General features: G+C 34.6%; 2 protein-coding genes and 1 pseudogene across 2 annotated transcripts; 2 read left to right on the top strand and 1 right to left on the bottom strand.

Annotated features, from left to right (window-relative positions):
- Positions 1-19,984: 19,984 nt before the first annotated feature.
- Positions 19,985-21,758, bottom strand: LOC149563362 (aluminum-activated malate transporter 12-like; annotated as a pseudogene).
- Positions 21,759-39,246: 17,488 nt separating this feature from the next.
- Positions 39,247-40,645, top strand: LOC149563361 (aluminum-activated malate transporter 14-like). The gene is made up of 5 exons (XM_089828134.1): positions 39,247-39,421; positions 39,517-39,644; positions 39,766-39,997; positions 40,216-40,337; positions 40,460-40,645. Exons 1-5 carry the CDS (start codon positions 39,247-39,249, stop codon positions 40,643-40,645), a joined length of 843 nt encoding a protein of 280 aa, XP_089684260.1.
- Positions 40,646-61,289: 20,644 nt separating this feature from the next.
- On the top strand, positions 61,290-63,100 carry LOC149563360 (aluminum-activated malate transporter 14-like). The gene is made up of 5 exons (XM_089828133.1): positions 61,290-61,611; positions 61,723-62,130; positions 62,244-62,254; positions 62,452-62,529; positions 62,702-63,100. The coding sequence occupies exons 1-5, from the start codon at positions 61,290-61,292 to the stop codon at positions 63,098-63,100; spliced, it is 1,218 nt and encodes a 405-aa protein (XP_089684259.1).
- The last annotated feature ends 8,989 nt before the right edge of the window (positions 63,101-72,089 follow it).

Raw genomic sequence — 72,089 nt, 5'->3', positions numbered from 1 at the left:
AGAGACAGATCTTACAGGTATTTCAACTGTTATTCTACCCCTAACTGGTGATAATGAAGTTCTAGTCCTTCTTCTCCTAGGATTTGAAAGAGAAAGCTCTTGATATTGAAATTTACCTCTAGAAGATGCCCCTTGTTTTAGTCCTGGGCATGAATCACTGAAAACTTGGTTTGGAACCAAACTTTTTGATGTTCAGAGTCGCCAAGAACTTGAAGAATCAGCCTCTAGAAGGCTTGAAAATTTAAGCCAGCACTACTTCTTCAGCATTTATCTCTAGAATTCTTTCTTCTTGACACTAGTAGACCTAAAATCTTCTGATATGAGTCCCACCGGGCGTGCCAAAAACTGTTGTCACTTAGGTTTGCACCCTTTTCCAAGGCCTGTGCGCGAGGACAACCTAGTGAAACATGGAAACAACCTCCAAGCTGTGGGACTTGAACTGCGAGGTTGAGTCTCCGGAGAAGGCCGACTTCCTCTTACTGTCAGGGCGCACCTATCTATTCTTAGAAGGGAAAGGGAGAAAGAGAGCACTAAAGAAAATCTACCTAGTCTAATCTAAAGCAGTGATGCACCAAAAAAGAGTGTTTAGACTCATTTCTGCCCATATATGCACTACAGAACTAGGGTAACATCCAAAGTCATACATTCATTCAAACTTATATCGACCAACAACCACATATAGATCAAGAAACCAACTAAATAACACCAGGAATAGAAGATTTCACTTGCATATTATTCAATAGGCCAAAGATAGATACAGTATGCAGACCACTGATCTTAACAATGCATCAACGAGAGGTAAAACGATACACATACACGTTAATGGCTGAAAGAGATGATATAGGATGTTTATCTAGCTCAGAGACAAAGGGATTTTTTCACTGCAAGTCTGCAAGCAGTAGCCGAGAAAATCAGGAAGAGTCGACCTTTAAAAAAGATCACAAAATTGCCTTTATAATTCGGGCATGACTGAGGATTTTTTGCATTACATTCACTTCTCACCTACTAGCATTAATTCCTCATCTGCAAAATCCAATCAAGGATCTGATCTAGGCATGGCTCTGGGTACAGAAAATCCAATATCTCATTGAAAACAGGGGCATTGAAGGGGCAGGAATGGCGCCACAACATTCCCTGACATGGTAGATGGATCGACTGGATAGATGGAGTGTCCCTTTGCACCTGATATTCACTCTGAGTTGGTTGCAATTGATTATGAAATCAGATCCACGGCAAAAAATAAATAAATGATTTCTATCCTTTTTGGTTCACGAAATAGCAGGGTCAAAAAGGTCAACTAGGTCCACATGCTGACTGGGCCACGTGGGGCAATCACTTTCCTCCCCTTTGCCACCCTGGCAGTCCTCTTCATGCGCTGACCACACCTTTATGTTTGACTGGGCGCTATGTCACTATGGGCGCCATGCCCTGAAGTTCCTAATAGCGACATAGCACGCAACAGTAATCTCTATCCGTGGTGGTACCAAACTGTGACTGCAATGCCCCAACCAGACTGTATCATTGACTTGGCAACTTAACTGTCAATCATAACTATGATGTTAATTGCGCATCCCCCCTAGGCCCCAAGGACACGTGGCAGAAAGGCTCCAACTCACTATGGAAAACCTCACGCAACTTCCCCATAGCGCGATGGCACCTGCCCTTGATCTCTGCAGATCTGACGGCTCAAAACTCAACCTCTGACTGCGCTAGCCACGTTGAAGATCTAGTGCCATCTCATGTCTACATTCTGATCCAGCACACGTGGCTGTTCCTGATTCACCGTAAAAATAACCGCCGTTAGTACACCTTTTCGACGACGCAGTCTGCCCGTCGTGAGACTTTCGACCTGCCACGAACTTTTCAATCTATGACCGGGCCCATTCCACTTGGCACCACCTCAACGATGCATCCTGGCGAGACTTCACCCTACTGAAACGTGGTGAAAGGGCACCAAGTCGCTATGCAAAAAACCATGCAGCTTCGCCATGGCGAGATGGCGCCTGCCGCCGATCCATTTCCAATCTGACGGTCACAAAAACTTGACCTCCCGCGACCCACCTTCTTTATTAAATTGTCGGGCCCACTGGCATGTGGCGTCTCCTTGTTATTCTTTTGGCTACTTGAATCTAACTACGTCAACAGCATGAAATATGGTAAGTGCTAAGTGTTCCATTTATTCTCATGAGAGATGGATTCATGTTGAATCACTACTCATGAAACGTGGGTCATCAAGTTTGACTCAAAAATCACACAGTTAAATCCTGATATTCACATCACAATTTGACTAGCTGTGGAAATCATCTCCTACTTATCAATTGATGAGCTTAAGGGGCTTCCTAATGAATGGTTCATAAGGCACAACACTTGGTGAAGGTTTTGCAAATGGGGTTGCAAGCTTTGGGTTTAACTGTGGAGGAAACTCCGTAGTTAAGCGCGCTCAGGCTGGAGTAGTACTGGGATGGGTGACCTCCCGGGAAGTCCCGGTGCTTCACCCCTGTGAGCATCACCTAGATCCAATGAGTGCTAAGTGTTCCATTTATTCTCATGAGAGATGGATTCATGTTGAATCACTACTCATGAAACGTGGGTCATCAAGTTTGACTCAAAAATCACACAGTTAAATCCTGATATTCACATCACAATTTGACTAGCTGTGGAAATCATCTCCTACTTATCAATTGATGAGCTTAAGGGGCTTCCTAATGAATGGTTCATAAGGCACAACACTTGGTGAAGGTTTTGCAAATGGGGTTGCAAGCTTTGGGTTTAACTGTGGAGGAAACTCCGTAGTTAAGCGCGCTCAGGCTGGAGTAGTACTGGGATGGGTGACCTCTTGGGAAGTCCCAGTGCTTCACCCCTGTGAGCATCACCTAGATCCAATGAGTGCTAAGTGTTCCATTTATTCTCATGAGAGATGGATTCATGTTGAATCACTACTCATGAAACGTGGGTCATCAAGTTTGACTCAAAAATCACACAGTTAAATCCTGATATTCACATCACAATTTGACTAGCTGTGGAAATCATCTCCTACTTATCAATGAAATATGGTCCCGCCAGGACTCATGGCGCACGGGCGCTATGTCGTCGACATTAACTCCCGGGTAAGTCTCGATAGCGAGACAACGCCAGTCGTAGATCCTTGTGGATTCGATGATCATGAAGACTTGCCATTCATGCTGAGAGTACTGGGCCCATTGTACGCTATGCGCCGACTCATACACACATGGCACTTCCCTATTTGGTTCGGTGAAACATCAGCTGGCAACCCAAGACCTAATCCATAGAGCGACCACGTATCAGCTAGGCTCCATGTCGCTATGCAAAAATTGAGACCAAATTCCCATAGCGCCATAGCGCCGACTGACAGCGTTCCTTGAGATTTACACGTGTCCCCATTTGATTCGCTATCTTAATGCCGAGCTAACAAATTGCATTGCAGAGTACCGACGGGACCCACCTGCCTGATCCTTCCTCGCCACGGTGAACTTTCTGTTTGGGCGCTATGTCGCCATCGAAAAATGCATGGGTTTTTCATTGGCACCATGGCGCCTCACCGTGTTTTTTGAAACCTTTGCACCATGAACCTGTCTGCCTGCCGCCACAAAACCTCTGACCTGTTGTACTCTATGACCTGTGATCGAACTCTGAATGACACCTGGCAATCCTTGGTGAGACCTAGCCCATGTCAATCCATGAGGTGGATGGTTGCCATGTCGCGATGATAAAATTTGCACATCTTTGCCATAGCGAGATGACACCACCCATTGATGTGATCAAGTCTGACGATTATGAGGACTCGTCGTACCTCATGCTTTTGTCGTTCATGTCGATACACCTGGCATCGCCTGAGACATGGCCCCACCTAACACGCGTCACCAGGGCACGATGTCGCTGTCATAACCCTCGCGTAACTCCTCCATAGCGCAATGGCGCTTACCGTTGATCTGAGCTGATCCGATGGTGGTGAATGTAAGCCCTGACTGTGTGAGCCGTGCCAATAGGAACTTTGACCTGGCACACGTGGTTTCTCTTGATTCATCGTCGGAACACCTGATCACGTCGGTCGTTGAAACTTGTTGCCGTGACTATTTCTGCCGGGCGCTATGTCACTATGGAGATTTTCCAGATGATATGCGATAGCGACATAGCGGACAAGGCACTGTGGGACTTTATTGACCCGCCGGATGCTGGACCCACCTCTGCAACGTGTCCTCAGGGCGTCATCGCGCTATCATAAATATCATGCATTTTCTTTATAGCGCGATGGTGCCAACCATTGGTCTGCTTAGATCTGACGGCCAGAACTTGCGGGTCGTAACATTAAAAAACTTACTCTGAGACTAACCATTGCACGAGCCACACATTAAAATTTTAAATCCTTGGTAGTGAAACCAGAGGTAATAGTTACCAACAAGAAAACTAATTAGGCTACCAACATTAATGTTCATATAAAAAGTTTCCATATTGGCCACACAAGATCAAAGTTTAACCATCATAACAATATTAAAAAATTAACACAAAATGAGGCCAACTAGTCATTCTTTCTTCTCATCAGGGGTTTGGTTTCCCTTGTCACACATTCAACATGTCATTTAATTGGAACCTATAGAGTTTTTAGGTGCTTTCCTCATCTTCCTCCACCTTACCTCCCATCTTCCCTGACTGAAGAAGCTAAAGAATGGTTACTACAAAATGCATAAACTTTACACAAAAAATCGACCGAAGTGGTGAATCTCATATTCAAATAAATTAGTAGGTTCTTTTTCTTTTTCATCTTGGTCCACAATGTCTTCAATTTAGCTTCAACCTATTTGAAAGTACTTTGATCCAAATTGGTGGGTGGGTCGGGCTCTTGAACAAGGGGGTGCATGGGACAAGTAAAAGGGGTCAAGGGTTGGACAGGGGGTTTCTTAGGGGGAGGGGAAGTAAGGGGGTCCTCCTTAGGCCTCTTGAGAGGGGAAGTAGATGTCATGGATGAGTTATCATTTGTGCCTAGGTTATCATCCTTTCTCATGAGATTTTCCATGCCCATACCAAGTGTAGCCAAAACATGGGTGTTTATATCTGAGAAGGCTTTTGTAGTATCTTGGAGTATACCCTGTTGTTCCTCAATATAGAAGTTCCTCTTCGATTTTTGCTCCTACTTAGCATCATGGGTTCCTTTTTTCCAATCCCCTTAGACACAAAATCACAGTCTATCTCTTCCGGGCTATCTTTTATTTCCTCTTTCTTTTCTTCCACATGTCCACATTTCTCTGATGTAATACTAGAACTTTCAATTATGTTATTTTAGACATTTCAGGGTGTGGATGTAGGTGAGGTTAGGATGGAATTAATTAACTAGGGGTGGGAGACATTCCCATAGAGATTTCTCAAACCTTAATAAGAAAAAAAGAGTTAAAAATAATGAGAGCCTGAAAGAACTAGATTCTAACTCTAAGTCTAAAGTAAGTGAGGAGAAAGAGAAACATGCAAGGAAAAAACAAAAAAGCTAGAAGGTTCTAGTACGTCGATAATGAGGAGGAGGAAAATGTTACTAAATCCCCCCTAAAGATGTAGGAAGTTTCTCAGGATAAAGATATATCTCATGTTTTGGCTAGTTTCAGTTTGGACAAGCTAGATCTCACAGCTTTTTATATGGGTGGCTAGGTTGGACAACCTGTGAGATCCAGATTGTCCAAACTGAAACTAGTTGAAACATGAGATATACCTTTATAATGACTAAACTTCCTCCATCATCAGGGGGGACTTAGTAGCATTTTCCTCCTCATCATCATTGATGCACTGCAACCTCCTAGTTTTCTATTTTTTCCTCGTATGTTTCCCTTTCTCCTCACTTTCTTTAGACTTGGACTTAGAGGGTGAAAGTAAAAAGTTGTGTCACCTTTCAGGCTAACTTATCAGAATGACTAAATTTGAGTTATTTTAATAGTGTTTCTAAAAATCTATAACTTTTATAACATTCTTTGAATTACAATCAAGATATTATTCAATTTCTAATTATAAAATTAAATCTAACAAATTGAATTAATGATTGACATTCAATTATATCTGCATAAATTTTTGACACTTTTTCAATTAAGATTAGATGTAAACCCTAATATTAATAATAATAATATTTTTGAAAAAAATAGGTCTATTTTATTTATTAGAGTTTGATCCTTAGTAAGGAGAATACCACACAAAAACTTATCTTTCATACAATACCACTATTAAATTGAACACCACCAAAACTTAACCATCATATATTATTATTATATACTACTATTGAATATGATAGATCTTAACAAGGGGTGCAAGCACCAAAGTTCTTGCCTCTAGTGTGGTGGGTTTTGGGGTAAGTGTTGAGTCAAATTGTACATTAAAATTTTTGAACATTTAGTAATGGTGACATATTCATAAATTGTAAAGTTTCTTAAAGTAATGTATGTGTTCGAGTATTCATCTAAAGAGTCATAGACAAAGAATATAGAACTATGTTGCATCTGTAGCTTGAAAATAAATATTGAACATAAAAAAATGATGTGCACAAGAAATTTAGGAAATATTTCATATTGTTTCTCCTTTGAATGGTTTTCTAGTTCCTGCAAATGTTCTATTAAAATAGGTGTTAAGTAATTTTAAATTAATAACAGATTATATTCTGAAAATGAATGAGTGGCTCAAATTAGAAACTCGTTTGTTATGTACTTTATATAATGCATAAAATTGATATTATCTATATTATTGTTAATGTATCTTGAAAATTAGTGTACACCTTAGGCATTTTCAATGTTTATTGTGCTTTTGAATGAAGCAATGACAATTATGTATGTTGCTATTAAAAAAGTAGTTAGTCTCATGAATGTACTATTGCCCAAGTCATATTTTGAAGATGTATGGATAATTCTAATGATCCTATTTTATCAATGACATGATCTAGCTTTAAACTTGAAACTATATTTTCCTTGAAGTCTTTAAAGGATTTTCTAAAAGTTCATGTTGTGCATGTCCTACAAAAATTTTAGTTCTTGATATAGTGTTTCTTGCAAGAATTACTTAAAAGTTCATATTTCCCTCTCAACAAAATCATTGGGCACATATCCTACAAGTTCTACAAGATTAAATCTAACATAATATGATCTCATCCATTTACAAGATATATTAGATTAGTTTACTTTTTAAATACTATTGATTAACAATTTTCTCTCCTATTAGATTTTAAAATCCTAACTCTTTGATACCCAATGCTTGGAGAGACAAAAACATGTTTACCAACAAATGGGTTAGTATATGTATTCTATCATTACCCTCTGAATGATTAGGTGTAATTCCCTATGATTTGAAATGATATGCAATGAATTTTTTTTTATGAGATTAGAGGTTTTGACATTATAAGCTCTTAACTTGAGAGTGGTAAAAGATAACCAAATTGTTTGTAGGCACAAACAATTTAGACAAAATAGATTTGAATAACCTATCACTCTCCATGGAATGACTGTAGTAGATTATCTTAATATTTCTAACTCTTACTTCTATTCTAAATGTAGATTAACCATCAAAATGTAGAAGAGGAATGAAGAGATATGCATATGAGGGAAAATGGAATTGCTCTCACTACCAGCCTTGAATGAAATGGAATCCAACCAATACTTAATAGATTCATACACATTTATCTTTCATTTCCCAATGAACCTATCTAATATGAGATGAAATTAATAAGAGGAGAAACAAGACCATATATAAAGAAAGTAAATGGAATCACCTTCACTATATTTACCAGAATGAAATAGAATCCATATGTTAACCACAGAGCCACATATGATTTTCTTTCAACTCTTAATGCAAAACTAATCTATGGATGGGCAATAAAACATGACAAGAAAATAGGATAAATGAAATTATAGACCAATTCACCATCAAGTTTGGCAACCTTTATATCATCAAATGAGGTTACGTTTATAGTTTTTCGATATCCTTCAGTTTAGCAGAGCAACAGTCACAAAATAGAAAAGGAAATAAAATGTGAAATTATCTAGTCATATGAATATGTGGCATCTTCTCCATCAATGATTCTAAATCCATGGTGTTTATGAAAATAGGAAATGACTATTCGATTTCATGCAATCTCAGAAAAAACTTGTAGAAAATTGTTAATTCTTCATAGTCTACTATTTTGCGCCAAACCTGTGTATTTCATATTCCAATGGTTATTGCATTTTTGAACACTAACCATTGATCTTAAATTAACGATCATGATTAAAACATTATAAATTTTATTTAAAATGTCCTCCATGAGTCCCTCCGTGTACACGTATCTTTCAATCATTATGTTCTTTTGATCTGACAATGAATAAGATGGATCATTGAATACTCATATTTCCATCATTAAAACTTCATCCATTGATCTGGTCTTTATCGATGATCTGGATTTGATCTTCTAAACCATTTGACTTGTCAACTGGCCAATAGTGTGCATTCTTTCATTCATTTGAATTTTCTCCACCATGTAGCTTATTATGATTGCATATGAACCGTTCATGTACTAAATCAATAATGCATATTTTCTTATCTTCATATTTTGACTCTAGAAGGGTTCTGAATCTTTTCTTCTGCATGAACTACTTCTTCTGCTCACTGATCTTTGTTATCTGCAATGTCTTTCATGGAAACCATAACATAATGTTGAATCTTTGTGTTTATCATGGTTAGGAACAAATCAATAGAAGACATAGACCTTCTACTCATCGAGATGACACATAAAACCTCTCAGACCCTTATCACCTAGCTTTGAATTGATGCATTGTTCATATGATTCTCTGCATTCAGTTAGATCATTTGAAGGAATGATGAGAAGATAGATAATCCTATGGGAAATATAGACCTATACTTCAAACATTGATACCTAACTTGACTCCAAAACCCTGAAGCAAAAAGATATGAAATGAAACTTGGGCAATAGCTGACTCTGGCTGGGTATTTAAGCATGATAATGGTTGAAGGAAATCCAGCAATCTTTGGTTTTTCACAAAAGGTGACAACTTAAAAACAAAACAAACAAACAAAAAAACTAAACTAGGAAAAAAACAACAAACTACCTAAGAAAGCAAGCAACTAAGCTAAAGCAAACCGCATGATACCTAGTCTACTTTCAATTTTGCATTTGATACAACTTCAAATCCTTCTCATTATAGGAACATGGTAGGGTTTCTCTAATGGGATATTCCAATTTGAAAGAATTATTCTGATTCACTTAAATGATCTAAAGTGGCCCTTTCCACAAAGACTAAAACTTAGAGTGCATACCTCTTGGCTCATGTCTCTTATCCCATAGCAACACCAAATCACCTTCCATAAACTTTCTAGGCCTTGTTCTTCTATCAAACAGCCTTTTGATTCTTCCCTAGTGTTCAGTGATTTTAGCAACCATCTCTTCTCCTTCAACTTGCAATTTGGTAAGTTACAAGATCCTCTTCTCTAATCCATCTTTTAAATCATCCTCTTTAATCATAGTCTTTAGTTTACATATAGAAAGCTCTAAGATTAGTTGCAAATTAGCTTCCACTCCATAGACTAATTGAAAAGGTGAAATACCAATAGCCCTTTTAGATAACAATAGCCCTTTTAGGTGTGGTCCTATCAACCCATAAAGCATCATGAATCTTCTTATGCCCATTTTTCTTATTATTTGAGACCAATTTCTTTAAAATGTTAATTAGATTCTTATTACCTATGATTTCATCCATCTTAGCATTTAGGGCCCTATAATTGATATTCAAGAGTTTAATAGCATTGAATGACTAGTTCTCCATACAAAATGTGTTCAAGGAAATTGCCTTCACTATCTACAAAACACCCAAGGAAGGTTCAACACTAAGATCCTTAAGCTCATCTTCCAAAAGCTTCAAATTAACCTCATCCATGTCCACCATATTAATTATAGGAATGTTCTTTCTGTTGGAATTCTTTCTTTGACTTTTAACATCTTTATTGATCCCCTTTTTGGGTTGAGGCATTCAGTGAACTGTGCACATCATGATTCACATTATCCAAAAATTTGTCAAGATGGAGAGTCTTTTTATCAAAATCATCATCATTCTTCTCTTGATTAATCACTTTTTCCTCCTTTTCCATGTCATTTTGAGGAAGGCCTTGGTTGTCATGAGAATGGGATGAAATAGGGGAAGGACAATTATTGAGAGGCTTGTATATTTTGTCCATCAAACCTCCAAAATACTCACTATCCCCATCATCCACCATCTTCAATATCTTTCCATCCTCCTCACTTCACCTTCTAACTCTCTTTTTGTATCCTTTTAACCGATATTTTTCTTCTTCCTCTTACTCATTTGACTCTTAATATCACCCAACTCTTCCATAATTCCTTTTCCCTTACCTTTATTGCTAGAATGGAATTTCGAGCTTTTATCCTTATTAAACAGCAAGGACCTCGCAAGGTTTAATTTCACATTTTTCCACTATGTAATCATAAATTGAAACCATGAAACCTTGGCGCAAAATGGGTTTATGTGGATTCTGTCTATGAGCCTTGATACTATAAGTGAGAGAGAAGAGCTGATAGAAAGGAAAGAAAACTCATTTCTTAAACCTAAATTATTTAAAAGGGTGAAATAGTAGTGTTGGGTGTTGGCCCTTATTCTAGTAAAGTGCAAAATCTAATATTTGTATCATAAAATGCTCAAACTTTGTTGATAGGGTGGGATTTCTACTTGTTTCCATGTCCATTAAAGTTTCCTTAGTATAAAACCCTAGGTGAAACTCTTGAAAACCTTTACCACGTTATAATTTTGAGATACTTTTTGAAATCAATTAATGAAGGGTTGATTGTCATGTTTAAGGCCCCTTTGTTTTCCCAGCAGTCAATATTTTTTAATGTTTCTAGTCTCACTGTGGTCATAAAAATCCCTAAGTCCTTTTTCACAGGTGCAATCAATTTTCATTCAAATATGAGTATAATATGATGTCAGGTTTCAAGCTGAGGGATTTTTCATTATTCATTGCTCTTGCTTCTTCCCCATTTTTTTGCGCAAAAAATGCTTGAGTCAAGTTTGGGTGAGAAATATCATTTCGGTTATGCATCAACTTTCTTAGAAAATTTGTAGGATTCATCCCCAATTCAAAAGTAAATTCTGTAGACACCTAAATCTATTTACATCACTAGGTAATCTTATTTATTAGTCTCCTAGGATGTTACCAATTAAATATTTACTATTTAATTAATTAGTCTTCATCCCCTAGTTAATTTATTTATTTAATTGACTATAGTCCTATTGATAAAATCAAATGATAACCCAAAATCAATCTATCAATTAAATCCATATTCCTCTATTAAATTAAATAAATCCTCAAACCTATTTAATTTAATCCCACATCCCCCATTTTATTAAATAAATTATCCAAACCCCTAAAAATATCCCTAAACCAAACCTTTACCCCTAATCCAACTCATCCACCCATACTAACCTTACTTGGCCACCTAACTAACCCATCCCACCAAAGCTAAGCCACTTGCCCCCTAATCCCCTTTCTAAACTAAGTTTAATCCCCCTCCTAAACATGTGCACAACTTTAAGCAAGGGTTGAGACTTGCTAACCCAAGCTAAAGTCAAAAAGTCTCCCTTATCCTCTTCCATCCCTATCCAAGAGCATTTATGGCTCTTACATACCATTAATACCTCTTGCATGCCATTAAATACCTCTTACATCCCTCTTACACACTCATCCTCCCTCGTTACTCCCTTTGACCAACCATTATCCCATCCCCTCACACTGATCCTCCTTGTGACAAGTGTCACTTCCCTATTGGCTCTAAACAAGCACAATCCATGTGCTTCCCTTTGAAAGCATCATAGCCCTTCCTCACCATTCTTCCATCCTTGCATCTTGACCCTCCATTTCACTACCCCTTAGCCTATAAATAAAGTCCTTCCCTCTCACAATCTATCAATCCACTTTTATGAAAACTTATAATTCCCCACTGACTACTACATCATAGCCATTTTACACCATCATAATGCTGAAATACATCCACACCTCCATTGTTTAAACTCTCACCCATCTACACACTTGGTAAAAACCCCCACCCATTGGAAGCTTGAGTACATCATCAGCATACATTCCCTATCCATTAGGGACATATGTACCTCATAATAGGTTACACCCAAGGAGCTTACCATTCTTTGTTTGCCTTCATTTTGGTGGTAACCTCATCTTATTATAAGTTTTTACTTATTTACTTTTGTGAATGCTTTTACAAGTTAGTATTCAATATTACACTACTAGATTAGGTTATACATTTTGGCACACCCAATGGGAGTTCACATTTGGGTCACTATAATCACACTTTTTGTTATTCATGTTTCAACTAAACAAACTAACATTTTGTGTCTTTTACGCATGTAGGTGTTCTTCTAACATTTTTTGAAGGCACCAAATTCCCTTGCCAAGAATTATGCTCCCGGCCATAAAATCAAATTCTAGTTTCACCAATATTTTAGCACCCCTAGTTTGCAATCCCGCAACCACAAAATTGCAAACCCATAATTGTGAGATCGTGATCCTCAACCCACGGGAACACAACCAGGTGAAGGAGAAATAACCCTTCGCCCCAAACCCCACCACTACATGCCATTAAAAACATCCGAGTTGTCACTCCCACTGACCCTATTCCCATGGGAACGCTAATTTTTACCAAGAGGATCGCTGTAAAAACCTATAGGAATGTTTCACCTATTTATTCAATCATTATACCCCACTTTTTTTCCTCCACTATCGAACCCATAAATAAATTTATCACTGGGAAAGTGTCCCCATAAACCCATGCGATCATCGTTTTGCAAGATTGCCCTGTTACTTTCTTCTCACGACCCATTTTTTTGTAGTTTCACCCATTTTTTTCACTCCAATCCTGCTACCTTTTAGCTTCGATCCTGCATTGTGGGATCGCAGTTTAAAACCATGAGTTTGCTAGATTGACCAACCAGTGGCAAACCTATAATCTTTTTTTGTTGCAAGTATTTGTGGGAGCAAAATCCTAAGACTTTTTTGCAAGTTTCTTATAATGATTGCTTGAAAACCCATGTTTAAAAGCTTAAAAATGAACGATTCTTTCTTTTTCATGGAATGCACGTCTAAATATTATAATGTTTTTCATTGGAATGTTTGGATAGTTTAATTAAGAAAATCCACTCTTGAATGGCAACTATTAAAAACTAAACCAGTGCAATGGACACTTCATTTAAAATGCAAATGAACATTATGTGAAAATGCTTCCATTTTGGGGCTTAAAATAAATCCATCAAATCTTGAATGCTCTAAAGTAAAAATGTTCTGCTTGCCTTCTTTTCAATGCTTTCACGCATGATTTACCTTTTGTTGATTCCATTTACTAGTCTTCGCTAGTCATGTAGATAAATTTGACAATGTGCTTAATTAGTTCTAGTTTTTTCTATCTACTGAAGTGATTTTGTATCTTCAAAAAAAGAGGAATGATGAAGTCTTCCAAAATATCAAGAGGGAACTTATTAGGTTTATGCTTAAACTCGCCTTCTTAAATATCATGTCACAAGTATCTATGGTTGTAGAGTTCCTCAAGGACCACTTCGTGATCTACATTAATGAGGGAATAATGATTGTATATAAGGATGGTATACAACTTGTCTATTTTTTTGACATTTATTCAAACATGCTAAATTAGGAAGAATGTGAAGCTTTAAGATAGCTAAGCCACTTATTCCAACTCATCCACCCATACTAACCCATCCCACCAAAGCTAAGCTACTTTCCCCCTAATCCCCTTTCTAAACTAAGTTTAATCCCCCTCCTAAACATGTGCACAACTTTAAGCAAGGGTTGAGACTTGCTAACCCAAGCTAAAGTCAAAAAGTCTCCCTTATCCTCTTCCATCCCTATCCAAGAGCATTTATGGCTCTTACATACCATTAATACCTCTTGCCTACCATTAAATACCTCTTACATCCCTCTTACACACTCATCCTCCCTCGTTACTCCCTTTGACCAACCATTATCCCATCCCCTCACACTGATCCTCCATGTGACAAGTGTCACTTCCCTATTGGATCTAAACAAGCACAATCCATGTACTTCCCTTTGAAAGCATCATAGCCCTTCCTCACCATTCTTCCATCCTTGCATCTTGACCCTCCATTTCACTACCCCTTAGCCTATAAATAAAGCCCTTCCCTCTCACAATCTATCGATCAACTTTTATGAAAACTTATAATGCCCCACTAACTACTACATCATAGCCATTTTACACCATCATAATGCTGAAATAAATCCACACCTCCATTGTTGAAACTCTCACCCATCTACACACTTGGTAAAAACCCCCACCCATTGGAAGCTTGAGTACATCATCAGCATACATCCCCTATCCATCAGGGACATATCTACGTCATAATAGGTTACACCCAAGGAGCTTACCATTCTTTGTTTGCTTTCCTTTTGGGTGTAACCTCGTCTTATTATAAGTTTTTAGTTATTTACTTTTGTGAATGCTTTTACTAGTTAGTATTCAATATTACACTACTAGATTAGGTTATACATTCTAGCACACCCATTGGGAGTCCGCATTCGGGTCACTATAATCACACTTTTGCTTATTCGTGTTTGAACTAACCAAAATAACATTTTGTGTCTTTTATGCATGTAGGTGTTCTTCTAACATTTTTTGAAGGCACAAAATTCCCTTGCCAAGAATTATGCTCCCGGCCATAAAATCAAATTCTAGTTTCACCAATATTTTAGCACCCCTGGTTCGCAATCCCGCAATGACAAAATTGCAAACCCACAATTGTGAGATCGTGATCCTCAACCCATGGGAACACAACTTGGTGAAGGAGAAATCACCCTTTGCCCCAAACCCCGCCACTACGTGCCATTAAAAACATCCGAGTTATCATTCCCACTGACCCTATTCCCATGGGAACGCCAATTTTTACCAACTAGATCACTGTAAAAACCTATAGGAATGTTTCACCTATTCATTCAATCATTATACCCCACTTTTTTTCCTCCACTATCGAACCCACAGATAAATTTGTCAGTGGGAAAGTGTAACCATAAACCCATGCGATCATCGTTTTGCAAGATTGCCCTGTTACTTTCTTCTCACGATCCATTTTTTCGTGGTTTCACCAATTTTTTTCACTCCAATTCCGCTACCTTTTAGCTTCGATCCTGCATTGTGGGATCGCAGTTTAAACCCATGAGTTTGCTGGATTGACCAACTAGTGGCAAACCTATAATCTTTTTTTGTTGCAAGTATTTGTGGGAGCAAAATACAAACAGTTTTTTGCAAGTTTCTTATAATGATTGCTTGAAAACCCATGTTTAAAAGCTTAAAAATGAACTGTTCTTGCTTTTTCATGGAATGCATGTCTAAATATTATAATTTTTTTCATTGGAATGTTTGGATAGTTTAATTAAGAAAATCCACTCTTGAATGGCAACTATTAAAAACTAAACCAGTGCGATGGACACTTCATTTAAAATGAAAATGAACATTATGTGAAAACGCTTCCATTTTGGGGCTTAAAATAAATCCATCAAATCTTGAATGCTCTAAAGTAAAAATGTTTTGCTTCCCTTCTTTTCAATTCTTTCACGCACTATTTACCTTTCGTTGACTCCATTTACTAGTCTTTGCTAGTCATGTAGATAAATTTGACAATGTGCTTAATCAGTTCTAGTTTTTTCTATCTACTGAAGTGATTTTGTATCTTTAGAAAAAGAGGAATGATGAAGTCTTCATAAATATCAAGAGGGAACTTACTAGGTTTATGCTTAAACTCATCTTCTTCAATATCATGTCACAAGTATCTATGGTTGTAGAGTTCCTCAAGAACCACTTCATGATCTAGATTAATGAGGGAATAATGAGTGTATATAAGGATGGTATACAACTGGTCCACTTTTTTGACATTTATTCAAACATGTTAAATTAGGAAGAATGTGAAGCTTTAAGATAGCTCACTAAAGAGAGCCATTGATATCTAGAAAGCGAATGAGGCCATCCAACTGAAGTGGGACAAGGTAGGCCCAAGTTGGGAGACTACCACTTACCCTCCTCAAGGTTTAGATCCTCTTATCAGTGCTTTTGAGAAAAATAAAGAAAAAACTAGCAACATTAATTTTGGTGCATTGGACTAGTCCTTCATGTGAAACAATATCATTTTGTTAATTCTTTGTTATCAGCAAGATGTTTTTTTGTATATGATAAGCATTGTAACTTGTCACTATTTATTTTTTTATTCACTCATGAGATTACATGGCTTGGTTTCAAATTTAATATTCTTACATGATTGATAGTAATCAATATTTTGATGTTGTACTTCAAGTTTTTTATGCTATGTATGTAGTTTATCCTTTATCTTATTATTAAAAAAATTAGATCAAAAGTAAGAATGAGTATAATTTTATCAATTTTTGTGAAATTTTTGAAATGAAAACATGTACTTTTCATTTAGTTGACAACTATATAGCTCGACCAATTTGAGGTGGTCCCTAAAATTGGTAACAAAGTACTTCAAATAAGTATTTAGAGTAGACAGTGTATGATTTATATATCTAATTATTAAAAAAAAATAGGAATGCTATATGATAGTTAAAAATACATATTAATCATTTTCATTATTTCTAGGATAAATATTAAAAATAAGTAAAAGGATAATATATATGTTCTACAATTTTTTGAAGTAGATAAAATTTAATTTAGTTTTAACACAACTTGGTGATTAATTGGAGGAAGTTTATAAACACATGGGAGGGAAGTGTAGTAGAATTAAACTCTAATAAGTAAGCCCAAGTTTAAGGAAAATACCAAAAATAAAAACTAAGAAAACACATTACACAAAATTTAACTTATGCACAATTTCATTATAGAGAAAAAAAATAAGACAGATTACATAATTGTATACATGAGGTGGATAATGTTCTCAATTATTTTAATTTTATTAAATATAGTAAACCTAAAAATAATTCTAACTATAATCCTAATGGTAAAATCTAAGTGTTGATCATAATTATAAACACTAACCTTGACACTAAAATTTACTATTATGTGTCCCTAATTTGAACCATAATGCATACTATGATCTAAATACAAAAACCTAAATTTTAACTCCGATCTCAAACACCCAAACAATAATTGTAGTGAGAATATTAAATAAATTAGGGTTATGATTTTTTATTACGCTTACAATCAAAGGTGAAATTTATGTAAGCATAAGGATTAATATTTTTCATTAAAGTTTATTGTGAGAATTTGAATTATAGTTCAATTGTAGTTAGGTTTATGATTAATATTTTTTTTTAAAAATTATATATTTAACCTTAACCTAAGTCTAAGTCTCTCCAACCCCAAATCCCATTTGCTAAACACTAATCCTAATCCCACCCTAAATTATGATCCTAAATCATAAGTCCTAATCACTATTATCAAACACTAATCCTAGCGCTTATTATTGAATCATAATCCTAAATGTTGAACTTTAACCAAAATTCTATCGTAATTCAAACTCTACTCATAACTATAATACTAACCATGATGTAATATCATATCCTATTTCCATAAATAACTAAATAAATCTTAAATTATAAGCCTTAATTGTAATCCTAGTTCTAAATGCTACACCCTAAATAATAAACTCCAATCCTAATCCCAATTACCACATCATAATTCGAAAAACTAAACCCTAAATCTAAATCCAAGCTATAATCCTAAATGATAAACCTTAAATCATTATCCAATCCTTATGTTAAACCCTAATCCTAATTGCTAATCATCAAGTCTAAATATACAACCCTAATTCTAAATCCTAGCTCTAACTATTAAACCTAACCTTAATATAAATCCCAATCTTAACTATGATGCATACCCATACCATAATGTTCAATGTAATAATAACCATAAATGTTAAACCCTCATACAAAATGTAAAAGACTAACCTTGAATCCTAAATCTTAAGATAAACCCTAAGCCTAAATGGTTAACCCTAATAACTTGTTATGAATGTTAAACCATGACCCTAATCCTAAATGCCAAACCCTAATGCTCACCCTAACCCTTAAATCCTTACTTTAACCCTTGTCCCAATAAAAAAAACTAACCCTAACAAAAGTCCTAATAATGTAATTCTAGGTATTAAAATTAAATTTTAATTTATAAAGCCTTCAATAGATTTTAATTAATTAATTAGTATAAGATTTAGTATTATAAAAATGAGGTTTGAAGACTTAGAAAATAATTTTGAGAAAAATATTATTTTAAATGAAACATTAATCAATTACAAATGAATTAAAATAAAAATAATATTTTACTCAAAGAGATTATTATAATTAAAAATAATAATTATGTCTTTCATTTTGTTATGAATTTCCTTGTGGAGGAACCTATTCAATTTCTTATAAGTTTCAAAAAAAACTATGACATTTTTCAACATTTCAAATCTTTTTTTTTTTTTTTTTCTTTTGAACCCATGAAATCGTTGGCATACACATTAACAATGACTTACTTCAACATTTGAAAATGTGTGGATGTAAATATTTGTGTGCGCGCTTTATATAGCTATAAAATATGAATCCCTAGGTCCTTAGAAATCTTTCTATTCAAATCATTCATAATATTTGAAACAATTGGTTTCAAAACTTGAATATTTACTATTTATTTAAGGTTTTCCATTGTCTTGTTTGTAGGTGGCAGTAGTTGCATTGCAAACCTTTTTTTTGTGCTAAAAAAGTGTGCCCAAGCACTCTACACAAGAACTTTCAAGTAAAAGGAAAGGTTTGAGATTCTTTTACTCTATTTTGAAGCAAAAATAATAACTAATAATAAATATAAAAATAATTAAATTTACTTTTAAATATAGTTAGATATAATCATAAATGAAATCTAGAAGTACATATCATGAAACAATGATGATATAAAGCAGATATTTGAAGGAAGAATGATATTGATATATTTAGAGAAAAGCGTATGAAAGAAGAGAACGATGTTTTATAATCTGAAATATTTTCGATAAATATTGTTCATTACTACAAATATTTTTGGTCATGAATAAAAATATATTTGATATTTGGAACATAAGAGGTAGTGGTCTCGAAGAGGTAATATCAAGAGTTATAGAGATGTTGATATAGATAGTGGAAACAAATAAAGAATAATCATGATATAAAAGTATGTGATGAGATTATAATTATAATAATAAATAAGAATAGAAGGTATTATAGATTTATATTAGTAAATTAGAAAGAAGTGAAAATTAAAAATGTTATTTGACATCTGCTCAAACAAGATTGGAAGTAGGTGTAACAACTAGTCTTTAAAAAGTTTACAAAAATTTACCAATGTCATAATAGTGTATATTGTTTTTAAATTGATTATTTGGTATAACTATAATATTATTCGATTAGACATGCATAGTGAAGTTAAGATATGTGCTCCTCTAGAAAGTTTGGGATTAGGAGTAGCTCATGGTGTCAGCAAGATGATATGACAATTATGAGAGAGACAAAAATGAGACTAGTGTAAATCATTCATACATAAAATTTAATAATGCAACCATAGAATTTGACTTTGTTTTTGGCAAGCTTAATTTTTCCCTTAGTGTATGATGTTAAAAATTGATTCCTGTATTAGAGTGTGAATTGAAGGAAAAAATCAGTCGACATTGTTGATATGTACACATCTTTCTGGCGTTCTCGCAAGACTGGGTCTCTGGATATAACTACGGGGAGAAGCAGAACTAGTTATGATTAAAGCCTCCTGATCCGACGTCGAAGGATTGTGAGGCTTGAATTTTGCCATTGCCGTGAGCTCTTCCATGACGTGTATCACGTGCTCAAGCCTCACTACGATCTCCACCACAAACCACGCAAACGTAGCCAATGGAAGTGCTTCTCCAAATTCAACGCCGTGTCTCAGCATTAACCTCTTCTCGTCACTACTTTCTCCATGTCATGATCTTCTCGTTGCCCACCTTACCTCCTCTTCTCTATTTTCATTCTCATGTACGATTTTTTGACTCGGAGTTCTTGTTGTTGAATGAAGTAAGAGCTTTGGTTGAGAATTCAAGGAAACTTGAAGATCCTCCAGTGCATGTTGAACTTCTTCCAATATTGGCTCGAAGTCGTATATTCTCATTTTTTCAATGCAGCTTGATAGCTCTGCCAGTAATTTGGCTGCTTTGTGGGCGACGTTGGTGCATGGCTTCTTCAATGGTGAATGAAGCGAATGAGGGGCCTGAAATATATGCAAAACAAAAATTCATCAGCTATAGTGCATGCATTGAAGATAATTTGTAAATTTAATGTAATTATACCAAATGAGGAAATGCATACGAATATATCTCAATTTCAGATCAAAGGCATCCGTGCAAGGCCACAATAGGATAAGCCAGATAACGAAGCTTCACTCCAATTTTCACATACTGCTTGCATGGATGCCGACATCGAAATAGACCATGCCTTGGCTCCCACCTAGCAAATGCCTCCTGCAATTAACATATACAATCACTGCTCTCAGACGATCCATTTAATATTCTTTAATGTCAAAAGTGTTCATGGCTACCACTTAATTAGTTTCTTCTAATAACTATATATTTTTTCGATTTACCAAAGAATCGTCGGTAGCCTTTGAGTCCAGCACAGCCTTGTATCCTCTGTGTATGATATCTTCTGACTCATCTTCCACCTTCTCATTAGTACGACATCCGCTGAAATATTCATCCACGCATCCGAGCATCAAATATATCATGCCGATTACATTAGTTGGATATTTTAACAAGTTAATCTACCGAACTGATAACAAGCCACACCAATCAAAGCGTACTAGTAGTTCATCTGTAATAGCCCATTGCGAAAAACACACATTTTACGCTAAAGAAAATGTTACGTTTTCATCACAATCAAACCAAGGATTTTTAACCTCAATTGTTTTAGTTCGGTTTTGTTACCCTGCAGAGATTTCCCCAAGCCTTGTAACTTCCTGACAGTGGAATTGTGAAGATCCTTGCCAGCCCAGGCGGGGAAAATGAGCAGACTTACAACCAAACACACTCCACATCCGATGAGTATGGTGGCGAAGCGTTCGTATGCCATGCGTGATATATTCTCCACTCGATATCCAGAGACCGTTATAATGCTGAATGTGAGCAGGAATATAAGCACTGCATAGTCAAATTTATTCTTGAGGGAAGGAAACAAACGGGCATACGTGGTAGCCGCTCCTTCAAAATGAGTGTAGTGGAGTACTAATTGAGATTTGTTGAATGCAACAAGGTGATTCCAAGAGAGCAAAAAAACTCACCCACGATGAAGAGGGAAGATCCCACTACAAGCGCCTTTCCTCGGACTACCTTCTCTGACACGTGGCAAACGAGGAAGGCAAGAAATGCAGCCACCATGGTTCCAATTCCTCTATTGAGGCCTTTCTTCATGGTAGCCCCTGCTCAAGCAACAACAACAGCAATTCTAAATGTTAGTCGATTAGGGTGAAAAAGATGGTTGCGTTAGAAACAATCATACAAGGGGTAAATTAAATTAAACTAACTCATACCCGCAGAGAATTCGAGAACGACAACGACAGTCATGACTGCCCAAATTGCATGGTTACCAAATTCCACCCTGCGGAATAATCGATCCCACAGAAATAATAGCGAAACCAATGACAATGCCAACCCAACTTTTATAGCATGCATAATCCTTCTGGGATCCTCTATTCCAACATCCATTATGTTTCTACACAACCCCATCAAAACATTGCTTATATTTAACCAAATTTTTCTTAGAAATCCCCCGTTTCGAGACTCATTGTAGCTAATTTCTTCATTAGACGTACAGATGTTAGTTCTGCATTTGCCGCTGCCAAGAGACGCAATGGTACACAAAATCGATTCAATCAGATTTTAGATACAAGAGCTTAAGTTTCAAGTAGAGGAGATCCAGCCAAACTGATTTATAATGTAATTTAATCTTGGTCTGAACAGTTACACAAGCCCTCATAAACTCCAAAGAAGAACACCCTGGCTAAAATCTTGGAGCACCTTATAAATGAGCTCAATTGTAGTAGGGAAGCAGATCTTATAAATTCTGAGGATCGAGCAAACCGTTCATTTCTTCTTGCGGTTGCCTTACAAGATGGAAGAGAAAAAACTCGGCTTCTCGAATGAATTGGCCTTTGCATTTCTTGTTTTACTAATGGCAGAGATAATACTTGTCACGGAGAGGGAGAGGGAGATGATTGAGTTGCTTTATTTTCATTGTCACGGAGATAATACTTGTGAATTCTGGGTGGGTGATCTTGCATCTCCGGTTTTTTTTTTGGTGAATTGTATTCTTAGATTATTAATTATTAATAGAAAAGGCTATTATCAAAAAAAAAATTAAAAAATTATTTTTATATGCAAATATATAGTCTTATAAAATTTAAACGACTTTCGTTGAAAGTTATTATAGGGAGATTTTATATTATCTTTTTTTCTAAATAAGAATATATATTAATTTTAAATTTTAAATTCCATTCTATGGATTGTTCTTTTCGAAATTTGGATGAAATTGTATGATTTCTTTTTCTTTTTTCTGACTTTATATATGATGGATAATAGACTTTATTCTACCATGTAAGCCAAGAATGGCTTATAAAGTGGGATCAAGTAAGGGACTTTAGATTTAATAATTATCAAGTGATAGATTCTTGATTACAAGAATCTTTAAAGAGTAATATCTATTACTTTTAGATTTTAGTGGATGATTTTTTTTCTAGGTGTTCAATATCAAATTTCATGATCTATCATTTGTCTTGTCATAATTCCCATTTCTAATATTGGATGAGATAGTTTGTGCAAAAACCTTACAAAATTAAATCTATAAATAATATACGCAACCAATAGCTAGATCATAGATTTTGATTGTTTTTGTACTACTTCGAGATATAGTATTTGAATTTTTTTATTAATATTTTATAAAAATATAAATACATAATTAAAATAAATTTTCAGTTTAAATCTTAAAAAAAATACTTTACTCTAAATTAATCTAAATAATAGTTGAATATATTCTTAACACTCCAAGATAATATAGTCCAACTTCATGTGATTAATTTGAAGGTGTTATATAATTTATTATGCCTAAGAAGGCAATCATCTCCTTACCATCAAATATTATTATGTGGCTAAAGGAATTTCATATTTGATGTCACTTTTATTATGTATAACACTAGCAGTCCAAAATGGATGACTAGCCCAATAAGAACAACCATAGTGAAGGAAACACTACCACCTGACGGATGGCTCACTGACCCAAATCATAAACAACAAATTAGCTGCCCATTATCATAAAAAATAAGTACCTACAAGAATTTGTCAATCTACTATCAAAAGCATTATAGTCTATAGTGTCGTACAAGTTACCAACAAGAAAACTAATCAGGCTACCAACATTAAAGTTCATACAAAAAGTTTCCATATTGGCCACACAAGATCAAAGTTTAACCATCATAACAATATTAAAAAATTAACACAAAATGAGGCCAGGTAGTCGTTCTTTCCTCTCATCAGGGGGTTGGTTTCCCTTGTCCCACATTCAACATGTCATTTAATTGGAACCTATAGAGTCTTTAGGTGCTTTCCTCATCTTCCTCCACCTTACCTCCCATCTTCCCTGACTGAAGAAGCTAAAGAATGGTTAGTACAAAATGCATAAACTTTACACAAAAAATCCACCAAAGTGGTGAACCTCATATTCAAATAAATTAGCAGGTTCTTTTTCTTTTTCATCTTGGTCCACAATGTCTTCAATTTAGCTTCGACCTATTTTAAAGTACTTTGATCCAAATTGGTGGGTGGGTCGGGGTCTTGAACAAGGGGTTGCATGGGACAAGTAAAAGGGGTCAAGGGTTGGACAAGGGGTTTCTTAGGGGGAGGGGAAATAAGGGGGTCCTCCTTAGGCCTCTTGAGAGGGGAAGTAGATGTCATGGATGAGTTATCATTTGTGCCTAGGTTATCATCCTTTCTCATGAGATTTTCCATGCCCATACCAAGTGTAGCCAAAACATGGGTGTTTATATCTGAGAAGGCTTTTGCAGTATCTTGGAGTATACCCTATTGTTCCTCAATATAGAAGTTCCTCCTAGATTTTTGCTCCTACTTAGCATCATGGGTTCCTTTTTTTCCAATCCCCTTAGACACAAAATCCCAATCTATCTCTTCCAGGCTATCTTTTATTTCCTCTTTCTCTTCTTCCACATGTCCAGATTTCTCTGATGTAATACTAGAACTTTAAATTATGTTATTTTAGACATTTCAGGGTGTGGATGTAGGTGAGGTTAGGATGGAATTAATTAACTAGGGGTGGGAGACATTCCCATAGAGATGTCTCAAACCTTAATAAGAAGAAAAGAGTGAAAAATAATGAGAGCCTCAAAGAACTAGATTCTAACTCTAAGTCTAAAGTAAGTGAGGAGAAAGAGAAACATGGAAGGAAAAAACAAAAAAGCTAGAAGGTTCTAGTACATCGATAATGAGGAGGAGGAGAATGTTACTAAATCCCCCCTAAAGATGCAGGAAGTTTCTCAGGATAAAGATATATCTCATGTTTTGGCTAGTTTCAGTTTGGACAAGCTAGATCTCACAGCTTTTTATATGGGTGGCTAGGTTGGACAACCTGTGAGATCTAGATTGTCCAAACTGAAACTAGTTGAAACATGAGATATACCTTTATAATGACTAAACTTCCTCCATCATCAGGGGGGACTTAGTAGCATTTTCCTCCTCATCATCATTGATGCACTGGAACCTCCTAGTTTTCTATTTTTTCCTCCCATGTTTCCCTTTCTCCTCACTTTCTCTAGACTTGGAGTTAGAGGGTGAAAGTACAAAGTTGTGTCACCTTTCAGGCTGACTTATCAGAATGACTAAATTTGAGTTATTTTAATAGTGTTTCTAAAAATCTATAACATTTCTAACATTCTTTGAATTACAATCAAGATATTATTCAATTTCTAGTTATAAAATTAAATCTAACAAATTGAATTAATGATTGACATTCAATTATATCTGTATAAATTTTTGACACTTTTTCAATTAAGATTAGATGTAAACCATAATATTAATAATAATAATATTTTTGAAAAAAAAATAGGTCTATTTTATTTATTAGAGTTTGATCCTTAGTAAGGAGAATACCACACAAAAGCTTAACTTTCATACAATACAACTATTAAATTGAACACCACCAAAACTTAACCATCATATATTATTATTATATACTACTATTGAATATGATAGATCTTAACAAGGGGTGCAAGCACCAAAGTTCTTGCCTCTAGTGTGGTGAGTTTTGGGATAACTGTTGAGTCAAATTGTACATAAATTTTTTTGAACATTTAGTAATGGTGCCATATTCATAAATTGTAAAGTTTCTTAAAGTAATGTATGTGTTCGAGTGTTCATCTAAAGAGTCATAGAAAAAGAATATAGAACTATGTTCCATCTGTAGCTTGAAAATAAATATTGAACATAAACTGATGCAGGAGCATCCAGAGGTATAAGGGCAATCCTGTGTCACCCAAAAAAAATGTACTTAGACTTAGTTTCTATTTTATGTCTTTACATTTTTGGATACCCATTTGGCTCAAATAAAGGTTCCAACTCTCATAGTTCAACTATCAGTGCATTTGAAAATCCCGAAAAAATAGGAGCATGCAATTTGACCATCATTTTGGTGACCTAGAAGGTGTGACTTGGCCAGATGAATGTAATCAAGATTTAGAGCACTCCAGAAAAAGAATCGGGTCAAAAAGCCCCACGGTTTGAAAGTTATTACAGTTTTTCAGGTTTTGGAGACCCCCTAAGAATGCTTCAAAGTCAGGTTTGGGGCATTAAATGACCTCGAAAATAGTTGAAAAATGGGGGACGAGCAAAGCTTGTCCATAGGGCTATAGAGCGCTTTGAGAGCTTTCCGAAAATGTAAACGGTTCATCAATCGGAGTTACGGTTCAAAAGTTATGCCTCCCGAAAGTTCGGCTACCGTTTTTGGATTTTTCTAGAATTGCACCGACTTCTAACGCAACTTCCGGAACCTTCTATTTTGTCGGTGGATGCCTACTAGCACTTTCTAGAATGTACTCCTAGTCCTTAACCCTCTGGGGTCTATTTAAGGAGATTTCTGGCATTGTAAAAGGCAGTTCGGATTGGAGCTTGAGAGGAGGTGCTAAAAGAAGAAATATTCTCCAGATTTACGCTATTGTAAGCCCACAGGGCATGTTTGAAGTTTATTTTCTCTGCACTGTTTGTACCAGCTTATTTTCTCAGTTAATATAATTTCCCCTTTCTATTGTGTCTATTCTGGTTGTTGGGTTGTGTCCCCATCATAAACAAATGATGTGCACAAGAAATTTAGGAAATATTTCATATTGTTTCTCCTTTGAATGGTTTTCTAGTTCCTGCAAATGTTCTATTAAAATAGGTTTTAAGTAATTTTAAATTAATAACAGATTATATTCTAAAAATGAATGAGTCACTCAAATTAGAAATTCATTTGTTATTTACTTTATATAATGCATAAAATTGATATTATATATGTTATTGTTAATGTATCTTGAAAATGAGTGTACACCTTAGGCATTGTCAATGTTTATTGTGCTTTTGAATGAAGCAATGACAATTATGTATGTTGCTATTAAAAAAGTAGTTAGTCTCATGAATGTACTATTGCCCAAGTCATATTTTGAAGATGTATGGATAATTCTAATGATCCTATTTTATCAATGACATGATCTAGCTTTAAACTTGAAACTATATTTTCCTTGAAGTCTTTAAAGGATTTTCTAAAAGTTCATGTTGTGCATGTCCTACAAAAATTTTAGTTCTTGATATAATGTTTCTTGCAAGAATTACTTAAAAGTTCATATTTCCCTCTCAAAAAAATCATTGGGCACATATCCTACAATTTCTACAAGATTAAATCTAACATAATATGATCTCATCCATTTACAAGATATATTAGATTAATTTACTTTTTAAATACTACTGGTTAACAATTTTCTCTCCTATTAGATTTTAAAATCCTAACTCTTTGATACCCAATGCTTGGAGAGACAAAAACATGTTTACCAACAAATGGGTTAGTATATGTATTCTATCATTACCCTCTGAATGATTAGGTGTAATTCCCTATGATTTGAAATGATATGCAATGAATTTTTTTTTATGAGATCAGAGGTTTTGACATTATAAGCTCTTAACTTGAGAGTGGTAAAAGATAACCAAATTGTTTGTAGGCACAAACAATTTAGGCAAAATAGATTTGAATAACCTATCACTCTCAATGGAATGACTATAGTAGATTATCTTAATATTTCTAACTCTTACTTCTATTGTAAATGTAGATTAACCATCAAAATGTAGAAGAGGAATGAAGTGATATGCATATGAGGAAAAATGGAATTGCTCTCACTAATAGATTCATACACATTTATCTTTCATTTCCCAATGAACCTATCTAATATGAGATGAAATTAATAAGAGGAGAAACAAGACCATATATAAAGAAAGTAAATGGTATCACCTTCACTATAGTTATGAAAATGAAATAGAATCCAGATGTTAACGATAGAGCCACATATGATTTTCTTTCAACTCTTAATGCAGAACTAATCTATGCATGGGCAATAAAACATGACAAGAAAATAGGATAAACGAAATTATAGACCAATTCACCATCAAGTTTGGCAACCTTTATATCCTCAAATGAGGTTACGTCTATAGTTTTTCGATATCCTTCAGTTTAGCAGAGCAACAGCCACAAAATAGAAAAGGAAATAAAATGTGAAATTATCTAGTCATATGAATATGTGGCATCTTCTCCATCAATGATTCTAAATCCATGGTGTTTATGAAAATAGGAAATGACTATTCAATTTCATGCAATCTCAGAAAAACTTGTAGAAAATTGCTAATTCTTCATAGTCTACTATTTTGCGCCAAACCTGTGTATTTCATATTCCAATGGTCATTGTATTTTTTAACACTAACCATCGATCTTAAATTAAGGATCATGATTAAAACATTATAAATTTTCTTTAAAACTTCCTCCATGAGTCCCTCCGTGTACACGTATCTTTCAATCATTATGTCACTATGATTATTTTCCTTGTAACTTTTTATAGCGACATAACAATGAGCATTGAACTCTCTTTTGATCTGATGGCAAATATGAAAGATATTAATTCTCTATTTTCTTTATGATGCGGGTCCACTTTCCAACTAGGTACACCATGGTGAATAGATGGAACTATTTTATTACTTGGAGGATCTAACATTGACCTAGTTTTGCTTCGTGAAATGTAATGGCCCATAGGACACATGTCTTTCTATTGCTTTTTTGTAATGATTAAAGCATGTTCATCTTTTCATAATGATATAGTGACAAGTGTAGATGTTCTTTTGATCTGACAATGAATAAGATGCATCATTGAATACTTATATTTCCATCATTAAAACTTCATCCATTGATTTGGTCTTTATCGATGATCTGGATTTGATCTTCTAAACCATTTGACTTGTCAACTGGCCAATAGTGTGCATTCTTTCATTCATTTGAATTTTCTCCACCATGTAGCTTATTATGATTGCATATGAACCGTTCATGTACTAAATCGACGATGCATATTTTCTTATCTTCATATTTTGACTCTAGAAGGGTTCTGAATCTTTTATTCTGCATGAACTACTTCTTCTGCTCATTGATCTTTCTTATTTGCAATGTCTTTCATGGAAACCATAACATAATGTTGAATCTTTGTGTTTATCATGGTTAGGAACAAATCAATAGAAGGTATAGACCTTCTTTTCATCGAGATGACACATAAAACCTCTCAAACCCTAATCACCTAGCTTTGAATTGATGCATTGTTCATATGATTCTCTACATTCAGTTAGCTCATTTGAAGGAATGATGAGAAGATAGATAATCCTATGGGAAATATAGACCTAGACATGAAACATTGATACCTGACTTGACTCCAAAACCCTGAAGCAAAAAGATATGAACTGAAACTTGGGCAACAACTGACTCTGGATGGGTATTTAAGCAAGATAATGGTTGAAGGAAATCAAGCAATCTTTGGTTTTGCACAAAAGGGGAAAACTTAAAAACAAAACAAAAAAAAACAAAAAAAACTAAACTAGGAAAAAAACAACAAACTACCTAAGAAAGAGAGCAACTAAGCTAAAGCAAACTGCATGATACCTAGTCTACTCTCAATTTTGCATTTGATACAACTTCAAATCCTTCTCATTATAGGAACATGGTAGGGTTTCTCTAGTGGGATATTCCAATTTGAAAGAATTATTCTGATTCACTTAAATGATCTAAAGTGGCCCTTTCCACAAAGACTAAAACTTAGAGTGCATACCTCTTGGCTCATGTCTCTTATCCCATAGCAACACCAAATCACCTTCCATAAATTTTCTAGGCCTTGTTCTTCTATCAAACACCCTTTTGATTCTTCCCTAGTGTTCAGTGATTTTATCAACCATCTCTTCTCTTTCCACTTGCAATTTGGTAAGTTACAAGATCCTCTTCTCTAATCCATCTTTTAAATCATCCTCTTTAATCATAGTCTTTAGTTTACATATAGAAAGCTCTAAGGTCAGTGGCATATTAGCTTCCACTCCATAGACTAAATGAAAAGGTGAAATACCAATAGCCCTTTTAGGTAACAATAGCCCTTTTAGGTGTGGTCCTATCAACCCATAAAGCATCATGAATCTTCTTATGCCAATTTTTTTGATTATTTGAGACCAATTTCTTTAAAATATTAATCAGATTCTTATTACCAGACTCACCATGCCCATTTCCTTAAGGGAAATAGTCAGAGGAATGTCCAACTTGAATACCATTATAATAGAAAAATCCAATAATTTATAAAGAAGAAAAGTAAGATGTATTATCCATTATCAATTTTATAGGAACTCCAAACCTAATAAATATATGCTCTTTAAGGATTTCACATTCAAAACAATATCAAAGTTTAACCATCATAACAATATTAAAAAATTAACACAAAATGAGGCCAAGTAGTCGTTCTTTCTTCTCATCAGGGGGTTGGTTTCCCTTGTCGCACATTCAACATGTCGTTTAATTGGAACCTATAGAGTCTTTAGGTGCTTTCCTCATCTTCCTCCACCTTACCTCCCATCTTCCCTGACTGAAGAAGCTAAAGAATGGTTACTACAAAATGCATAAACTTTACACAAAAAATCCACCAAAGTGGTGAACCTCATATTCAAATAAATTAGCAGGTTCTTTTGCTTTTTCATCTTGGTCCACAATGTCTTCAATTTAGCTTCAACCTATTTGAAAGTACTTTGATCCAAATTGGTGGGTGGGTCGGGGTCTTGAACAAGGGGTTCCATGGGACAAGTAAAAAGGGTCAAGGGTTGGACAGGGGGTTTCTTAGGGGGAGGGGAAATAAGGGGGTCCTCCTTAGACCTCTTGAGAGGGGAAGTAGAAATCATGGATGAGTTATCATTTTTTCCTAGGTTATCATCCTTTCTCATGAGATTTTCCATGCCCATACCAAGTGTAGCCAAAACATGGGTGTTTATATCTAAGAAGGCTTTTGCAGTATCTTGGAGTATACCCTGGTGTTCCTCAATATAGAAGTTCCTCCTAGATTTTTGCTCCTACTTAGCATCATAAGTTCCTTTTTTTCCAATCCCCTTAGACACAAAATCCCAGTCTATCTCTTCCAAGCTATCCTTTATTTCCTCTTTCTTTTCTTCCACATGTACACATTTCTCTGATGTAATACTAGAACTTTCAATTATTTTATTTTAGACATTTCAGGGTGTGGATGTAGGTGAGGTTAAGATGGAATTAATTAACTAGGGGTGGGAGACATTCCCATAGAGACGTCTCAAACCTTAATAAGAAAAAAAGAGTGAAAAATAATGAGAGCTTGAAAGAACTAGATTCTAACTCTAAGTCTAAAGTAAGTGAGGAGAAAGAGAAACATGCAAGGAAAAAACAAAAAACCTAGAAGGTTCTCATACATCGATAATGAGGAGGAGGAAAATGTTACTAAATCCCCCCTAAAGATGGAGGAAATTTATCAGGATAAAGATATATCTCATCTTTTGGCTAGTTTCAGTTTGGACTCATATCCGACAAGTTCTACAAGATTAAATCTAACATAATATGATCTCATCCATTTAAAAGATATATTAGATTAATTTACTTTTTAAATACTATTGGTTAACAATTTTCTCTCCAATTAGATTTTAAAATCCTAACTCTTTAATACCCAATGCTTGGAGAGACAAAAACATGTTTACCAACAAATGGGTTAGTAGATGTATTCTATCATTACCCTCTGATTGATTAGGTGTAATTCCCTATGATTTGAAATGATATGCAATGAACTTGTTTTTATGAGATCAGAGGTTTTGACATTATAATCTCTTAACTTGAGAGTGGTAAAAAAAACCAAATTGTTTGTAGGCACAAACAATTTAGGCAAAATAGATTTGAATAACCTATCACTATCAATGGAATGACTGTAGTAGATTATCTTAATATTTCTAACTCTTACTTGTATTCTAAATGTACATTAACCATCAAAATGTAGAAGAGGAATGAAGAGATATGCATATGAGGGAAAATGGAATTGCTCTCACTACCAGCCCTGAATGAAATCGAATCCAACCAATAACTAATAGATTCATACAAATTTATCTTTCACTTCCCAATGAACCTATCTAATATGAGATGAAATTAATAAGAGGAGAAACAAGACCATATATAAAGAAAGTAAATGGAATCACCTTCACTATAGTTACCAAAATGAAATAGAATCCATATGTTAACCACAGAGCCACATATGATTTTCTTTCAACTCTTAATGTAGAACTAATCTATGCATGGGCAATAAAACATGACAAGAAAATAGGGTAAATGAAATTATAGACCAATTCACTATCAAGTCTGTCAACCTTTATATCGTCAAATGAGGTTACATTTATAGTTTTTCATTATCCTTCAGTTTAGCAGAGCAACATTCACAAAATAGAAAAGGAAATAAAATGTGAAATTATCTAGTCATATGAATATGTGGCATCTTCTCCATCAATGATTCTAAATCCATGGTGTTTATGAAAACAGGAACTGACTATTCGATTTCATGCAATCTCAGAAAAACTTGTAGAAAATTGTTAATTCTTCATAGTCTACTATTTTGCACCAAACCTGTGTATTTCATATTCCAATGGTCATTGCATTTTTGAACACTAACCATCGATCTTAAATTAATGATCATGATTAAAACATTATAAATTTTCTTTAAAACTTCTTCCTTGAGTCCCTCCGTGTACATCCATCTTTTAAATCATCCTCTTTAATCATAGTCTTTAGTCCTCATTATCGATGTACTAGAACCTTCTAGCTTTTTTGTTTCTTCCTTGCATGTTTCTCTTTCTCCTCACTTACTTTAGACTTAGAGTTAGAATCTAGTTCTTTCAGGCTCTCATTATTTTCCACTCTTTTTTTCTTATTAAGGTTTGAGACATCTCTATGGGAATGTTTCCCACCCCTAGTTAATTAATTTCATCCTAACCTCACCTACATCCACACCCTGAAATGTCTAAAATAACATAATTGAAAGTTCTAGTATTACATCAGAGAAATGTGGACATGTGGAAGAAAAGAAAGAGGAAATAAAAGATAGCTTGGAAGAGATAGACTGGGATTTTGTGTCTAAGGGGATTGGAAAAAAAGGAACCCATGATGCTATGTAGGAGCAAAAAGCTAGGAGGAACTTCTATATTGAGGAACAACAGGGTATACTCCAAGATACTGCAAAAGCCTTCTCAGATATAAACACCCATGTTTTGGCTACACTTGGTATGGGCATGGAAAATCTCATGAGGAAGGATGATAACCTAGGCACAAATGATAACTCATCCATGACATCTACTTCCCATCTCAAGAGGCCTAAGGAGGACCCCCTTATTTCCCCTCCCCCTAAGAAACCCCCTGTCCAACCCTTGACCCCTTTTACTTGTCCCATGCAACCCCTTGTTCAAGACCCCGACCCACCCACCAATTTGGATCAAAGTACTTTCAAATAGGTGGAAGCTAAATTGAAGACATTGTGGACCAAGATGAAAAAGCAAAAGAACTTGCTAATTTATTTGAATATGAGGTTCACCACTTTGGTGGATTTTTTGTGTAAAGTTTATGCATTTTGTAGTAACCATTCTTTAGCTTCTTCAGTTAGGGAAGATGGGAGGTAAGGTGGAGGAAGATGAGGAAAACACCTAAAGACTCTACAGGTTCCAATTAAATGACATGTTGAATGTGCGACAAGGGAAACCAACCCCCTGATGAGAAGAAATAATGACTACTTGGCCTCATTTTGTGTTAATTTTTTAATATTGTTATGATGGTTAAACTTTGATCTTGTGTGGCCAATATGGAAACTTTTTATATGAACTTTAATGTTGGTAGCCTGATTAGTTTTCTTGTTGGTAACTTGTATGACACTATAGACTATAATGGTTTTGATAGTAGATTGAAAAATTCTTGTAGGTACTTATTTTTTATGATAATGGGCAGCTAATTTGTTGTTTATGATTTAGGTCAGTGAGCCATCCATCAGGTGATAGTGTTGTTAGAATCTGAAAAGATTAATAACCCAGAAAACTAGTGCAAAGAGTAAATATCTAAACTATGAATGCAAATGATACAAAATCAAAATAGCATCATAGAGTTAGTCTCCAAGAGAGTAATGCAAATGCTGGAAGCAAAATAGCATTAAGAGGATGCAAAAACAAGAGATACAAATACAAGCCAGGTAGCATGCTTATATAGGCAAGGAAGAGAGAGGAGGTGGCAACACCAACCAATGAGGAGCAACCATCTATCAGACTAAAGATAGCAAAGTATCTTCCCAAGATAGCTAATGGATGCTCACATGTAGGAAGATGACACCTCACAACCATTCACCTAATAAGACATGCTTTATTAACCTAAGCGAGATTATTAAAAGTGTAGGAAAAACCTAGCAAAATAGGAAAAATAAAAAACTACACTAACACCCCCCATAAGCAAAGCTTAGGTGGATGTAGAAATGGGTCCCGGCAAGTCAAGCCTGATGAGGTACCCATGTACATAAAATTCCCCCAAAAGAGAGAAAAAAGAGACTCCCCAAAGAAAATTAGGACTCCAAGTGAGAGGAAGAGGCCCCCCCAAAAGATGTAGCATCCTGCACCTCCAGCAAAGCTTGCAAATTTTGTCCAGTAGATCCACTTACATCGAACAATTTTTCTTCCCTTAGAAAAATGGACAAGATCCCAAGTGTGGTTCCTCATCAAGGAACTATACTCTTCCTGCATAGCTCTATCCCACTCAAAAATACCAGAAGCCTCATGAAAGGACTGTGGATTTGAGGCAGTAGAAATGAAGATATGTAGAGCATCCTGGAATTGTGAACGAGTCTTCTTGGTGTTTGATGGATCCCCAACCCAATCACCTGCAAACTGTAAGGTCTGTCTAGCCCAAAGTGGACCAGAAGATGGAGAATCTAGAGGAGAATCATCAAATTGTGAATGATGACTAGGAGAGGAAGGAGGTGAGTCCTCTGAATCACTCTCTGCATCAAAAGTGGAGGTAGAAGACTGCTCAAGTGAATCTGACCCATCAGAAGATCTATCATGTATTCCAAGTGACTCCAATGTCAAAGTAGAAGGCAACCCTATGACCATGCTCTGTTGGTTAAGCCGATGCAAGTAGTGGAAGTTAAGATGGCCAAACTGCTCATGCCATAATCTGTTCACATCATTAGAGTGAGTGAGAAAAACAGTCAAAGGAGGATCAGGAACAAGGTGAGAAAACATATAGAGTCTTGACTGATGATCTGCTCTCCCAACTGCAATTGTAGAATCATTGTGCAACTCACGTATCTCCACTGAATCAGGAGTGAACTCAACCTACTTGCCTAAACCTGTGTGAGTGATCTGGTGTACCGATAGGAGATTAGTTGACAATGAGGGTACATAAGGAACATCATGGAATGTGCCATCCCCCACATCAACAGACCCTCTCCCACACACCTCAATAGGAGTGTTGTCACCCATCAACATAGAAGGCATAGTACATTGCTCCAAGGATGCAATTTCTTCCTTAGATGAAGCCATGTGGTGTGAAGCACCCGAATCAAGAACCCAAGTGGATGGTGAGGAAGCAATTGCAAAAAGGGCCTTGCCCTTTCCTTTCCCCTTGCTGTTTTCTTTTTCTTTGTTAGACCCTTCATTAGAACTTTGTTTGATAGACTCAGGAACACTGATATTATTCTTCTCAAGAATGTATGTCAAGTGATCAAGTTGTTTCTGCAAACATTTATGTTCATCATGACCAGGTCTTTTACAATAAGCACATTTGACCTTTTCTTTCTTAGGTTTATCGCCCTTGGAAGATGGTGTATCAATAGTTGCTTTTGAAGAAACTGGCATCTGATCCTTCTTCTCCTCGCTATTCTTTTGTTTCTTGTCCTTAATATTGTTGTTACTACTTTGTCCTTGTTGTTCTTTTGTGCCTTGGTTGGCAGCCAAGGCATGTGACTTAGAGGACTTAAGAATGCCCATCTGGATTAGCTTGTCCTATTCTCGAGTGAGATTGATAGCAAAATCATCTAAAGATGGCATGGTGAATTGAGTACCAAGTGCACCCTTAGTAGCATAGAAGGTAGAGACAAACACATAATATTCTGAACTTAGCTTAGAGAGAATACTAAGAATCAGTTGTTCATCTTTCTTTTCAATTCCACATTGTTTTAACTGCAGCCTTAGTGATTTCAATTTGGTGAAGAAATCTTGGATTGTGTTGAAATTTCTTGGACTCAAACTTATTAATTCATTTTCCAACATATGACCCCTTATTGAATCTTGTGTGCCAAATAGTGTTTCTAGCTTTGTCCATACTTCATTTGGTGTATCCAAAGAATCAATGTGAAATATCAAGTCCGGAGAAACAGACAAACACAGTGTTCCAAATGCCTCATCACATTTGTTAAACCACTTAGGCTTATCTTCATCTTTAGCAGGTTCAGTTTCAAGTCCCATAGTTATCCTATTTAATCCAGCTTTCCTTAAGTGAATTGTCATGCGTGATTTCCACTCAAAGTAATTGTATGGAGTTAGGATGGGCATATTTGTTTGATCCATGATAAAGAAATGCAAAGAAATGCTAAAAAGAAGAGAACCCAGCCACGACAATGCCCCCCCCCTTTTTACTCAATCAAAGAACCCCCCCCCCCCCAAAGAAATATGATTTGGCACTTTATTTTAGTGCATTTACAACTACCACTAGAAACAGATACTTAGTGGTCTTGATTTCAATGCATTACAAACCCTCATGAAGAGCATATGCTAAAAGTAAAACTTGGGCACAATAATCAAGAAAAAAAAATAGCACCACTGTGATCTACTCAAAAAATCATGCACTTTCAAAAAAATAATTGCCTCGATACGAGGTCGTATGAGAAAGTTATGATCCTCCGAAGTTTCCAAAATGAGAACTGTGCACAGTCACGGCTGAGAATTTGCAATTTCTTAAAGAATTCATGCATGAAAATCAAAAAATAACTCCACTAGTGGATAGAGCACAAAAAAATAGCCAAGTTCATAACAAGAATCATCAAAATCGAAGTCCGTATGAGCAAGAACGAGACATTTGAAAACTGCATTCAAATCTGCGGCTGCCAACGGAGAGGGGTATGGCTGTAGCTTTGCATGCTCGATCCTGAAAAATATGCAGCTTGCATGCAAAATCTAAAAGATACCCAGATGGTTTTTTGGGGCTGCGAACAAAACCCAGAAAGCGTTTTTCTTGCTGATGAATAGAAGATGTTGCTGTAGTGTAAATCAGATGCCTTTAACAGTAAAAAACGGCTCCAAAAATCAGAAAACGACCCCAGCAACCAAAATTTGACATGCAAATGCTGGATCAGCTTCTTAAGTCCATCAATGGCATGTTGAAACCTGCAAAACTGATTAAAAACTCCAAATATGCAAGTTGGTTGTCAGATTTGAGATTGAAACCCCAGAAAAAAACTATTTTTGTCAAAACTTTTCTGATTCTCAAGATCATCCAAAGATGCAAGAGAAGAGCATACTTCATTTTTCAAAAAACTACAATAAAGTTTATTTGCCCCCCCCCAAATCTCTCAAATAAGGAAACTAAAATCTACTCTTGCACATAGAAAAGCTCTGATACCATGTTAGAATCTGAAAAGATTAATAACCCAGAAAACTAGTGCAAAGAGTAAATATCTAAACTATGAATGCAAATGATAAAAAATCAAAATAGCATCATAGAGTTAGTCTCCAAGAGAGTAATGCAAATGCTGGAAGCAAAATAGCATTAAGAGGATGCAAAAACAAGAGATACAAATACAAGCCAGGTAGCATGCTTATATAGGCAAGGAAGAGAGAGGAGGTGGCAACACCAACCAATGAGGAGCAACCATCTATCAGACTAAAGATAGCAAAGTATCTTCCCAAGATAGCTAATGGATGCTCACATGTAGGAAGATGACACCTCACAACCATTCACCTAATAAGACATGCTTTATTAACCTAAGCGAGATTATTAAAAGTGCAGGAAAGATCTAGCAAAATAGGAAAAATAAAAAACTACACTAACAAGTGTTTCCTTCACTATGGTTGTTCTTATTGGGCTAGTCATCCATTTTGGATTGCTAGTGTTATACATAATAAATGTGACATCAAATATGAAACTCCTTTAGCCACATAATAATATTTGATGGTAAGGGGATGATTGCCTTCTTAGGCATAATAAATCATACAATGCCTTCAAATTAATCGCATGAAGTTGGACTATATTATCTTGGATTGTTAAGAGTATATTCAACTATTATTTAGATTAATTTAGACTAAAGTAATTTTTTTAAGATTTAAACTGAAAATTTATTTTAATTATGTATTTATATTTTTATAAAATATTAATAAAAAAATTCAAATACTATATCTCGAAGTAGTACAAAAACAATCAAAATCTATGATCTAGCTATTGGTTGCATATATTATTTATAGATTTAATTTTGCAAGGTTTTTGCACAAACTATCTCATCCAATATTAGAAAGGGGAATTATGACAAGACAAATGACAGATCATGAAATTTGATATTGAACACCTAGAAAAAATATCATCTAATAAAATCTAAAAGTAATAGATATTACTCTTTAAAGATTCTTGTAATCAAGAATCTATCACTTGATAATTATTAAATCTAAAGTCCCTTACTTGATCCCACTTAATAAGCCATTCTTGGCTTACATGGTAGAATAAAGTCTATTATCCATCATACATAAAGTAAGAAAAAAGAAAAAGAAATCATACAATTTCATCCAAATTTTGACAAGAACAATCTATAGAATGGAATTTAAAATTTAAAATAAATATATATTCTTATTTAGAAAAAAAGATAATATAAAATCTCCCTATAATAACTTTCAACGAAAGACGTTTAAATTTTATAAGACTATATATTTGCATATAAAAATAATTTTTTTTACAATAGCGTTTTCTATTAATAATTAATAATCTAAGAATACAATTCACCAAAAAAAAACCGAACAGGAAAGATCACCCACCAGAATTCACAAGTATTATCTCTGTGAGAATGAAAATAAAGTAACTCAATCATCTCCCTCTCCCTCTCCGTGACAATTATTATCTCTGCCATTAGTAAAACAAGAAATGCAAAGGCCGATTCATTCGAGAAGCCGAGTTTTTTCTCTTCCATCTTGTAAGGCAACCGCAAGAAGAAATGAACGGTTTAGAATTTATAAGATCTGCTTCCTTACTACAATTGAGCTCATTTATAAGGTGATCCAAGATTTTAGCTAGGGTGTTCTTCTTTGGAGTTTCTGAGCGCTTGTGTAACTGTTTAGACCAAGATTAAATTACATTATAAATCAGGTTGGCTGGATCTCCTCTACTTGAAATTTAAGCTCTTGTATCTAAAATTTGCTTGAATTGATTTTGTGTACCATGGCTTCTCTTGGCAACAGCGAATGCAGAACTAACATCAGTACATCTAATGAAGAAATTAGCTACAATGAGTGTCGAAACGGGGGATTTCTAAGAAAAATTTGGTAAAATATAAGCAATGTTTTGATGGGGTTGTGTAGAAACATAATGGATGTTGGAGGGGAGGATCCCAGAAGGATTACACATGCTATAAAAGTTGGGTTGGCATTGTCATCGGCTTCGCTGTTATTTCTGTGGGATCGATTATTCTACAGGGTGGGATTTGGTAACCATGCAATTTGGGCAGTCAGGACTGTCGTTGGCATTTTCAAATTCTCTGCGGGTATGAGTTAGTTTAATCTAATTGATTCTAACGCAACCATCTTTTTCACCCTAATCGACTAACATTTAGAATGGATGTTGTTGTTGCTTGAGCAGGGGCTACCATGAAGAAAGGCCTCAACAGAGGAATTGGACCTATGGTGGCTGCATTTCTTGCCTTCCTCGTTTCCCACGTGTCAGAGAAGGTAGTGCAAGGAAAGGCGTTTGTGCTCTCTTCATTGTGGGTGAGTTTTTGTGCTCTCTTGGAATCACCTTGTTGCATTCACTAAATCTCAATTAGTACTCCACTACACTCATTTTGCAGGAGCGGCTACCACGTATGCCCATTTCTTTCCTTCCCTCAAGAATAAATTTGACTATGCAGTGCTTATATTCCTACTCACATTCAACATGATAACGGTCTCTGGATATCGAGTGGAGAATATATCACACATGGCATACGAACGCTTCGCCACCATATTCATCGGATGTGGAGTGTGTTTTGTTGTAAGTCTGCTCATCTTCCCCACCTGGGCTGGCGAGGATCTTCACAATTCCACTGTCAGGAAGTTACAAGGCTTGGGGAAATCTCTGCAGGGTAAGAAAACCGAATGAAAACAATTGAGGTTAAAAATCCTTGTTTTGATTGTGATGAAAATGTAACGTTTTCTTCAGCGTAAAATGTGTGTTTTTCGCAATGGGTTGTTACAGATGAACCACTAGTACGCTTTGATTGGTGTGGCTTGTTATCAGCTCGGTAGATTAACTTGTTAAAATATCCGACTAATGTAATGGGCATGATATATTTGATGCCAGGATGCGTGGATGAATATTTCAGCGGATGCCGTACTGATGAGAAGGTGGAAGATGAGTCAGAAGATATCATACATAGAGGATACAAGTCTGTGATGGATTCAAAGGCTACCGACGATTCTTTGGTAAATCGAAAAAATATATAGTTATTAGAAGAAACTAATTAAGTGGTAGCCATGAAAACTTTTGACATTAAAGAATGTTAAATGGATCGTCTGAAAGAAGTGATTGTACATGTTAATTGCAGGAGGCATTTGCTAGGTGGGAGCCAAGGCATGGTCTATTTCGATGCCGACATCCATGGAAGCAGTATGTGAAAATTGGAGTGAAGCTTCGTTATCTAGCTTATCCTATTGTGGCCTTGCACAGATGCCTTCGATCTGAAATCGAGGTATATTCGTATGCATTTCCTCATTTGGTATCTTTACCTTAAATTTACAAATTATCTTCAATGCATGCACTATAGCTGATGAATTTTTGTTTTGCATACGTTTTGCACTATCTATATCTACATCTCTATAACTCTTGTTATTACCTCTTCGAGACCACTACCTCTTATGTTCCAAATATCAAATATATGTTTATTCATGACCAAAAATATTTGTAGTAATGAAAAATATTTATTGAAAATATTTCAGATTATAAAACATCGTTCTCTTCTTTCATACGTTTTTCTCTAAATATATCAATATCATTCTTCCTTCAAATATCTGCTTTATATCATCATTTTTTTCATGATATGTACTTCTAGATTTCATTTATGGTTATATCTAACTATATTTAAAAGTAAATTTAATTATTTTTATATTTATTATTAGTTATTATTTTTGCTTTAAAATAGAGTAAAGGAATCTCAAACCTTTCCTTTTACGTGAAAGTTGGTGTGTATAGTGCTTGGGCACACTTTTTTAGCACAAACAAAAGGTTTGCAATGCAACTACTGCCACCTACAAACAAGACAATGGAAAACCTTAAATAAATAGTAAATATTCAAGTTTTGAAACCAATTGTTTTAAATATTATGAATGATTTGAATAGAAAGATTTCTAATGACCTAGGGATTCATATTTTATAGCTATATAAAGTGCGCACAAAAATATTTACATCCACACATTTGCAAATTTTGAAGTAAGTCATTATTAATGTGCATGCCAATGATTTCATGTGTTCAAAAGAAAAAAAAAGAAGAAGATTTGAAATGTTGAAAAATGTCATAGTTTTTTTTTTAACTTATAAGAAATTGAATAGGTTCCTCCACAAGGAAATTCATAACAAAATGAAAGACATAATTATTATTTTTAATTATAATAATCTCTTTGACTAAAATATTATTTTTATTTTAATACATTTGTAATTGATTAGCGTTTCATGTAAAATAACATTTTTCTCAAAATTATTTTCTAAGTCTTCAAACCTCATTTTTATAATACTAAATCTTATATTAATTAATTAATTTAAATCTATTGAAGGCTTTATAAATTAAAATTTAATTTTAATATCTAGAATTACATTATTAGGACTTTTGTTAGGGTTATTTTTTTATTGGGACAAGGGTTAAAGTAAGGATTTAAGGGTTAGGGTGAGCATTAGGGTTTGACATTTAGGATTAGGATCATGGTTTAACATTCATAACAAGGTATTAGGGTTAACCATTTAGGCTTAGGGTTTATCTTAATATTTAGGATTCAAGGTTAGTCTTTTACATTTTGTATGAGGGTTCAACATTTATGGTTATTATTACGTTGAGCGTTATGGTATGGGTATGCATCATAGTTAAGATTGGGATTTATATTAAGGTTAGGTTTAATAGTTAGAGCTAGGATTTAGAATTAGGGTTGTATATTTAGACTTGATGATTAGCAATTAGAATTAGGGTTTAACATAAGGATTGGATAATGGTTTAAGGTTTATCATTTAGGATTATAGTTTGGATTTAGATTTAGGGTTTAGTTTTCCGAATTATGATGTGGTAATTGGGATTGGGATTGGAGTTTATTATTTAGGGTGTAGCATTTAGAACTAGGATTACAATTAAGGCTTATACTTTAAGATTTATTTAGTAATTTATGGAAATAGGATATGATATTACATCATGGTTAGTATTATTGTTATGAGTAGAGTTTGAATTACGATAGAATTTGGGTTAAAGTTCAACATTTAGGATTATGATTCAATAATAAGGGCTATGATTAGTGTTTGATAATAGTGATTAGGACTTATGATTTAGGATCATAATTTAGGGTGGGATTAGGATTAGGGTTTAGCAAATGGGATTTGGGGTTGGAAAGACTTACACTTAGGTTGAGGTTAAATATATAATTTAAAAAAAAAAATATTAATCATAAACCTAACTACAATTGAACTATAATACAAATTCTCACCATAAACTTTAATGAAAAATATTAATCCTTATGCTTACATAAATTTCACCTTTGATTGTAAGCGTAATAAAAAATCATAACCCTAATTTATTTAATATTCTCACTACAATTATTGTTTGGGTGTTTGAGATCGGAGTTAAAATTTAGGTTTTTGTATTTAGATCATAGTATGCATTATGGTTCTAATTAGGGACACATAATAGTAAATTTTAGTGTCAAGGTTAGTGTTTATAATTATGATCAACACTTAGATTTTACCATTAGGATTATAGTTAGAATTATTTTTAGGTTTACTATATTTAATAAAATTAAAACAATTGAGAACACTATCCACCTCATGTATACAATTATGTAATGTGTCTTATTTTTTTTCTCTATAATGACATTTTGCATAAGTTAAATTTTGTGTAATGTGTTTTCTTAGTTTTTATTTTTGGTATTTTCCTTAAATTTGGGCTTCCTTATTAGAGTTTAATTCCACTACACTTCCCTCACACATGTTTATAAACTTCCACCAATTAATCACTAAGTTGTGTTAAAACTAAATTAAATTTTATCTACTTCAAAAAATTGTAGAACATATATATTATCCTTTTACTTATTTTTAATATTTATCCTAGAAATAATGAAAATGATTAATATTTATTTTTAACTATCATATAGTGTTCCTATTTTTTTTAAATAATTAGATATCTAAATCATACACTGTCTACTCTAAATACTTATTTGAAGTACTTTGTTACCAATTTTAGGGACCACCTCAAATTGGTCGAGCTATATAGTTGTCAATTGAATGAAAAGTACATGTTTTCATTTCAAAATTTTCACAAAAATTGATAAAGTTATACTCATTCTTACTTTTGATCTAATTTTTTTAATAATAAGATAAAGGATAAACTACATACATAGCATTAAAAACTTGAAGTACAACATCAAAATAATGATTACTATCAATCATGTAAGAATATTAAATTTGAAACCAAGCCATGTAATCTCATGAGTGAATACAAAAATAAATAGTGACAAGTTACAATGCTTATCATATACAAAAAAACATCTTTCTGATAACAAAGAATTAACAAAATGATATTGTTTCACATGAAGGACTAGTCCAATGCACCAAAATTAATGTTGCTAGTCTTTTCTTTATTTTTCTCAAAAGCACCGATAAGAGGATCTACACCTTGAGGAGGGTAAGTGGTAGTCTCCCAACTTGGGCCTACCTTGTCCCACTTCAGTTGGATGGCCCCATTCACTTTCTAGATATCAATGACTCTCTTTAGTGAGCTATCTTAAAGCTTCACATTCTTCCTAATTTAGCATGTTTGAATAAATGTCAAAAAAATGGACCAGTTGTATACCATCCTTATATACAATCATTATTCCCTCATTAATGTAGATCATGAAGTGGTCCTTGAAGAACTCTACAACCATAGATACTTGTGAAATGATATTGAAGAAGGTGAGTTTAAGCATAAACCTTGTAAGTTCCCTCTTGATATTTTGGAAGACTTCATCATTCCCCTTTTTCTAAAGATACAAAATCACTTCAGTAGATAGAAAAAACTAGAACTGATTAAGCATATTGTCAAATTTATCTACATGACTAGCAAAGACTAGTAAATGGAGTCAACAAAAGGTAAATCATGCATGAAAGCATTGAAAAGAAGGGAAGAAAAACATTTTTACTTTAGAGCATTCAAGATTTGATGGATTTATTTTAAGCCCCAAAATGGGAGCATTTTCACATAATGTTCATTTGCATTTTAAATGAAGTGTCCATCGCACTGGTTTAGTTTTTAATAGTTTCCATTCAATAGTGGATTTTCTTAATTAAACTATCCAAACATTCCAATGAAAAAAATTATAATATTTAGACATGCATTCCATGAAAAAGCAAGAATGGTTCATTTTTAAGCTTTTAAATATGGGTTTTCAAGCAATCATTATAAGAAACTTGACAAAAACTGTTAGTATTTTGCTCCCACAAATACTTGCAACAAAAAAAGATTATAGGTTTGCCACTGGTTGGTCAACCCAGCAAACTCATGGGTTTAAACTGCGATCCCACAATGCAGGATCGAAGCTAAAAGGTAGCAGGATTGGAGTGAAAAAAATTGGTGAAACTATGAAAGAATGGGTTGTGAGAAGAAAGTAATAGGGCAATCTTGCAAAACGATGATCGCATGGGTTTATGGGGACACTTTCCCACTAAAAAATTTATCTGTGGGTTCGATATTGGAGGGAAAAAAGTGGGGTATAATGATTCAATAAATAGGTGAAACATTCCTATAGGTTTTTACAGTGATCCTATTGGTAAAAATTGGCGTTCCCATGGGAATAGGGTCAGTGGGAATGACAACTCAGATGTTTTTAATGGCACGTAGTGGTGGGGTTTGGGGCAAAGGGTGATTTCTCCTTCACCAGGTTGTGTTCCCGTCGGTTGAGGATCACGATCTCACAATTGTGGGTTTGCAATTTTGTGGTTGCGGGATTGCGAACTAGGGGTGCTAAAATATTGGTGAAACTAGAATTTGATTTTATGGCCGGGAGCATAATTCTTGGCAAGGGAATTTGGTGCCTTTAAAAAATGTTAGAAGAACACCTACATGCGTAAAAGACAAAATTTTTTAGTTTGGTTAGTTCAAACATGAATAAGCAAAAGTGTGATTATAGTGACCCGAATGCGGACTCTCATTGGTTAGTTAGGTGGCCAAGTAAGGTTAGTATGGGTGGATGAGTTGGATTAGGGGAAAAGGTTGGGTTTAGGGATATTTTTAGGGGTTTGGATAATTTATTTAATAAAATGGGGGATGTGGGATTAAATTAAATAGGTTTGAGGATTTATTTAATTTAATAGAGGAATATGGATTTAATTGATAGATTGATTTTGGGTTATCATTTGATTTTATCAATTGGACTATAGTCAATTAAATAAATAAATTAACTAGGGGATGAAGACTAATTAATTAAATAGTAAATATTTAATTAGTAACATCCTAGGAGACTACTAAATAAGATTACCTAGTGATGTAAATAGATTTAGGTGTCTATAGAATTTACTTTTGAATTGGGGATGGATCCTATGAATTTTCTAAGAAAGTTGATGCATAACCCAAACGATATTTCTCGCCCAAACTTGACTCAAGCATTTTTTGTGCAAAAAAAAAGGGGAAGAAGCAAGAGCAATGAATACTGAAAAATCCCTCAGCTTGAAACCCGACATCATACTATACTCATTTGAATGAAAAATGATTGCACCTGTGAAAAAGGACTTACGGATTTTTATGGCCACATTGAGACTAGAAACATTAAAAAATTTTCAATGCTAGGAAAACAAAGGGGCCTTAAACATGACAATCAACCCTTCATTAATTGATTTCAAAAAGTAACTCAAAATTATAATGTGGTAAAGGTTTTCAAGAGTTTCACCTAGGGTTTTATACTTAGGAAACTTTAATGGACATGGAAACAAGTAGAAATCCCACCCTATCAACAAAGTTTGAGCATTTTATGATACAAATATTAGATTTTGCACTTTACTAGAATAAGGGCCAACACCCACAACTACTATTTCACCCTTTTAAATAATTTAGGTTTAAGAAATGAGTTTTCTTTTCTTTCTGTCAGCTCTTCTCTCTCACTCATAGTATCAAGGCTCATAGAGAGAATCCACATAAACCCATTTTGCGCCAAGCTTTCATGGTTTTAATTTATGATTACATAGTGGAAAAATGTGAAATTAAACCTTGCAAGGTCCTTGGTGTTTAATAAGGATAAAAGCTTGAAATTCCATTCTAGCAATAAATGTAAGGGAAAAGGAATTTTGGAAGAGTTGGGTGATATTAAGAGTGAAATGAGTAAGAGGAAGAAGAAAAATATCGGTTAAAAGGATACAAAAATAGAGTTAGAAGGTGAAGTGAGGAGGATGGAAAGATATTGAAGATGGTGGATGATGGGGATAGTGAGTATTTTGGTGGTTCGATGGACAAAATATACAAGCCTCTCAATAATTTTCCTTCCCCTATTTCATCCCATTCTCATGACAACCAAGGCCTTCCTCAGAATGACTTGGCAAAGGAGGAAAAAGTGATTAATCAAGAGGAGAATGATGAGGATTTTGATAAAGAGACTCTCCATCTTGATAAAATTGTGGATAATGTGAATCATGATGTGCATAGTTCACTGAATGCCTCAACCCGAAAAGGGGATCAATAAAGATGTTGAAAGTCAAAGAAAGAATTCCAACAGAAAGAACATTCCTATAATTAATATGGTGGACACGGATGAGGTTAATTTGAAGCTTTTGGAAGATGAGCTTAAGGATCTTAGTGTTGAACCTTCCTTGGGTGTTTTGTAGATAGTGAAGGCAATTTCCTTGAACACATTTTGTATGGAGAACTAGTCATTCAATGCTATTAAACTCTTGAATATCAATTATAGGGCCCTAAATGCTAAGATGGATGAAATCTTAGGTAAATGCATTACTGCGTAGAGAAAGAGAATTATAGAGAATCCATTAAAAAGAACAATGTTATTCTAGCATTGATAGAAAGAATTGAGAATCTAGAAAATACTATGAATGTGAGGATTAAAAGTTTTCAGAATATTTTGGAAGCTACCATTGAATGTCTTAACAAGACACAAGGTAAAGTGGATCAGAAATTGAAGAATCTACTTGTTCTAGAATTAGAGGACCCAAATTGTTCGAATATATTCCACCAATATAACTTTTGGTTGGGGGGGGGGGGTGGGTGGGGAGGGTGTTGAATTAGTATTTTTTGTGATAGAAGGCAAGCCTCTTGCTCATATTGTATCCCAAGAAGGAGTGATGATTTATCTAGGCAGAGTTAAAGTCATTCAACAATTAAGTCTTTCATTGAGTAAAACTAGAGTAAAGTCCTTCTTTGGTCAAGTAAATATCTTGAGGAGATTTATGCCTGACTTCTCTAAAATAATTAAATGTATAGTTGATATGATAAAAGAAAATACAACTTTAAAATGGACTGATGTTGGGAAAAGACTTTTGAAGATATCAAGAGTTCCATTGCCAAAGCCCATGTTCTTGTCCATCCTAACTACACTAAAGAATCCATTATTTACCATTATTCCTTAGAACATACTATGTCAACTATATTGATGAAAGAGAATAAAGAAAGAATACAAGCTCAAATTGCTTTCATGAGCATACCATTGAAGAATCAAGAATTGATATACTCATAGATGGAAAAACATGTATATGCAATGGTGAGAACCCTTAAATTTGTTAGGTTTTATGTGCTACATTCTCATTCAATAATATATATGCTAGATCCTACAAAAAAAAGTATTCTGATGGAACAAGAGGTTGGTTGTAATAATAGAGGAGTATGAATAGAAAAAGTCCAAGAATATGATATAGAAATTAAGCCAACCAAACTTGTAGGAAGAAATACACTTTGTAAAGCCTTGGTAGAGGATCAAAAATTCAAAGAAGAAGATACTCCAAAAGTTCTAATGGTAAGCCTTTAGGATCCTTGGTTCTCAAAAATTACTTATTTTATGATATATGGTGAATTCCTTGATGGATTGATTACTAAGAAAAGAAGGGTTCTAAAAACAAAAATCTTGAAGTATGTGATTCATGATAATGTCTTGTACAAAAAAGCAGTTGATGGAACATTTTTAAGATGTGTGGATAAAGAGCAATAGGTAAAATTTTTGACATCTTTTCATAATGAAGCATCTGGAGGACACTTTTATTGTACTATTACTGCATTTAAAATTTTGAGGTGAGGTTATTATTGGCCTTACATGTATAAAGATGCATATAAGTGGGTGGTTACTTGTGAGAAATGCAAGATGTTTGCTGGTAAACCTCAGCTTCCTATTCTACCTCTTAGGCCAATGGTAGTTGAAGCTCCTTTCCATGAATGGGGTTTATATTTTATAGGTCCACTTAATCCTCCTTCTAGTCAAGGACACTCTTACATACTAATTGCCACAAATTATTTTAGTAAATGGGTTGAAGTAAAGCCAATGAAGAAGAATTCATCAGAAGTAGTATGTGAAATCCTTAAAGAGCATATATTTATTAGGTTTGGAGTTCCTATAAAATTGATAATGGATAATACATCTTACTTTTCCTCTTTATAAATTATTGGATTTTGCTATTATAATGGTATTCAAGTTGGACATTCATCTGACTATTTCCCTTAAGGAAATGGGCATGGTGAGTCTGGTAATAAGAATCTGATTAATATTTTAAAGAAATTGGTCTCAAATAATCAAAAAAATGGGCATAAGAAGATTCATGATGCTTTATGGGTTGATAGGACCACACCTAAAAGGGCTATTGGTATTTCACCTTTTCAGTTAGTCTATGGAGTGGAAGCTAATTTTCCACTAACCTTAGAGCTTTCTATATGTAAACTAAAGACTATGATTAAAGAGGATAATTTAAAAGATGGATTAGAGAAGAGGATCTTGTAACTTACCAAATTGCAAGTGGAAAGAGAAGAGATTGTTGATAAAATCACTGAACACTAGGGAAGAATCAAAAGGTTGTTTGATAGAAGAACAAGGCCTAGAAAATTTATGGAAGGTGATTTGGTGTTGCTATGGGATAAGAGACATGAGCCAAGAGGTATGCACTCTAAGTTTTAGTCTTTGTGGAAAGGGCCACTTTAGATCATTTAAGTGAATCAGAATAATTCTTTCAAATTGGAATATCCCACTAGAGAAACCCTACGATGTTCCTATAATGAGAAGGATTTGAAGTTGTATCAAATGAAAAATTGAAAGTAGACTAGGTATCATGCAGTTTGCTTTAGCTTAGTTGCTTGCTTTCTTAGGTAGTTTGTTGTTTTTTTCCTAGTTTAGTTTTTTTTTGTTTGTTTGTTTTGCTTTTAAGTTGTCACCTTTTGTGCAAAACTAAAGATTGCTGGATTTCCTTCAACCATTATCATGCTTAAATACCTAGCCAGAGTTAGCTATTGCCCAAGCTTCAGTTCATATCTTTTTGCTTCAGGGTTTTGGAGTCAAGTCAGGTATCAATGTTTCAAGTCTAGGTCTATATTTTCCATAGGATTATCTATCTTCTCATCATTCCTTCAAATGAGCTAACTGAATGCAGAGAATCATATGAACAATGCATCAATTCAAAGCTAGGTGATTAGGGTTTGAGAGGTTTTATGTGTCATCTTGATGAGAAGAAGGTCTATACCTTCTATTGATTTTTTCCTAACCATGATAAACACAAAGATTCAACATTATGTTATGGTTTCCATGAAAGACATTGCAGATAAGAAATATTAGCAAGGAGAAGAAGTAGTTCATGTAGTAGAAAATATTTAGAACCCTTCTAGAGTAAAAATATGAAGATAAGAAAATATGCTTCGTCGATTTAGTACATGAATGGTTCATATGCAATCATAATAAGCTACATGGTGGAGAAAATTCAAATGAATGAAAGAATGCACACTATTGGCCAGTTAACAAGTCAAATGGTTTACAAGATCAAATCCAGATCATCGATAAAGACTAGATCAATGGATGAAGTTTAAATGATGGAAATATGAGTATTCAATGATGCATCTTATTCATTGTCAGATCAAAAGAACATCTACACTCCTCACTATATCATCATGAAAAGATGAACATGCTTTAATCATTGCAAAAAAGTGACAGAAACACGTGTCCTATGGGCCATTACATTTCACGAAGCAAAACTAGGTCAATGTTAGATCCTCTAGATAATAAAATAGTTCCAACTATTCACCATGGTGTACCTAGTTGGAAAGTGGACCCGCGTCATAAAGAAAATAGAGAATTAATATCTTTTATTTTTGCCATCAGATCACAAGAGAGATCAATGCTCATTGTTATGTCGCTAAAAAAAGTTACAAGGAAAATAATCATAGTGACATAATGATTGAAAGATACGTGTACACGGAGGGACTCATGGAGGAAGTTTTAAAGAAAATTTATAATGTTTTAATCATGATCGTTAATTTAAGATCGATGGTTAGTGTTCAAAAATGCAATGACCATTGGAATATGAAATACACAGGTTTGGCGCAAAATAGTAGACTATGAATAATTAACAATTTTCTACAACTTTTTTCTGAGATTGCATGAAATCGAATAGTCATTTCCTATTTTCATAAACACCATGGATTTAGAATCATTGATGGAGAAGATGCCACATATTCATATGACTAGATAATTTCACATTTTATTTCCTTTTCTATTTTGTGACTGTTGCTCTGCTAAACTGAAGGATATCGAAAAACTATAAACGTAACCTCATTTGATGATATAAAGGTTGCAAAACTTGATGGTGAATTGGTCTATAATTTCATTTATCCTATTTTCTTGTCATGTTTTATTGCCAATGCATAGATTAGTTCTGCATTAAGAGTTGAAAGAAAATCATATGTGGCTCTGTGGTTAACATATGGATTCTATTTCATTTTGGTAACTATAGTGAAGGTGATTCCATTTACTTTCTTTATATATGGTCTTGTTTCTCCTCTTATTAATTTCATCTCATATTAGATAGGTTCATTGGGAAATGAAAGATAAATGTGTATGAATCTATTAGTTATTGCTTGGATTCCATTTCATTCAAGGCTGGTAGTGAGAGCAATTCCATTTTCCCTCATATGCATATCTCTTCATTCCTCTTCTACATTTTGATGGTTAATCTACATTTAGAATAGAAGTAAGAGTTAGAAATATTAAGATAATCTACTAGAGTCATTCCATTGAGAGTGATAGGTTATTCAAATCTATTTTGCCTAAATTTTTTGTGCCTACAAACAATTTGGTTATCTTTTACCACTCTCAAGTTAAGATCTTATAATGTCAAAACCTCTGATCTCATAAAAAAAAATTCATTGCATATCATTTCAAATCATAGGGAATTACACCTAATCATTCATAGGGTAATGATAGAATACATATACTAACCCATTTGTTGGTAAACATGTTTTTGTCTCTCCAAGGATTGGGTTTCAAAGAGTTAGGATTTTAAAATCTAATAGGAGAGAAAATTGTTAACCAATAGTATTTAAAAAGTAAATTAATCTAATATATCTTGTAAATGGATGAGATGATATTATGTTAGATTTAATCTTGTAGAAATTGTAGGATATGTGCCCAATGATTTTGTTGAGAGGGAAATATGAACTTTTAAGTAATTCTTGCAAGAAACACTATATCAAGAACTAAAATTTTTGTAGGACATGCACAACATGAACTTTTAGAAAATCCTTTAAAGACTTCAAGGAAAATATAGTTTCAAGTTTAAAGCTAGATCATGTCATTGATAAAATAGGATCATTAGAATTATCCATACATCTTCAAAATATGACTTGGGCAATAGTACATTCATGAGACTAACTACTTTTTTAATAGCAACATACATAATTGGCATTGCTTCATTCAAAAGCACAATAAACATTGACAATGCCTAAGGTGTACACTCATTTTCAAGATACATTAACAATAATATAGATAATATCAATTTTATGCATTATATAAAGTACATAACAAACGAGTTTCTAATTTGAGCCACTCATTCATTTTTAGAATATAATCTGTTATTAATTTAAAATTACTTAACACCTATTTTAATAGAGCATTTGCAGGAACTAGAAAACCATTCAAAGGAGAAACAATATGAAATATTTCCTAAATTTCTCATGCACATCATTTGTTTATGTTCAATATTTATTTTCAAGCTATAGATGCAACATAGTTCTATATTCTTTGTCTATGACTCTTTAGATGAACACTCGAACACATACGTTACTTGAAGAAACTTTACAATTTATGAATATGTCACCATTACTAAAGGTTCAAAAATTTTAATGTACAATTTGACTCAGCAGTTACCCCAAAACCCACCACACTAGAGGCAAGAACTTTGGGGCTTGCACCCCTTGTTAAGATCTATCATATTCAATAGTAGTATATAATAATAATATATGATGGTTAAGTTTTGGTGGTGTTCAATTTAATAGTGGTATTGTATGAAAGTTAAGTTTTTGTGTGGTATTCTCCTTACTAAGGATCGAACTCTAATAAATAAAATAGACCTATTTTTTTCAAAAATATTATTATTTTTAATATTAGGGTTTACATCTAATCTTAATTGAAAAAGGGTCAAAAATTTATACAGATATAATTGAATGTCAATCATTAATTCAATTTGTTAGATTTAATTTTATAATTAGAAATTGTATAATATCTTGATTGTAATTCAAAGAATGTTATAAAAGTTATAGATTTTTAGAAACACTATTAAAATAACTCAAATTTAGTCATTCTGATAAGTCAGCCTAAAAGGTGACACAACTTTGTACTTTCACCCTCTAAGTCCAAGTCTAAAGAAAGTGAGGAGAAAGGGAAACATGCGAGGAAAAAATAGAAAACTAGGAGGTTCCAGTGCATCAATGATGATGAGGAGGAAAATGCTACTAAGTCCCCCCTGACGATGGAGGAAGTTTAGTCATTATAAAGGTATATCTCATGTTTCAACTAGTTTCAGTTTGGACAATCTAGATCTCACAAGTTTTCCAACCTAGCCACCCATATAAAAAGCTGTGAGATCTAGCTTGTCCAAACTGAAACTAGCCAAAACATGAGATATATCTTTATCCCGAGAGACTTCCTCCATCTTTATGGGGGATTTAGTAACATTTTCCTCCTTCTCATTATCGATGTACTAGAACCTTCTAGCTTTTTTGTTTTTTCCTTGCATGTTTCTCTTTCTCCTCACTTACTTTAGACTTAGAGTTAGAATCTAGTTCTTTCAGGCTCTCATTATTTTTCACTCTTTTCTTCTTATTAAGGTTTGAGACATCTCTATGGGAATGTCTCCCACCCCTAGTTAATTAATTCCATCCTAACCTCACCTACATCCACACCCTGAAATGTCTAAAATAACATAATTGAAAGTTCCAGTATTACATCAGAGAAATGTGGACATGTGGAAGAAAAGCAAAAGGAAATAAAAGATAGCCTGAAAGAGATAGACTGGGATTTTGTGTCTAAGGGAGTTGGAAAAAAAGGAACCCATGATGCTAAGTAGGAGCAAAAATCTAAGAGAAACTTCTATATTGAGGAACAACAGGGTATACTCCAAGATACTGCAAAAGCCTTCTCAGATATAAACACCCATGTTTTGGCTACACTTGGTATGGGCATGGAAAATCTCATGAGAAAGGATGATAAGCTAGGCACAAATGATAACTCATCCATGACATCTACTTCCCCTCTCAAGAGGCCTAAGGAGGACCCCCATATTTCCCCTCCCCCTAAGAAACCCCCTGTCCAACCCTTGACCCCTTTTACTTGTCCCATGCACCCCCTTGTTCAAGACCCCGACCCACCCACCAATTTGGATCAAATTACTTTCAAATAGGTTGAAGCTAAATTGAAGACATTGTGGACCAAGATGAAAAAGCAAAAGAACTTGCTAATTTATTTGAATATGAGGTTCACCACTTTGGTGGATTTTTTGTGTAAAGTTTATGCATTTTTTAGTAACCATTCTTTAGCTTCTTCAGTCAGGGAAGATGGGACGTAAGGTGGAGGAAGATGAGGAAAGCACCTAAAGACTCTATAGGTTCCAATTAAATGACATGATGAATGTGTGACAAGGGAAACCAAACCCCCTGATGAGAAGAAAGAATGACTACTTGGCCTCATTTTGTGTTAATTTTTTAATATTGTTATGATGGTTAAACTTTTATCTTGTGTGGCCAATATGGAAACTTTTTATATGAACTTTAATGTTCGTAGCCTAATTAGTTTTCTTGTTGGTAACTTGTATGACACTATAGACTATAATGGTTTTGATAGTAGATTGACAAATTCTTGTAGGTACTTATTTTTTATGATAATGGGCAGCTAATTTGTTGTTTATGATTTGGGTCAGTGAGCTATCCGTCAGGTGATAGTGTTTCCTTCACTATGGTTGTTCTTACTGGGCTAGTCACCCATTTTGGACTGCTAATGTTATACATAATAAATGTGACATCAAATATGAAACTCCTTTAGCCACATAATAATATTTGATGGTAAGGGGATGATTGTCTTCTTAGGCATAATAAATCATATAACGCCTTCAAATTAATCGCATGAAGTTGGACTATATTATCTTGGATTGTTAAGAGTATATTCAACTATTATTTGGATTATTAAGATTTAAACTGAAAATTTATTTTAATTATGTATTTATATTTTAATAAAATATGAATAAAAAAATTCAAATACTATATCTCAAAGTAGTACAAAAATAATCAAAATCTATGATCTAGCTATTGGTTGCGTATATTATTTATAGATTTAATTTTGCAAGGTTTTTGCACAAACTATCTCATCCAATATTAGAAATGGGAAATATGAGAAGACAAATGACAGATCATGAAATTTGATATTGAACACCTAGGAAAAAAATCATCCAATAAAATCTAAAAGTAATAGATATTACTCTTTAAAGATTCTTGTAATTAAGAATCTATCACTTGATAATTATTAAATCTAAAGTCCCTTACTTGATCCCACTTTATAAGCCATTCTTTGCTTACATGGTCGAATAAATTCTATTATCCATCATACATAAAGTAAGAAAAAAGAAAAAGAAATCATACAATTTCATTCAAATTTCGAAAAGAACAATCCATAGAATGGAATTTAAAATTTAAAATTAATATATAATCTTTTTTAGAAAAAATGACAGTATAAAATCTCCCTATAATAACTTTCAATGAAAGATGTTTAAATTTTATAAGACTATATATTTGCATATAAAAATAATTTATTTATTTATTTTTATAATAGCCTTTTCTATTAATAATTAATAATCTAAGAATACAACTCACCAAAAAAGAACCGGAGATACAAGATCACCCACCCAGAATTCACAAGTATTATCTCCGTGACAATGAAAATAAAGTAACTCAATCATCTCCCTCTCCCTCTCCGTGACAAGTATTATCTTTGCCATTAGTAAAACAAGAAATGCAAAGGCCGATTCATTTGAGAAGCCGAGTTTTTTCTCTTCCATCTTGTAAGGCAACCGCAAGAAGAAATGAACAGTTTGCTCGATCCTCATAATTCATAAGATCTGCTTCCTTACTAAAATTGAGCTCATTTATAAGGTGCTCCAAGATTTTAGCCAGGATGTGAAAAATCAAACTATTGCAGTCACTGATTAATAATCTCCTATCAAAAATGATTATTAAACTGCTGAAAACAAATTCTCAGCTAATATCGAAAAATAACACAACTGCAACTTCACTTAAAATACGGAAAGAAATGCACAACAGAATCAACACAATATTTTTGGACAAATTGTCCCTGGAAAAACCCCTAAGGGAAAACCAGTTCTACAGATGAGAAATTATATTAAACTTCAGAAAATCAAGAGATACAAAATTCCTTGCCTCACACTGGCAGAACTCTGACAACCTCCTAATTTCTCCCGCTGATATTCCTCACTGCTATCCCTGCGCTAACACTGCGCCCTTGCTAACATTGCAAGACTGTTTGCTAACACTGCAAACTGCTTCTCCAAAATGCTTCTTCACGTCCAAATGACCCAATGACCCCTTTCTATACTACTCCTGTTGGTAAACCAATGACCGAGATTAAATCTAACCAACGGCTGAGATTAAGACAACTCGACAGCCAATAATAGAATTGGTTGCAAAGTGTCCAAAAGGAATCACTAAAATTAGTAAATAATAACCATTTACTAATTTTTGGCAAGTGGACAAACAGCTGTCCAAACCACCTATAAATACAACCGCTATTCATAGATAAGGATGAACAGCTGTCCAAGCTACCCATAAATAGTGCTGCTATTTTCGGGTCAGAAATAACAGCTGTCCAACTAACAATAATTAACACTCCCTCTTAGCGAGGAAGCTGTTCTGCATGACACCCATCTTATCTCTGAAGAAGATAAATTTGGCCTTTCCCAAAGCCTTTGTCAGAATGTCTGCTACCTACTCATCTGTAGGTATGTATTGTAGTCGAACAACTCCCCTTTGTACACAATCTCTAATGAAGTGATATCTGATATCTATATGTTTAGACCTATCATGAAACACTGGATTTTCAGACAACTTGATGCAACTCTGATTGTCACAATGTATCACAGTAGTCTCAACCTTCTGACCAAACAAGGCTACTAACAACTTCCGAAGCCATATAGCTTCACATGTCGCCATGCTAGCTGCTATGTATTCTGCTTCTCCTAAACTTAGAGCCACAGACTTCTGCTTCCTGCTGAACCAAGATACAACTCCTGATCCCAAGCTGAAACAACACCCTAAAGTGCTCCTTTTGTTTGTTGTACTTCCTGCCCAATCTGCGTCAGTATAGCCTATCAACTTGATACCTTCACCTCGAACATATATGATCCCATACTCGACTGTACCACACAAGTAACGTAGCACATGCTTAGCCACTATCCAATGCATTCTCTTTGGTTCAACAATGAACTGACTAAGAGAGTTTACTGCAAATGCTATATCTGGTCTAGTGTTGACCAAATACATAAGTGAACCAATCAACTGTCTATATAAAGTGGGATCTACATCTTTCTCCTTAGATGTATCTACCTTCCTCCAATTCGTGATCATGGGTGTAGACATGGCTTTGCAATCCTCCATCCTGAATTTCTTCAAGATTTCAATGCAATATTTCCCTTGACCAAGGAAAATCTCCCCATCTGTCTGCCACACTTCCATGCCTAGAAAGTAGTGCATAAGTCCTAAATCCTTCATCTCGAACTCTTTCGCAAGGTTCCTCTTGCAATCCACTATGAGCCCTAGTGAACCTGTAAGAAATAGGTCGTCCACATAAAGAACAAGAATGAGAATCTCACCCCTAACCATCAAGTAGTAGAGGTTAGCATCTGCTTCACTCTTCACAAAGCCCATTTTCTGCAAGTATGTATCAATGCGCTCATACCACGCTCTAGGAGCCTGCTTGAGTCCGTACAATGCTTTCTTCAATCTGCACACGTGGGTCTCTTTGTTGTTTGCTACAAAGCCTTCTGGTTGTTCTATGTATACCTCCTCCTTCAACTCACCATTGAGGAATGCTGTCTTGACATCCATTTGATGGATCTGCCATCCCATCTGTGCTGCAAGTGAGATTACAGCTCGTATAGAAGTATACCTGGCAACTGGAGCAAATGTCTCCTCATAGTCTATTCCCTCCTTCTAAGAGAACCCCTTTGCCACAATCCTAGCCTTGTATTTCTCGATGCTACCATCTGCACCATGCTTTATCTTATAGATCCAGCGTGATCCAACTACAGCCCTCTCTGTTGGTCTAGGTACTACCTCCCACACATCATTCTGCATTATTGAAGAATATTCCTCAACCATAGCATCTTGCCATACCTGATGTTCTGCAGCTTCTTGATAGCTAGAAGGCTCACTATCTACCAACTGACTAATTAATGCCACATAGTCATTGAACTTGGCTGGTTGTCTTCGCTGTCTAGTACTCTTCTTAGGAGCTCCCACAAACTCCTGAGTATCCCTTTGTGTATCTGGAACCACATGGTTCCTGCTGCCAACTATAGAGGATGAAATGTCAACCTCTAAGTCTTCCAGATGCATTTCCTATTGCACCTGTTTCTCCATACTCTGTGAATCTTCACTAACTGAGTCTACACTCGTACTGGTAACTGTACTTGAGCTTTGATGCCCTTGACTTGGTCTTGGAGCTTCTATTGGCTGCTCACTCTAATCATCTGCTGGAAAATCTCTGGATCTCTTGAATGCCTTGTCCTCCATGAACTTGACATCCCCTCTGACAATAACTCTTTTAGTCCCCGGAATGAAAATCCGGTATGCCTTTGAGGTCTCACTGTACCCAACAAAGTACCCCCTCTCTGCAGTCTAATCTAACTTTGTACGTGTATCTCCAGGAATATGACAATATGCCAAACTCTCGAATATCTTGAAGTGACTAACATCTGGCTTCTTCCCTGTGAAAGCCTCCTCTAGTGTCATCTTCCCTAGCACCTTGTGTGGAACTCTATTCTGAATGTAGACTGTTGTATTACATGCCTCTGCCCATAAGTAACGGGGCATGTCCTGGTCATGTAGCATAGCTCTTGCTACCTCCGATATAGAACGGTTCTTCCTCTCAGCAACTCCATTCTGCTGTGGATTGTAAGGAATAATCCATTCTCTCTTGATTCCTTCTCTGGTGCAGAACTCCTGGAAGACATTTCCTTTGTACTCGCCTCCATTGTCTGACCGAAGAAACTTTATCTTCTTTCCTGTCGAGTTCTCCACAAGAGCCTTGAACTCTTGGAATCGACTGAAAACCTCATCTTTAGTCTTCAAGAAGTATATCTAGGTCTTTCTAGAGAAGTCATCAATAAAAGTAACATAGTACTCATATCCTCTGAGAGATTTCGTTGACATTGGTCCACAAACATCTGAATGTACTAGATCAAGAACACCCTTAGATCTGGTGTCACTCCTTGGAAAAGATTCTTTCACAAACTTCCCCAACACACATCCCTTACATACATCGTCATGCTCTGTGCTCACCTCTGGAACACCTGTCACGGTCTCATGAAGCAATTTAAGTGCTCCATGATGAATATGGCCAAACCTCCTATGCCATAGCTCTCCAAGATCTCTAGGATTATTGTTGCTCATAAGTGCCTTAGGAGTATCCCTCTGAAACTGAACAGTCCCTTTCCCAACAGGGTTGAGTTTGGACAAGTTTCCCATAGAAATTTGGATGTTGGTGTCCTCCTCCTTGTAACTAGAGAAGTACTCTCTAACTCCTGTCATATGAAATGACGCCCCACTATCTATATACCAAACACACTGTGCGGTTGAGCTAACCATACAAGCTATGAGTGCAAACTCATCTTCCATTCTTCTGGAGAGTTCTTCTGCACTTGCTGAAGCTGCCACCTGCTTCTTAACCTTTTTCCTCTCTGGGCAATCACTGACATAGTGGCCAAACTCGTGACATCCAAAGCACTTGACCTTAGAAAGGTCCTTCTTCTTCTTTTCACTTTGTGAATTTGATCCTTTGCTAGATCCCTTCTTTGCTTTCCCTTTACGCGCTAGGGCAACGTTCTCTTGTTCCACCTCATTTTTCTGACTCTTGTTGGCCCCATTGACAAGACTTAGTCTAAACTCCTCCTGAGTGAAATCAGTCCATAGTCAATCCCAACTCGGTAAAGTATCTCGTCCACTGACAACTTGAACAAAGACACTCCATTGTTTAGTAAACCCATTTAGGGCTATTCTCACTAGCTCAGCATCACTAGGGCTATCTCCAACAAGTACTAACTCATCCTTGACAAGTCTGAGCCTGGTGAGGTAACTTGTGACGTCTTCTCCCTTATTCATCCGGGTATTCTTTAGCTTCTCTCTGAGAATCAACTTCCTGTTAGTGGTAGCATTCTGGTATAGATTTAGAATGGCGTCCCACATCTTCTTTGCTGTATCTAGCTCCGAGATATGTGGAACAATATGATCCTTGACACCATCAAGGATAATCCTCCTCGCTTTGGCATCGTCCTTCCTATATGCTGCAAGCTGTGGTGCATCCGTTGGTATAGGTACACCACTGGTAGCATAATCCTTGATACCATTCTCTTCCAACAATGAAGAAATTCTGGCCTTCCAGACACCAAAATTTGAGGCACCATCCAATCTATCCTGATCTCTCAAACCGGCTGAAGCCATCTCAAGGGTTTAAAGCAATAATAAATCTAAAGAGATCAAAATTTCTTTCCTAGGGCAAAACTCTTCTACCCTTAACAATGCTCTGATACCATGTGAAAAATCAAACTATTGCAGTCACTGATTATTAATCTCCTATCACAAATGATTATTAAACTGCTGAAAACAAATTCTCAGCTAATATCGAAAAATAACACAACTGCAACTTCACTTAAAATACGGAAAGAAATGCGCAATAGAATCAACACAATATTTTCGGACAAATTGTCCCTGGAAAAACCCCTAAGGGAAAACCATTTCTATAGATGAGAAATTATATTAAACTTCAGCAAATCAAGAGATACAAAATTCCTTGCCTCACACTGGCAGAACTCTGACAACCTCCTAATTTCTCCCATTGATATTCCTCACTGCTATCCCTGCGCTAACACTGCGCCCTTGCTAACACTGCAAGACTGTTTGCTAACACTGCAAATTGCTTCTCCAAAACGTTTCTTCACGTCCAAATGACCTAATGACCCCTTTCTATACTACTCCTGTTGGTAAACCAACGACCGAGATTAAATCTAACCAACGGCAGAGATTAAGACAACTCGACAACCAATAATAGAATTGGTTGCAAAGTGTCGAAAATGAATCACTAAAATTAGTAAATAATAACCATTTACTAATTTTTGGCAAGTGGACAAACAGCTGTCCAAACCACCCATAAATACAACCGCTATTCATAGATAAGGACGAAAGCTGTCCAAGCTACCCATAAATAGTGTTGCTATTTCTGGGTCATAAATAACAGCTGTCCAACTAACAATAATTAACACAGGGTGTTCTTCTTTGGAGTTTATGAGGGCTTGTGTACATGTTCAAACCAAGATTAAATTACATTATAAATCAGTTTTGCTAGATCTCCTCTACTTGAAATTTAAGCTCTTGTATCTGAAATCTGATTGAATCGATTTTGTGTACCATGGTGTCTCTTGGCAGCGGCGAACGCAGAACTAACATCAGTACGTCTAATGAAGAAATTAGCTACAATGACTCTCAAAACGGGGGATTTCTAAGAAAAATTTGGTTAAATATAAGCAATGTTTTGATGGGGTGGTGTAGAAACATAATGGATGTTGGAATAGAGGATCCCAGAAGGATTACGCATGCTATAAAAGTTGGGTTGGCATTGTCATCGGTTTCCCTTTTATTTCTGTGGGATCGATTATTCCGCAGGGTGGGATTTGGTAACCATGCAATTTGGGCAATCATGACTGTCGTTGTCATTCTCGAATTCTCTATGGGTATGAGTTAGTTTAATTTAATTTACCCCTTGTTCGATTGTTTCTAACGCAACCATCTTTTTCACCCTAATCGACTAACATTTAGAATGGCTGTTGTTGCTGCTTGAGCAGGGGCTACCATGAAGAAAGGCCTCAACAGAGGAATTGGAACCATGGTGGCTGCATTTCTTGCCTTCCTCATTTGCCACGTGTCAGAGAAGGTAGTGCGAGGGAAGGCGTTTGTAGTGGGATCTTCCCTCTTCATCGTGTGTGAGTTTTTGTATGCCCGTTTCTTTCCTTCCCTCAAGAATAAATTTGAGTATGCAGTGCTTATATTCCTGCTAACATTCAGCATGATAACGGTCTCTGGATATCGAGTGAAGAATATATCACGCATGGCATACGAACGCTTCACCACCATACTCATCGGATGTGGAGTGTGTTTGGTTGTAAGTCTGCTCATCTTCCCCGCTTGGGATGGCGAGGATCTTCACAATTCCACTGTTGGGAAGTTACAAGGCTTGGGGAAATCTCTGCAGGGTAACAAAACCAAATGAAAACAATTGAGGTTAAAAATCCTTGGTTTGATTGTGATGAAAACGTAACATTTTCTTTAGCGTAAAATGTGTGTTTTTCGCAATGGGCTATTATAGATGAACTACTAGTACGCTTTGATTGGTGTGGCTTGTTATCAATTCGGTAGATTAACTTGTTAAAATATCTGACTAATGTAATGGGCATGATATATTTGATGCCAGGATGCGTGGATGAAACTAATTAAGTGGTAGCCATGAACACTTTTGACATTAAAGAATATTAAATGGATCGTCTGAGAGCAGTGATTGTACATGTTAATTGCAGGAGGCATTTTCTAGGTGGGAGCCAAGGCATGGTCTATTTCGATGCCGGAATCCATGGAAGCAGTATTCGAAAATTGGAGTGAAGCTTTGTTATCTTGCTTATCCTATTGTGGCCTTGCACGGATGCCTTTGATCTAAAATTGAGATATATTTGTATGCATTTCCTCATTTGGTATTATTGCATTAAAATTACAAATTATCTTCAATGCATGCACTATAGTTGATGAATTTTTGTTTTGCATATATTTCAGGGCCCTCATTCGCTTCGTTCACCATTGAAGAAGCCATGCACCAACGTCGCCCACAAAGCAGCCAAATTACTGGCAAAGCTGTCAAGCTGCATTGAACAAATGAGAATATACGACTTCGAGCCAATATTGGAAGAAGTTCAACATGCACTAGAGCATCTTCAAGTTTCCTTGAATTCTCAACCAAAGCTCTTACTGCATTCAACAACAAGAATGCCGAGTCAGAAAATCATACTTGAGAATGAAAATAGAGAAGAGGAGGTAAGGTGGGCGACCAGAAGAAGATCATGGCATGGAGAAAGTAGTGACGAGAAGAGGTTAATGCTGAGACACGGCATTGAATTTGGAGAAGCACTTGGGTACGTTTGCGTGGTTGGTGGTGGAGATCATAGCGAGGCTTGAGCACGTGATACACGTTGTGGAAGAGCTCACGGCAATGGCGAAATTCAAGCCTCACAATCCTTCAACGTCGGATCAGGAGGCTTTAATCATAACTAGTTCTGCTTCTCCCCGTAGTTATATCCAGAGACCCAGTCTTGCGAGAACGCCTGAAAGATGTGTACATATCAACAATGTCAACTGATTTTTTCCTTCAATTCACACTCTAATACAGGTGTCAATTTTTAACAACATACACTAAGGGAAAAATTAAGCTTGCCAAATACAAAGTCAAATTCTATGGTTGCATTATTAAATTTTATGTATGAATGATTTACACTAGTCTCATTTTTGTCTCCCTCACAATTGTCATATCATCTTGCTGACACCATGAGCTACTCCTAATCCCAATCTTTCTAGAGGAGCACATATCTTAACTTCACTATGCATGTCTAATCGAATAATATTATAATTATACCAAATAATCAATTTAAAAACAATATAGACTATTATGACATTGGTAAATTTTTGTAAACTTTTTAAAGACTAGTTGTTACACCTACTTCCAATCTTGTTTGAGCAGATGTCAAATAACATTTTTAATTTTCACTTCTTTCTAATTTACTAATATAAATCTATAATACCTTCTATTCTTATTTATTATTATAATTATAATCTCATCACATACTTTTATATCATGATTATTCTTTATTTGTTTCCACTATCTATATCAACATCTCTATAACTCTTGATATTACCTCTTCGAGACCACTACCTCTTATGTTCCAAATATCAAATATATGTTTATTCATGACCAAAAATATTTGTAGTAATGAACAATATTTATCGACAACATTTCAGATTATAAATCATTGTTCTCTTCTTTCATACGCTTTTCCCTAAATATATCAATATCATTCTTCCTTCAAATATCTGCTTTATATCATCATTGTTTCATGATATTTACTTCTAGATTTCATTTATGATTATATCTAACTATATTTAAAAGTAGATTTAATTATTTTTATATTTATTATTAGTTATTATTTTTGCTTTAAAATAGAGTAAAAGAATCTCAAACCTTTCCTTTTACTTGAAAGTTGGTGTGTAGAGTGCTTGGGCACACTTTTTTAGCACAAAAAAAAGGTTTGCAATGCAACTACTCCCACCTACAAACAAGACAATGGAAAACCTTAAATAAATAGTAAATATTCATGTTTTGAAACCAATTGTTTTAAATATTATGAATGATTTGAATAGAAAGATTTCTAAGGACCTAGGGATTCATATTTTATAGCTATATAAAGCGCGCACACAAATATTTACATCCACACATTTGCAAATGTCGAAGTAAGTCATTGTTAATGTATATGCCAACGATTTCATGGGTTCAAAAGAAAAAAGAAGAAGAAGATTTGAAATGTTGAAAAATGTCATAGTTTTTTTTGAAACTTATAAGAAATTGAATAGGTTCCTCCACAAGGAAATTCATAACAAAATGAAAGACATAATTATTATTTTTAATTATAATAATCTCTTTGAGTAAAATATTATTTTTATTTTAATACATTTGTAATTGATTAACGTTTCATGTAAAATAATATTTTTCTCATAATTATTTTCTAAGTCTTCAAACCTCATTTTTATAATACTAAATCTTATATTAATTAATTAATTAAAATCTATTGAAGGCTTTATAAATTAAAATTTAATTTTAATACCTAGAGTTACATTATTAGGACTTTTGTTAGGGTTAGTTTTTTATTGGGACAAGGGTTAAAGTAAGGATTTAAGGGTTAGGGTGAGGATTAGGGTTTGACATTTAGGATTAGGATCATGGTTTAACATTCATAACACGTTATTAGGGTTAACCATTTAGGTTTAGGGTTTATCTTAAGATTTAGGATTCAAGGTTAGTCTTTTACATTTTGTATGAGGGTTTAACATTTATGGTTATTATTACGTTGAGCGTTATGGTATGGGTATGCATCATAGTTAAGATTGGGATTTATATTAAGGTTAGGTTCAATAGTTAGAGCTAGGATTTAGAATTAGGGTTGTATATTTAGACTTGATGATTAGCAATTAGGATCAGGGTTTAACATAAGGATTGGATAATGATTTAAGGTTTATCATTTAAGATTATAGCTTGGATTTAGATTTAGGGTTTAGTTTTTTGGATTATGATGCGCTAATTGGGATTAGGATTGGAGTTTATTATTTAGGGTGTAGCATTTAGAACTAGGATTACAATTAAGGCTTATACTTTAAGATTTATTTAGTTATTTATGGAAATAGGATATGATATTACATCATGGTTAGTATTATAGTTATGAGTAGAGTTTGAATTACGATAGAATTTGGGTTAAAGTTCAACATTTAGGATTATGATTCAATAATAAGGGCTAGGATTAGTGTTTGATAATAGTGATTAGGACTTATGATTTAGGATCATAATTTAGGGTGGGATTAGGATTAGGGTTTAGCAAATGGGATTTGGGGTTGGAGAGACTTAGACTTAGGTTAAGGTTAAATATATAATTTAAAAAAAAATATATTAATGATAAACCTAACTACAATTGAACTATAATACAAATTCTCACCATAAACTTTAATGAAAAATATTAATCCTTATGCTTACATAAATTTCACCTTTGATTGTAAGCGTAATAAAAAATCATAACCCTAATTTATTTAATATTCTCACTACAATTATTGTTTGGGTGTTTGAGATCAGAGTTAAAATTTAGGTTTTTGTATTTAGATCATAGTATGCATTATGGTTCTAATTAAGGACACATAATAGTAAATTTTAGTGTCAAGGTTAGTGTTTATAATTATGATCAACACTTAGATTTTACCATTAGGATTATAGTAAGAATCATTTTTAGGTTTACTATATTTAATAAAATTAAAATAATTGAGAACACTATCCACCTCATGTATACAATTATGTAACGTGTCTTATTTTTTTTCTCTATAATGACATTGTGCATAAGTTAGAGTTTAATTCCACTACACTTCCCTCACACGTGTTTATAAACTTCCTCCAATTAATCACTAAGTTTTTTAAAAACTAAATTAAATTTTATCGACTTCAAAAAATTTTAGAACATATATATTATCCTTTTACTTATTTTTAATATTTATCCTAGAAATAATGAAAATGATTAATATGTATTTTTAACTATCATATAGTATTCCTATTTTTTTTTAATAATTAGATATCTAAATCATACACTGTCTACTCTAAATACTTATTTGAAGTACTTTGTTACCAATTTTAGGGACCACCTCAAATTGGTCGAGCTATATAGTTGTCAATTGAATGAAAAGTACATGTTTTCATTTCAAAAATTTCACAAAAATTGATAAAGTTATACTCATTCTTACTTTTGATCTAATTTTTTTAATAATAAGATAAAGGATAAACTACATACATAGCATAAAAAACTTGAAGTACAACATCAAAATAATGATTACTATCAATCATGTAAGAATATTAAATTTGAAACCAAGCCATGTAATCTCATGAGTAAATCAAAAAATAAATAGTGACAAGTTACAATGCTTATCATATACAAAAAAACATCTTGCTGATAACAAAGAATTAACAAAATGATATTGTTTCACATGAAGGACTAGTCCAATGCACCAAAATTAATGTTGCTAGTTTTTTGTTTATTTTTCTCAAAAGCACCGATAAGAGGATCTACACCTTGAGGAGGGTAAGTGGTAGTCTCCCTACTTGGACCTACCTTGTCCCACTTCAGTTGGATGGCCCCATTCGCTTTCTAGATATCAATGACTCTCTTTAGTGAGCTATCTTAAAGCTTTACATTCTTCCTAATTTAGCATGTTTGAATAAATGTCAAAAAAATGGACCAGTTGTATACCATCCTTATATACAATCATTATTCCCTCATTAATGTAGATCATGAAGTGGTCCTTGAGGATCTCTACAACCATAGATACTTGTGACATGATATTGAAGAAGGTGAGTTTAAGCATAAACCTAGTAAGTTCCCTCTTGATATTTTGGAAGACTTCATCATTCCTCTTTTTCTGAAGATACAAAATCACTTCAGTAGATAGAAAAAACTAGAACTGATTAAGCACATTGTTAAATTTATCTACATGACTAGCAAAGACAAGTAAATGGAGTCAACAAAAGGTAAATTGTGCGTGAAAGCATTGAAAAGAAGGGAAGCAGAACATTTTTACTTTAGAGCATTCAAGATTTGATGGATTTATTTTAAGCCCCAAAATGGAAGCGTTTTCACATAATGTTCATTTGCATTTTAAATGAAGTGTCCATCGGACTGGTTTAGATTTTAATAGTTGCCATTCAAGAGTGGATTTTCTTAATTAAACTATCCAAACATTCCAATGAAAAACATTATAATATTTAGACATGCATTCCATGAAAAAGCAAGAATGGTTCATTTTTAAGCTTTTAAACATGGGTTTTCAAGCAATCATTATAAGAAACTTGCAAAAAATTGTTAGTATTTTGCTCCCACAAATACTTGCAACAAAAAAAGATTATAGGTTTGCCACTGGTTGGTCAATCCAGAAAACTCATGGGTTTAAACTACAATCCCACAATGTAGGATCGAAGCTAAAAGGTAGCGGGATTGGAGTGAAAAAAATTGGTGAAACTACAAAAAAATGGGTCATGAGAAGAAAGTAACAGGGCAATCTTGCAAAACGATGATCGCTTGGGTTTATGGGGACACTTTCCCATTGACAAATTTATCTGTGGGTTCGATAGTGGAGGAAAAAAAGTGGGGTATAATGATTGAATAAATAGGTGAAACATTCCTATAGGTTTTTACAGCGATCCTGTTGGTAAAAATTGGCATTCCCATGGGAATAGGGTCAGTGGGAATGAAAACTCAGATATTTTTAATGGCACGTAGTGGTGGGGTTTGGGGCAAAGGGTGATTTCTCCTTCACCAGGTTGTGTTCCCGTGGGTTGAGGATCACGATCTCACAATTGTGGGTTTGCAATTTTGTGGTTGCGGGATTGCGAACCAAGGGTGGTAAAATATTGGTGAAACTAGAATTTGATTTTATGGCCAGGAGCATAATTCTTGGCAAGGGAATTTGGTGCCTTCAAAAAATGTTAGAAGAACACCTACATGCATAAAAGACACAAAATGTTAGTTTGGTTAGTTTAAACATGAATAAGCAAAAGTGTGATTATAGTGACCCGAATGCGGATTCCCATTGGGTGTGCCAAAATGTATAACCTAATCTAGTAGTGTAATACTGAATACTAACTAGTAAAAACATTCACAAAAGTAAATAAGTAAAAACTTATAATAAGACCAGGTTACCACCAAAAGGAATGCAAACAAAGAATGGTAAGCTCCTTGGGTGTAACCTATTATGATGTAGATATGTCCCTAATGGATAGGGGATGTATGCTGATGATGTACTCAAGCTTCCAATGGGTGGGGGTTTTTACCAAGTGTGTAGATGGGTGAGAGTTTCAACAATGAAGGTGTGGATGTATTTCAGCATTATGATGGTGTAAAATGGCTATGATGTAGTAGTCAGTGGGGCATTATAAGTTTTCATAAAAGTGGATTGATAGATTGTGAGAGGCAAGGGCTTTATTTATAGGCTAAGGGGTAGTGAAATGGAGGGTCAAGATGCAAGGATGGAATAATGGTGAGGAAGGGCTATGATGCTTTCAAAGGGAAGCACATGGATTGTTCTTGTTTAGAGCCAATAGGGAAGTGACACTTGTCACAAGGAGGATCAGTGTGAGGGGATGGGATAATGGTTGGTCAAAGGGAGTAACGAGGGAGGAGGAGTGTGTAAGAGGGATGTAAGAGGTATTTAATGCCATGCAAGAGGTATTAATGGTATGTAAGAGCCATAAATGCTCTTGGATAGGGATGGAAGAGGATAAGGGAGACTTTTTGACTTTAGCTTGGGTTAGCAAGTCTCAACCCTTGCTTAAAGTTGTGCACATGTTTAGGAGGGGGATTAAACTTAGTTTAGAAAGGGGATTAGGGGGAAAGTGGCTTAGCTTTGGTGGGATGGGTTAGTTAGGTGGCCAAGTAAGTTTAGTATGGGTGGATGAGTTGGATTAGGGGTAAAGGTTGGGTTTAGGGATATTTTTAGGGGTTTGGATAATTTACTTAATAAAATGGGGGATGTGGGATTAAATTAAATAGGTTTGAGGATTTATTTAATTTAAAAGAGGAATATGGATTTAATTGATAGATTGATTTTGGGTTATCATTTGATTTTATCAATTGGAATATAGTCAATTAAATAAATAAATTAACTAGGGGATGAAGACTAATTAATTAAATAATAAATATTTAATTAGTAATATCCTAGGAGACTACTAAATAAGATTACCTAGTGATGTAAATAGATTTAGGTGTCTATAGAATTTACTTTTGAATTGGGGATGGATCCTATGAATTTTCTAAGAAAGTTGATGCATAACCCAAACGATATTTCTCACCCAAACTTGACTCAAGCATTTTTTGCACAAGAAAAATGGGGAAGAAGCAAGAGCAATGAATACTAAAAAATCCCTCAGCTTGAAACCCAACATCATACTATACTCATATTTGAATGAAAAATGATTGCACCTGTGAAAAAGGACTTAGGGATTTTTATGACCACAGTGAGACTAGAAACATTAAAAATTTGACTGCTGGGAAAACAAAGGGGCCTTAAACATGACAATCGACCCTTCATTAATTGATTTCAAAAAGTAGCTCAAAATTAGAACCTGGTAAAGGTTTTCAAGAGTTTCACCTAGGGTTTTATACTTAGGAAACTTTAATGGACATGGAAACAAGTAGAAATCCCACCCTATCAACAAAGTTTGAGCATTTTATGATACAAATATTAGATTTTGCACTTTACTAGAATAAGGGCCAACACCCACAACTACTATTTCACCCTTTTAAATAATATAGGTTTAAGAAATGAGTTTTATTTCCTTTCTGGTAGCTCTTCTCTCTCACTCATAGTATCAAGGCTCATAGAGAGAATCCACATAAACCCATTTTGCGCCAAGCTTTCATGGTTTTAATTTATGATTACATAGTGGAAAAATGTGAAATGAAACCTTGCAATGTCCTTGGTGTTTAATAAGGACAAAAGCTCAAAATTCCCTTCTAGCAATAAAGGTAAGGGAAAAGGAATTATGGAAGATTTGGGTGATATTAAGAGTGAAACGAGTAAGAGGAAGAAGAAAAATATTGGTTAAAAGGATACAAAAATAGAGTTAGAAGGTGAAGTGAGGAGGATGGAAAGATATTGAAGATGGTGGATGATGGGGATAGTGAGTATTTTGGTGGTTCAATGGACAAAATATACAAGCCTCTCAATAATTGTCCTTCCCCTATTTCATCCCATTCTCATGACAACCAAGGCCTTCCTCAGAATGACATGGAAAAGGAGGAAAAAGTGATTAATCAAGAGGAGAATGATGAGGATTTTGATAAAGAGACTCTCCATCTTGACAAATTTGTGGATAATGTGAATCATGATGTGCATAGTTCACTGAATGCCTCAACCCAAAAAGGGGATCAATAAAGATGTTGAAAGTCAAAGAAAGAATTCCAACAGAAAGAACATTCCTATAACTAATATGGTGAACACGGATGAGGTTAATTTTAAGCTTTTGGAAGATGAGCTTAAGGATCTTAGTGTTGAACCTTCCTTGGGTGTTTTGTAGATAGTGAAGGCAATTTCCTTGAACACATTTTGTATAGAGAACTATTCATTCAATGCTATTAAACTCTTGAATATCAATTATAGGGCCCTAAATGCTAAGATGGATGAAATCTTAGGTAAATGCAAGATTGCGTAGAGAAAGAGAATTATAGGGAACCCATTAAAAAGAAAAATGTTATTCTAGCATTGATAGAAAGAATTGAGAATCTAGACAATACTATGAATGCGAGGATTAAAAATTTTCAGCATATTTTGGAAGCTACCGTTGAATGTCTTAACAAGACACAAGGTAAAGTGGATCAGAAATTGAAGAATCAATCAACAATTAAATCTTTCATTGAGTAAAACTAGAGTAAAGTCCTTCTTTGGTCAAGTAAATTTCTTGAGGAGACTTATGCCTGAATTCTCTAAAATAATTAAATGTATAGTTGATATGATAAAAGAAAATACAACTTTAAAATGGACTGATGTTGGGAAAAGACTTTTGAAGATATCAAGAGTTCCATTGCCAAAGCCCATGTTCTTGTCCATCCTAACTACACTAAAGAATCCATTATTTACTATTATTCCTTAGAACATACTATGTCAACTATATTGATGAAAGAGAATAAAGAAAGAATATAAGCTCAAATTTCTTTCATGAGCATACCATTGAAGAATCAAGAATTGATATACTCATAGATGAAAAAACATGTATATGCAATGGTGAGAGCCCTTAAATTTTTTAGGTTTTATGTGCTACATTCTCATTCAATAATATATGTGCCAGATCCTACAAAAAAAATTATTTTGATGGAACAAGAGGTTGGTTGTAATAATAGAGGAGTATGGATAGAAAATGTCCAAGAATATGATATAGAAATTAAGCCAACCAAACTTGTAGGAAGTAATACACTTTGTAAAGCCTTGGTAGAGGATCAACAATTCAAAGAAGAAGATACTCCAAAAGTTCTAATGGTAAGCCTTTAGGATCCTTGGTTCTCAAAAATTACTTATTTTATGATATATGGTGAATTCCTTGATGGATTGATTACTAAGAAAAGAAGGGTTTTAAAACAAAAATCTTGAAGTATGTGATTCATGATGATGTCTTGTACAAAAAAGCAATTGATGAAACATTTTTGAGATGTGTGGACAAAGAGCAATAGGTAAAATTTTTGACATCTTTTCATAATGAAGCATGTGGAGGACACTTTTATTCTACTGTTACTGCATTTAAACTTTTGAGGTGAGGTGATTATTGGCCTTACATGTATAAAGATGCATATAAGTGGGTGGTTACTTGTGAGAAATGCAA

The sequence above is a fragment of the Cupressus sempervirens genome, chromosome 4 (genome assembly GCF_028749045.1).
Source record: "Cupressus sempervirens isolate cs-2001-9-10 chromosome 4, ASM2874904v1, whole genome shotgun sequence".
In the NCBI taxonomy this organism is placed as follows: Eukaryota; Viridiplantae; Streptophyta; class Pinopsida; order Cupressales; family Cupressaceae; genus Cupressus; species Cupressus sempervirens.
The sequence above is the reverse complement of the archived record's forward strand: the minus strand, read 5'-3'. Positions and strand labels throughout refer to the sequence as shown.

Excerpts from the sequence above, each read along its gene's own strand:
- LOC149563360 (XM_089828133.1), top strand. The coding sequence starts at position 61,290 with ATGGTGTCTCTTGGCAGCGGCGAACGCAGAACTAACATCAGTACGTCT. Across the intron at positions 61,612-61,722 it reads CATTCTCGAATTCTCTATGG|GGGCTACCATGAAGAAAGGC; the intron begins GTATGAGTTAGT and ends CTGCTTGAGCAG. Across the intron at positions 62,530-62,701 it reads AGCAGTATTCGAAAATTGGA|GGCCCTCATTCGCTTCGTTC; the intron begins GTGAAGCTTTGT and ends CATATATTTCAG.
- LOC149563361 (XM_089828134.1), top strand. The coding sequence starts at position 39,247 with ATGGATGTTGGAGGGGAGGATCCCAGAAGGATTACACATGCTATAAAA. Across the intron at positions 39,422-39,516 it reads CATTTTCAAATTCTCTGCGG|GGGCTACCATGAAGAAAGGC; the intron begins GTATGAGTTAGT and ends TTGCTTGAGCAG. Across the intron at positions 39,998-40,215 it reads CTTGGGGAAATCTCTGCAGG|GATGCGTGGATGAATATTTC; the intron begins GTAAGAAAACCG and ends ATTTGATGCCAG.